Source organism: Spinacia oleracea, chromosome 4 (genome assembly GCF_020520425.1).
Source record: "Spinacia oleracea cultivar Varoflay chromosome 4, BTI_SOV_V1, whole genome shotgun sequence".
NCBI classification, from domain to species: domain Eukaryota; kingdom Viridiplantae; phylum Streptophyta; class Magnoliopsida; order Caryophyllales; family Amaranthaceae; genus Spinacia; species Spinacia oleracea.
Window position 1 is genome coordinate 185,874,221 of NC_079490.1, and position 69,434 is coordinate 185,943,654.

General features: G+C 34.1%; 9 protein-coding genes and 1 long non-coding RNA gene across 15 annotated transcripts in view; 6 read left to right on the forward strand and 4 right to left on the reverse strand.

Annotated features, from left to right (window-relative positions):
• Positions 1–548: 548 nt before the first annotated feature.
• LOC110801763 (uncharacterized) lies at positions 549–10,748 on the forward strand. Of its 5 annotated transcripts, none has more exons than XM_056843284.1 (12): positions 549–873; positions 2,373–2,449; positions 3,635–3,863; positions 4,252–4,406; positions 4,543–4,588; positions 5,111–5,202; positions 5,315–5,411; positions 6,665–6,721; positions 6,815–8,533; positions 9,450–9,506; positions 10,272–10,564; positions 10,659–10,748. In XM_056843284.1, exons 1-9 carry the CDS (start codon positions 733–735, stop codon positions 6,884–6,886), a joined length of 966 nt encoding a protein of 321 aa, XP_056699262.1. In that variant the 5' UTR covers positions 549–732; the 3' UTR covers positions 6,887–8,533; positions 9,450–9,506; positions 10,272–10,564; positions 10,659–10,748. The 5 variants fall into 5 exon arrangements, with proteins under 5 accessions (XP_056699262.1, XP_056699261.1, XP_056699263.1 ...); XM_056843283.1 differs by having other exon boundaries at positions 10,272–10,444; XM_056843285.1 differs by having other exon boundaries at positions 10,272–10,420.
• LOC110801775 (cytochrome c oxidase assembly protein cox19, mitochondrial) lies at positions 8,452–11,734 on the forward strand. Its single transcript, XM_022007193.2, has 5 exons — positions 8,452–8,533; positions 9,450–9,506; positions 10,659–10,747; positions 10,932–11,029; positions 11,406–11,734. Exons 2-5 carry the CDS (start codon positions 9,497–9,499, stop codon positions 11,494–11,496), a joined length of 288 nt encoding a protein of 95 aa, XP_021862885.1. The 5' UTR covers positions 8,452–8,533; positions 9,450–9,496; the 3' UTR covers positions 11,497–11,734.
• Positions 11,735–13,369: 1,635 nt separating this feature from the next.
• On the forward strand, positions 13,370–14,720 carry LOC110801764 (uncharacterized). Its single transcript, XR_002536994.2, has 2 exons — positions 13,370–13,601; positions 14,188–14,720. It is a non-coding gene; the product is annotated as an uncharacterized lncRNA (long non-coding RNA).
• A 3,352-nt stretch (positions 14,721–18,072) lies between these two features.
• LOC110801774 (protein MODIFIED TRANSPORT TO THE VACUOLE 1) lies at positions 18,073–26,225 on the reverse strand. Its single transcript, XM_022007192.2, has 5 exons — positions 25,441–26,225; positions 23,328–24,092; positions 22,719–22,874; positions 20,343–21,254; positions 18,073–18,476 (listed from the first exon to the last, which is right to left on the reverse strand). Exons 1-5 carry the CDS (start codon positions 25,645–25,647, stop codon positions 18,435–18,437), a joined length of 2,082 nt encoding a protein of 693 aa, XP_021862884.2. The 5' UTR covers positions 25,648–26,225; the 3' UTR covers positions 18,073–18,434.
• Positions 26,226–28,512: 2,287 nt separating this feature from the next.
• Positions 28,513–34,421, forward strand: LOC110801769 (uncharacterized). Its single transcript, XM_022007182.2, has 7 exons — positions 28,513–28,670; positions 28,949–29,039; positions 29,151–29,275; positions 29,363–29,459; positions 31,354–31,463; positions 33,130–33,204; positions 33,990–34,421. The coding sequence occupies exons 2-7, from the start codon at positions 28,970–28,972 to the stop codon at positions 34,038–34,040; spliced, it is 528 nt and encodes a 175-aa protein (XP_021862874.1). The 5' UTR covers positions 28,513–28,670; positions 28,949–28,969; the 3' UTR covers positions 34,041–34,421.
• Positions 34,422–35,572: 1,151 nt separating this feature from the next.
• LOC130471914 (uncharacterized) lies at positions 35,573–36,637 on the forward strand. The gene is made up of 2 exons (XM_056842272.1): positions 35,573–35,962; positions 36,455–36,637. The coding sequence occupies exons 1-2, from the start codon at positions 35,684–35,686 to the stop codon at positions 36,554–36,556; spliced, it is 381 nt and encodes a 126-aa protein (XP_056698250.1). The 5' UTR covers positions 35,573–35,683; the 3' UTR covers positions 36,557–36,637.
• Positions 36,638–38,010: 1,373 nt separating this feature from the next.
• On the reverse strand, positions 38,011–46,651 carry LOC110801755 (tRNase Z TRZ3, mitochondrial). The gene is made up of 12 exons (XM_022007169.2): positions 46,133–46,651; positions 45,586–45,675; positions 43,178–43,222; positions 42,912–42,966; positions 42,725–42,768; positions 42,223–42,633; positions 41,876–42,144; positions 41,629–41,776; positions 41,492–41,530; positions 40,395–40,798; positions 39,263–39,917; positions 38,011–38,570 (listed from the first exon to the last, which is right to left on the reverse strand). The coding sequence occupies exons 1-12, from the start codon at positions 46,490–46,492 to the stop codon at positions 38,253–38,255; spliced, it is 2,838 nt and encodes a 945-aa protein (XP_021862861.2). The 5' UTR covers positions 46,493–46,651; the 3' UTR covers positions 38,011–38,252.
• A 1,125-nt stretch (positions 46,652–47,776) lies between these two features.
• LOC110801756 (photosynthetic NDH subunit of subcomplex B 3, chloroplastic) lies at positions 47,777–50,813 on the forward strand. Of its 2 annotated transcripts, XM_022007170.2 has the most exons (6): positions 47,790–48,184; positions 49,043–49,153; positions 49,291–49,347; positions 50,329–50,391; positions 50,495–50,557; positions 50,646–50,813. In XM_022007170.2, the coding sequence occupies exons 1-6, from the start codon at positions 47,933–47,935 to the stop codon at positions 50,721–50,723; spliced, it is 624 nt and encodes a 207-aa protein (XP_021862862.1). In that variant the 5' UTR covers positions 47,790–47,932; the 3' UTR covers positions 50,724–50,813. The 2 variants fall into 2 exon arrangements, with proteins under 2 accessions (XP_056699265.1, XP_021862862.1); XM_056843287.1 differs by lacking the exon at positions 49,043–49,153 and having other exon boundaries at positions 47,777–48,184.
• Positions 50,814–51,524: 711 nt separating this feature from the next.
• On the reverse strand, positions 51,525–54,327 carry LOC110801789 (aquaporin TIP2-1). Its single transcript, XM_022007209.2, has 3 exons — positions 54,092–54,327; positions 52,918–53,168; positions 51,525–52,074 (listed from the first exon to the last, which is right to left on the reverse strand). Exons 1-3 carry the CDS (start codon positions 54,213–54,215, stop codon positions 51,706–51,708), a joined length of 744 nt encoding a protein of 247 aa, XP_021862901.1. The 5' UTR covers positions 54,216–54,327; the 3' UTR covers positions 51,525–51,705.
• A 13,084-nt stretch (positions 54,328–67,411) lies between these two features.
• Positions 67,412–69,434, reverse strand: part of LOC110801732 (uncharacterized) — a 10,068-nt gene continuing 8,045 nt past the window's right edge. The window contains exons 11-13 of the mRNA XM_056843288.1: positions 69,288–69,378; positions 69,084–69,151; positions 67,412–67,879 (exon numbers count right to left, since the gene is read on the reverse strand). Of these exons, the coding sequence (XP_056699266.1) occupies positions 67,592–67,879; positions 69,084–69,151; positions 69,288–69,378 (447 nt within the window). The 3' untranslated portion in view covers positions 67,412–67,591. The remainder of the gene's footprint in view (positions 67,880–69,083; positions 69,152–69,287; positions 69,379–69,434) is intronic.

Consider the following 69,434-nt stretch of genomic DNA (forward strand, 5'->3'; position numbering starts at 1 on the left):
GGATCTGGGTCTCACCAGACCCGGTCCAGATCCGGCCCATGCCAATCCCTAATCATAGTCCACCATCTAATTAAATTGCGCATATAAAGTACTACTCCCTCTGTATTTATTTAAGGGATACACTTGTCTTTTCCGGCCGTATTTATTTAAGAGATACACTTGTCATTTTTAGTAACTTATCAACTCCACCATCTAATTAAATAATATATATAATTTACCCTATGACTCACCCTCTTATTAAACAAATAATTTCATAAACCCACCCCATCTCCTCCCGCCCAAAATGACATGGTCCCCACTTGTTTACTTATTAAAATATCTACCCAACTCCACTGATTTTATTATTTTATTTCATTCAATTCTTCCTCTTAATACTCTTGCCCGACCAAGTGTATTCTTTAAATAAATACGGAGGGAGTACATACGATACGATGGCTTGATAAACCAATATTCCACAACCTTGTCCTTGTAGTACAAAATAGGTTAGTTGAAGGTGGAGTTGATGCACCTATTTAAGGGACACTACTACTAATACTACAATTAGACAATTAGTCATACCAAACTTTAAATAACACACAACAACAACAACAAGACGTGCCTCCCTCCATATTTATAGTGCCTTACACAAACAAAACCCCCTTTAATTTAATTCCCTTTATCTATTTTAGATTAACAAAAAAAATTCCCCCCTTCATTTTTCTCTTAATTTGAACGTACGGAGTTGAAAAAAAAATGCAACAAATTACGAATATGTCTTGGGGTGTTAACGAATCATATCGTCCTCTTCCTTCTCTTTACTTAACTCTTTCTTCCATTTGGTTCTTTTCTTGTATTTCTTGGGCTTTTCTCACATGGCGAAACCGCCATCTTCAGGTCCGTTTTCTTATATCCTACATTCCAGTTTTGCACTAACTTTTATTCTGGGTCGGTTCGGGTCGAGTCGGGTTATATGGGGCCGAGTCAGTTTGTGGTAGTTCTAGTTGGTGAGTTGATGGTTTTACTAACTTGTTCGTGGTAGAGATGTCAAATTGGGTCATGTCTCTTCGACTCTTCGAGTCATGCCAGGCTAATTAGATGGTTAGTCATGTTGGATGGTGTCACGTAGGTTCATTCCGAGTCGAGTTGGGTCGGGTCAGGTTGGGTAATATGGGGCCGAGTCAGTTTTTGGTAGTTCTAGTTGGTGAGTTGATGGTTTTACTAAATTGTTCGTGGTAGAGATGTCAAATTGGGTCATGTCTCTTCGAGTCGTGCCAAGCTAATTAGATGGTTAGTCATGTTGGATGGTGTCACGTAGGTTCATTCCGGGTCGGGTTGGGTTGGGTCGGGTTAGGTTGGGTAATATGGGGCCGAGTCAGTTTTTGGTAGTTTTAGTTGGTGAGTTAATGGTTTTACTAACTTGTTCGGGGATAGAGTTGTCAAATTGGGTCATGTCTTTTCGAGTCATGCCAGGCTAATTAGATGGTTAGTCATAGGTTCATTTTAAGTCAAGTCAGGCCAGGTCAGGTCATATCGAGTTAAATAGGTTGGGTTATTTGAAGTCGAGTCAGTTTTTGTTAGCTCTAGTTGGCGGAGTTCTTTTGACAGAAAATTAGAAGGAATTCTGAAAACAATACAGTTTTGGGGTTTAAGGAAGTTGTTAATTAAAGTTCTGATTTGTTTGCTGGTTTGATAATTATTTTAATTAGTGTGATGGGTGAATTTGTTTAAAGTGAAAATCATGCAATTTGGTTTACTTGAGTTTCTGGGTAGAGTAGTTGAAGCTTTACTTAATCATGTAGGTGGGATTTTATTTTTATCTTTGAAAATTTATGTTTTGCATGTTATAAAATAATGTAGCTTATGATTTATCTTTAATTATAGGCAAATTTGCCAAATACAACCTAATAAAGTTCTCCATTTGTCAATTACAACCTCAAATTTCTAATTTTGCCAATTACAACCTTAAACTTGTACATCTATTTTAAATTACAACCCAAAACCATTTTTCGGCAAAAATCACCGGAAGATGATGTCATAACGTTATTAAAAAAAATTACGAAATACATAATATCTATAAAAATAATTTATTTTTTCGATTATTTTATTTTATTTGTTTTAATTCTTATGTATCGATTTAATATTTTCATAGACATTATGTAATTATTATTTTTAATAACATTATGACATCATCTTCCAGTGGTTTTTGCCGGAAAATAATTTTGGGTTGTAAATTAAAATGGATGTATAAGTTTAAGGTTGTAATTGGCAAAATTAGAAAGTTGAGGTTGTAATTGGCAAATAGAGAACTTTATTAGGTTGTATTTGGCAAATTTTTCTTAATTATATTATCTTAATTTCTCTGATTTTTTTGTTTGAAATTCTGATTGTAACAGACTAATAATCTGCAATGGACTTTGGCATCAGTTCCATTTATTAAAACATTGCAGCTTATGCTATCATTCCTCTTTTGGTATGTTCTAATCCCTTTCTAATTAATTCTAGTAATTTTAAGTTTCTTAATACAAATTATGGCTTATATTAGTTATATCGAATTCTCGGTATGTGTAGATGCTAATTAAGGTGAAAATATAAGAACCTGTGTAATCTTTTAGCTGAATTGGTATAACAGGATATCAGAAATATAAATAATGCAAATGTTACAGGTAGCAAGGATTTGATGAACAAATGCTTATTCCATAATGTTTTGCTATAAGAAAAAATGAATTAGTACTCGAAAATTGTTACCAGTCAGTACACTACTGAGGTAAATCATGAGCATCTAATACTTACATGGTTTTCTAGAATTTGTTAACATTTAACAACTATCACCACCAGTGCATGAGGCACCTGCCTAAAGATGCCCTTGGATCGGGCCGGGCCACGGTATTTGGGCCTGAACGGGTCCAGCCCATGACAAGTCCGCTTGTAACATACTGGACCGGGCCAAAAATTACAAAATGTGTCCAGCTAGGCCCGAACCAGCCACACAAGCCCTCGTGTCAGGCTGAGTTGTCGTGCCTAAGCCTTTTTTACTAAATTTGGCATGCAGTGTCGTGTTTTTTCCAAAAAACTGCGGCCCAGGCCCGACTCATATTCGGGCCCATGTCGGGACGTGCCTTAGACCGACCCGACCCACAACCATCTTTACAACGTGAAAGGATTTGATCAGATTGAAGGGTTTGAAAAATAAACTTATTCTCTTAGAGTCTTAGGCTTATTTCTCACTTCCATTGACATTTTCACAGTAATTAGGCCTGTAGTTCATAAGAAACTAAATACACAAGCCCCCGTGCTAGGCCGAGCCGTCGTGCGGTCGTGCCTAAACCTTATTTTATTACATTTAGCATGCTTTGTCGTGTCTTTCCCAAAAAAAAAAATTACGACCCAAGCCCGACATATGGCCCACGACTTTGGGCCCACGTCGGGACGTGCCTCGCCCCGACCTGACCCACTGCCATCTTTACAATGTGGAAGGGTATGATCAGATGGAAGGGTATGATCAGAAAAACCTATGCTCAGATGGAAGAGTCTTTAGTCTTATTTCTCACTTCCATTGAAATTTTCAAGTAATTACTAATTAGGCATGTAGTTCAGAAGAAACTAAATACAACAAGATTATGTACAATTAATTCAGAATACATGTTTGAATTTGCAGGTATTCTTGCTTCTATTCCCAAATATGCTCTCTATGGATGTCCTTTGGGGTATATGTAACAGGAGTCCTCTTTCAAACAGCTTCATTTGTGTCCTTCCTTCTCATTGCTCATGGTTACTGCATCCTTTGCGAGCATCTCTCAGTCTATGAACGCCGAACTACAGCTGCACTCGGCTGCATATTCTACCTTACCCTTGTTGGTTACAGAGCTTCTGTTCCATATTTCACTGTAAGTTCAGGAGCATTCAATTCAATTCAGTTCAATTCAGTTCAGTTCAGTTCAATTCAGTTAATTTTAGTTCATTTCATTTCAGTTCAGTTCAGTTCAGTTCAGTTAATTTCAGTTCAGTTAACTTCACTTCAGTTCAATTCAGTTAACTTCAGTTCAGTTCAGTTAATTTCATTCAGTTCAGTTCAGTTAATTTTATTTCATTTCAGTTCAGTTAACTTCACTTCACTTCACTTCAGTTAATTTCATTTCACTTCAGTTAATTTCATTTTAGTTCAGTTCAGTTAATTTCAGTTCAGTTCAGTTCAGCTCTAAAGAACAGGGTCAAAGATAGGCTTTGTTTTTGTAAACAAGTCAATTGAATGATGATGACTTTAACTCTGATCAGGCACTTTTGCTGCTCAACTACTTCATTTCATTCTCTGTGATCTTCCACCACATATCTCAGAACTTGTTATTTCTGAGGGAACAACTTAGTGTTATTGAAGATGATGATGTTCGTGCTATGCATGATGCAGTGCGATCTAAATATGTCATGTTCAAGTACGTAGATATTACTTCCCTTAATTACCTTGAAAGTATCCTGTTGTTTGCATCAAAATAAAGAAAGTATCAGTATTTTTCTTTTAATGCAACAATTCTTCTGTAAGATTGTTCTCTCTGTATTGCATTTGAACAGGAAATTTCGGGTGGCAATGCAGCTGGTAGCTTTAGCAGAAGCAGCGGTATGCCTTTCTTGACTGTTGATTTTGAGCATATTGAATTTTGAAGTAGACCTGATCATCACGAGCCCGTCCTGCTGGCCCGACCTGAAAATAGCGGGCTAGGCAGATTTTAGGCCCGTTTGTCGGACCCCGGCCGATTTTAATATTTGGGTGGGTTTGGGGGTAACTTAAAAGTTTAGTTATAAATTTGGCCGGCCCGAAAATAGTGGATTTGGGCAGATTTTTAGGCCTGTTTTCCAAGCTCTGTGAGATTTTAAATTTTGGGTAGGTTTTGGGCAACTCAACTTTGCAATTTTAGGTATAAATTTGTCCCGGCCCAAAACTGACCCGAACATCCCGCTATTTTGGACCCGAAATAGCGGGTTTTAGCCAGTAAAATTCGCCCTGCCCGACCTAATGGGAAGAAGTTTGAGGCCCACCCGAACCCGGACCGGCCCGCAATTTGATCAGGTCTAGTTCAAAGTGTCTATCTATGTCTGAGGAAATTAACTGGTTTTTTTGTTTTTTTTTTTGGCATTTCAGATATACATAAATGTTGATGATTCTCCAGAGACTTACTGGATCAGGTTATTGGTTCGAGAATGGGCACAATATTGCATATTCTTATACATAGGGTATGAAATATATGAATATATAACTTTTTAACTTGCTTATTCTGCCAAATTAAGGTTCCTTTTTCTGGTTCAGTTTGATAACTTTTTCTGCATATGCATCTGCATTTTTCAGGTGGACATTCCGATCACAAGATTTAGCTCCGCGCTTCTCTGTTATACCATCAGAAAAGTCTCAAGGAGGAGTAATGGTTCCTCCAATTTTTACCGTTGTAAGCTCTTTGCTACTCTACTTGTTACTCCCTTCGTATTTTTTTAAGAGATACACTTGGTCGGGCACGTGTATTAAGAAGAATAATTGAATGAAATAAAATAGTTAAGCAAGTGGGGTTGGATATATATTTTAATAATTAAATATGTGGGGACCATGTCATTTTGGTGGGTGGAGGATGAGGTGGGTTTATGAAAATATTTGTTTAATAGGATGGTGGGTGATAGAGTATATTAGATGTATTACGGAGTATTTAATTAGATGGTGGGGTTGATAAGTTACTAAAAATGGCAAGTGTATCTCTTAAATAAATACGGCCGGAAAAGGCAAGTGTATCTCTTAAAAAAATACGGAGGGAGTATACACTTATACTGGACTTAATTTGTTGTGCAAAACTGTGATTTTTACAAGTTTTGATACTCTCAGCACTGTAAAAAAATACAATCCTGGTAAAAAAAAAAAAAAAAAGTAACTGAATGTTCTATCTTGTACAATCTCAACTTTCACCCATCTTAATTTTTATTTAACTAGATTACGTCTGGTGCACGCGCGGGTTTTCTAAAAATTATTTAGCCAGTTTTTTTATTATGTATTTGAATGAGATATTTCTCTCACATAAGGTACTACATAATTAATAAATCTTGAACATTACTCATTTTAACCATCTTGCAATTTCAGTCCTATTGCATATTTTATATGCTTAATATGATAATTAGACCATAATATTCGATATACTATGCTAATTTGACTAAAATATTAATGAAGTAATATATTTTTCATTATTAATATATTGATTTGACTAAAATATTGCCAAAAATAAAAAATTATGTGACATCGATCTATTATTCCTATAAACATATATTTTTTTTCTATCCATAAACAGTTAATAAAAATGATAGAAAATCAAAAATAAAAATAAAGTAAAGTTTTTTTAGGAATTTTTTTTTGGAGGAAAAATGTTGCAGCAGGAAGTGACATGTGTAATTCCTGGTGTCTTGTTTAGTATAAAGTAATCGAATCCTTCTCAAAACTGTCCAAAGTGATAGTTTTCCCATATACACAAGAAAAGTAACATTTTGGTCTATTGGCTGTGTTATCTCCCCCTTATTCTTACTGCTTATTAGATCAAACTAGAAAAAAAAACATTTACACAAAATTAACATCAAACCATACCAGAAACCAGGTAATCAGAGCAGACCATACCAGGTGAAGTGAACAACGCCTAATTCTCCTTGAACACTTTTTATTTCACAGGTGATGGATGCTGCTGATTATAAAGATTTTAGCTGTCAAAAATGGCACATTGGGGTGGTAAGTACTATTCTAAGTATTCTTAAAACATTGTTAGCTAACTATTAGTGAATTTTTGTGTTACTAATCATTCTTAAAACACTTTTCGTGTAGGCAACTTCTCTCCCCAAAGGAAGAAGCTTGAAGAAATCCTCCGTAGTTATAGTTCAACAACCGAAGTCTTAGAGCCAAACTTTTAACCCAGATTGTACAAGAAAAGATGAGTTCTTCTGAATTTTTTTTTCGAAGACAAATTTAACATTCAAATTCATCAACGTAGAGCTACTGATCCTTTCGCGGAAGGAGTGCAAAAATGGCACATCTGAACAACATTACAAACTAAATATCATACATTTTATTCACTTTTGTTTTGTATAGATTATATATAGTACAGTGTAAGAATAGGAATATCAAGTCATACAAACTTTAGTCAGGTTTGGAAATCAAGAAAAAAAAATTGTTGATTTTAAGGAGGTAGAAGATATGATCATGTAGCCAATTTTGTTCAAGTATCTGAAATTTGGATATTGTTCATAAATAAAAGTGTAATAATTTTTTTAAATCCCCTGAAACATAAGGGTTTCACTTGGATGTTTTGTTTAGAAATGAAATGTTTCATTTTGTTCCTATCAATGTGGTTTTACTTTGTACTTGTTTGGATTGTTGATTAGAAATGGTATGGGGTGGAACTTAGCACCTCCATGGCTAGGGTTGCGGAAAGAGTAGACTGGATTAACAAGGACATGATTTTTTCGGCCGTATTTTAATAATATTTTTTTGAACTTTGGGTATTATATGGTCTAACTAGCACTCGTTCTGGTACTTTAACGAACATATCATGGCTTCCTTTCTTAAGGGGAGTCTTTAGAGTGCAAAAAGCAAGAACTTTCGACTCAACCATTTTGAGAACCACTTTCATGGCCGATTATTTTCAGAATGGATTAATGCTAGTGGGCTCTCCTATTTCAATTCTCTCTGTTTTAGTGAAAAGGGGAATTGGTTGAGCGAGAATATAGTTTTCTATTGAAATGATGACTTCTGGCCGGACGAATGAGAAATTGTCAATGGTTGGAGAGATATCTCCGAATATAATTCTTAGACGTTCAGCTAGCTTTTAGAATAAGTGGAGTAATCGATTGCTACTAGCACATATTCAAAAGACCCAACGCTTAATGAAAGCTTAGAGTTATACAGTACCAACCATAAAAAATCAAAAGACCCAACACTTAATGAAAGTTTAGCCAAAGTAACCTTGGTTGGTCTAGTGGATAGGTATTCATTCCAACCTTGAGGATAGGTTCAGTCTCTACTATAGATAGCCGGGCGTTAAAGGTCGGGCCGAACTGAGGCCCGACCGGCACGAAAAAATCCCTGCCCGGCTCGGACACGAAAAAAGCGCGGCCTGGCACGAACACGAAATCGTGGGCCGATTTTTTTAGGAAAAAGCACGACAAAGCACGCTAAATTTAATACAATTAGGCATAGACACGACGGGCCAATCCGACACGAAAGCCCGTGGATCTGGGCTCTGTTTTGAACTTTTCAGCTCGGCCCGACCCACAACCATTTTTAGACAGCCCGCTAGGGGGAAAAAAAAAGTTGAATAAAAGTCTAAAATCATAAAACAACCGTGGCATGGGATACAATACAATTATACAAGTCATAACTTTACAAGTATACAACAACCAAAGAACCAAATTAAAGAGGGAAGAACAAGTATACAACCTAAGTAAGTACCCAAATCACAAACACCTTAATCTCTTCATCGATTCTTTTCTCTTCGATCGCCTGAATAATTTCAAGCTCAATCTCTACAATTCGAGCACCAATTTGGTATTTCACTACTCTTTTTTTTATTTCGTTTCCCTTTAATTTCTTTTTCTGCATCATCAATTCAAATTATTAGTAGTCACGTAAGTTTGTTAATTTATTTTATTATTTCCCCTAATATTCGAGATATTCTGGATTTATCTTTGTCATTTCGGTTCCTTATTATTAATATGCGAAATGAGTCCGGTGTAGGTGTGGATTTTTATACAGAGAGATTAGATTGTTTTGCAGTTTTCAACCAATAATCATCCCAAAATAAATTGGTTTAATTAGGTTATTTTTATAACCAAATTTTTTTGGTTTTATTTATTCAAAGTTGTTGTCTTGTGAGGTAAATTAGTAAAAAAATGGCATGTTTCATTGGATTATCAACTGCGTTTGTTTGATTTTATTTTAAATTTGGATGTACATGATGGAATGTGGCAAAAAGAATCAGAATATGGTGTTTGAGTTCTTCATTGAAGCATTTAGAGGTGGTTTAGGATCAAATTAAGTTGCTGTTGGGACGCTCGGGTAAATGGGGAGATAGGTTTCTGTTTCGGTGGATGATCCGAGTAGGTTGGTTGATGTGGATTTGTGAGTTTAGAAGATAAAAAGGGAGATAATTTAGTTGTGGAATAAGAAAGGAATCAATTATATTTATGAACCCTGATTAATTATATCAATTAGATTTTTTTGAGTTGTGAGCACTTCTGCTTACTGTGATTCTAGTTCATTGAGTTGGATTCAGACATTCAGTAGTGTGCATTGTAATATGAAAATATGAAATGTGATGACTTATCTCATGATTTGTGTTCAAACTTTTTAGAAAAGTAAAATGAACCTAAGTAGAACTACGAATCAAGATTTCACCATGAAATTGAAGTATGAAATCATTCTGAATTAACATTACATTGTGATGTGTTGTGTGATTTTTCAGATTACATAAGGGACGCGTTTCAGCCAATTGCAGAACAAGATAACAAAATGAGTGCTGGTAAGAATCCCCTAGCTTTTCCTGTCTTTGTTACTTGATGTTACCATTCAAGTTTTAATATGCCTTGGTAACTTCTTTTGTTCTTGAGAAATCAGAGAGATGAAATGAAAACCTAAATATATACCTCGCTTCAGTAGCATGCTATTTATTTGCCTGAACTAGGTCTTATGAATGATAAACGTGGGTGTGGTAAAAATTTACTGGTAAAATGTGGCAATGTGCTGGTTTTCAGTATTGATTTTTAGGTGTAGGGGTAGAAAGGCTTTCACCATTTCTATTTCTGAAGAAGGATTTAAAAGAAAAACCAGGGTATTAGAAAACAAGAAATAGTTTCTGCATTTTATTTATCAATCTGAAGATTTGCAGTCCTCTTTCCTTTTGTGGCTGAATCCAGTTATTGACAAGTTTTTCTTATACCAATAGTGGAATTTTCGAAACTAAATAAAGATAGGGAATTTACAAAAGACACACTTTGTGAGATAATTCTAGATTCAGAGCAATCTTATTTTTTACAAGGGTCAGTATGAAAAGGGTTTGATCGGTTTGGTGGTGGTGATATAGAGGGATAAAGAGATGGATATATTTGACTGAATTTTTTAGTATTTAATGGCTGAAATGAGTTAAAATTAATAAAATCAACTAATCCTGAAGTTTGCTGACCTTGAATTCCAAGCTGAAATGACTTAAAACTTAATCAAATTAATTAATCCTCTTCGTTAGGAGGTTGCTGACCTTGTTTTCCATTTTTTTTTCCTATTGTCAAAGAAAGAATATAGGAACCCAAGCTTGTGATGCTGCACAACAAATATGAGATTAATTCTTCTTCGGCCTACTCAGCTGTGAGCCTGTGATCACTTCCATATTTTAAAGAATGGTCAATGATGATTAAACACAGAGCTACAAAGAAGAAAACTGTACCTTCAGAATCTACATAATCAGTTTGGTTCATCAGAATTTACGGCTTCCTATTTTCTTGATCTGATATTTTGTTGTGCACTGTAACAAACACTGATATGAGATATAACAACAATCTTAATGGATTTCAATAGTATTATCTAGTAAGATTTTCGTGATTATGGTTAGTTTACTGCTTGTAATGATCTTAAATATTTTGCTTTAGTGGATTGAAACATTGCTAGTTGTTGTACACAGGTGGTGCGTTTGGTGGGTCAAGAGGTTCAAGACCAGTGCCTCCAGAAAAAGGAGTCTTCCCTCTGGATCATATGCATGAATGCGACTTGGTACTTCCCGTTCATTGTCTGTTTCAAGTCCCTTCTTTACAGAGGGACACACTTTTTTATTTTATTTTATATATATATATATATATATATATATATATATATATATATTTTTTTTTTATCCTTTGTATACTTTACATTAATCCCATTTTGGCTGACTTAGTTCATGGTTGGAATGTTATTGCAGGAGAAAAAAGAGTATCTCAGTTGTCTAAAAACTGCTGGCCATAATTCAGGAAAATGTAAAGAGTTTTCAAAGAAATATTTGCAATGTCGAATGGAGAAGTGAGTTTGTTGTCTGTCTGTCTGCCTGCGTTTTTCTTTTTCTTTATCTGTCTCTTTCCTTTCATCCTTTACTCCTTCGGTTCCATAATGATGTTCCAATTTATACTTTTCACGTTTGTCCATGCTCATTTTGTATCTCTAATTATACATTATTAAAAAAGAAATTGATATTATTAAAGTATTCATGGAGACGAATCAAACAAGACCCCACATAAATATGTTTTTTTCTTCTTATATATTGGAAGTAATTTAGAAGATTCTTCAGTTGTGAATAGTGTCAAAATTCTAAATTGGAACATCATTATGGCAATGGGTAAGTATTTAGGTGTATATTTTCGTTGAAATTTTCTGATGAATGTAACTGGGGCTTATGCAGGAACTTAATGGCAAAGCAAGACATGTCTGAGCTTGGGTTTCGCAAGGAACTCGAAACAGAAACTTCTGAAGGAACAGAGAACGACAAATAGATCAGTAATCGAGATTCATCGTTGCCGGTTTCGGGGGATGCATGTTGGCAACCAAATGATGTAGAAAACAATCTTTGGAAGTTCAAGAATTTACTATGATTAATTACTGGTGTATTCTTGTTAATTACTATTACATAAGCAGGGCTCAGAGCCATTGTTGAATCCTCTCTGACTTGTGTTATGATCAGCTCAGACTTGTGTTCAATCAGATGACAGTCTAATAAAATTACTTCTTCAACTAGTTTTAGCAAACATAGCTTGATTAGCCTCTATATGAATTTGAGAATTATACTTCCTCCATTCTTATTTATATGACACAATTGGATTTTAGACACTATTCACACAAGCTCTTCTGATTTCCTTTTGTGATTTATCCATTAAAAATAAAATATAGTTGTGTCGGGTCTTGTTAGTTTCTTTTCAAATTTTTATAATTTTTTTTCTTATCCATAATTGATGATATTAATTAATGTTTAAAATCGCGCATTACGTAACTAAATAATTGCGTCATGTAAATAGGAACAGAAGATGTATAAAACGGATCAACACCAAGCACAAATGTATCACAATTATTCATGACTTCTAGCAGAACTACTTAATGAAACGAGGAGGGAAGTGGGATATTACAAGAAAAAATTATTTGATAATAAGTAGTAAGGGGGATTGCTTACACAACATGATCTGGCCTGGAAAGACACGTTGAACGGACTGTACAGGCTTTATGGCACTCATTTATGGACGAGAAACACAAGCCTAACACGACTTTCTTTGACCCGTTTCAGGCACAACATGTTGGTGCACGACTAGTGTTAGTGCTTCTCAACATGTTTTTGCCCGTCTTCCTTTTATCATATTTTTGAAAGGACGACAAAGTAGTTGATTGGATAACTAATGTAAAGTAAGATTTAGATGAAACAGTTACCTGAACCTGGATAGTTATAATATGTACCCTTAAACTTCCGGTGATGTCATCATATCTTGTCAATTTACCATAGTATCAAGATGATATGATTTCAGTATTAAAAAATAAAACAAAAGTAAAGAAGCTAGTTGTTATACGCATAATGTGCAAAGATTAAACTAGCATTAGATGCTTCAATCATACATGCTACATTGCTGTAACAGAACATCTAGAAGAGAAAACAGTCCCCTTTTGTCGTAAACATCGACTATTTGATAAAACCATTCACACAAAAAAAAAAAAAAAACGCACACGCTAACCAGTGCTCAATCGTACATGTATATGTACTACTCCATCTGTATTTATTTAAGGAATACACTTGTCTTTTCCGGCCGTATTTATTTAAGAGATACACTTGCCATTTTTAGTAATTTATCAACCCCACCATCTAATTAAATAATATATCTACACCCCACCCCCACTCCCCACTCCCTAAAATGACATGGTCCCCATTTGTTTTTCTTATTAAAATATCTATTCAACCCCACTTGTTTTATTACTTTATTTCATTCAATTCTTTTTCTTAATACGCGTGTCCGGCCAAGTGTATCTCTTAAATAAATACGGAGGGAGTACTCCGTAGTTGATACTCCTTCCGTCCCGGAATACTCGACCCGATTTGACCGGCACAGAGTTTAAGGGACTTGAATTGACTTATTTAATTTAATAGGTAATAGTTGATAGTGGGGTATTATTTTAACGGTTTTTTCATGAAATGCCCTCGAGGTTTGCAAAAATGCACCAAATACCATCGCGTGTTTCGAATCACATAATATACCCCTATTTTTTCATATTGTTCATGAGATGCACTTGGAGTTAACGGACGTTAGTCTACCGTTAGTTGCAATTTACCATTTTGCCCTTAATGATGTTTTTCGACATAAATTCCAAAAAAATCTTAAACTTCTTCTCTTTCTCTCTCCTCTCCCCTGTTCTCTCCTCTCCCCTGTTCTTCCTCTTGCTCTCTGGTCGGCGGTGGTCGATCTCCTTCGCGCACCACCCAATGTTCTTCGGTGTAGATCGAGATCCTTCACGCGGCACCAAATTTAAATGGATTGTTCTTGAATTCACTCCTCCCTCAATTCTTAATTGTGCTCTCTACCATTAATGACCAAGGTATTGGAAGCTTTAACCGTGATGACAGGTAATCTATCGATCTCCTCAACTCCTCCCTCGATTCTTTTTCACTGCGTTCTCTTTGTGATGTTATTGTGTTGTGAAATTGGGGGTTTCTTTATAAATTAGGGTTCTTTTATTGGGGGTTTTAAAAATTAGGGTTCTTCGATTGGAGGATTGGTTAAACTAGGGTTGTTTTATTGGGGGTTTTTCGAAAACTAGGGTTCTCGACTGGGGCTTTTTCGGTAATTGAGTGTTGGTAATTTGGGGATATCATTGTCGATTTGGGTAGTAATTAACAAAAAAAAGGGTTGTTGAATGGATTTGTATATTAGTGTTGCAGGTTAAATTGTGCCCATTAAAATTTGGGGCTTTGACCAAACAAGAAATAAGATACTGAATTACTGATACTGATACGTGGGCTTCTTCTAACCACTGTGTAACTTGTTCATGAATCTCCTTTCCCAACATCTAGTAATTGGTTGACCTGTTTTGAATAAGTTGTGAAAATGTAGTTGCCAAAAGGGCCTTAGGAATGAGTGACTACAGTATTTGCTGACAGTGAACTGTGTATGAATCTTTGTGAAATAATGTATTACATATTTGATCTATAGGAGGATTTCTACTGCAAGTGAACATCTAGGATATCACAATGTTCAAACAATCTCCTAGTAGGAATAATAGATCTAAAGGAATTAAAGTGAAGCACATTTTGCAAATCTGTGACTTGTTGGTTGTCTGCATTTGGTTACTTTACCAAGTCAAGCATTCTCATGAGAAAAGGAAGGAATTTGAGGCAAAGGATGAGAAGGTGAAAAACATTTGCAGGTAGAAGACAGTGAACTAGCTGATGTAGCAGCTGTCAGCGGTGGCAACAACCCTGAGTGGGGAGTATGATTGCTGAAGCAATGAGCAAAGTTGGAAGAAAAGGTGTTGTGACTCTTGAAGAAGGAAAAAGTGCTGAGAACAGTCTCTATGTTGTTGAAAGGATGCAGTTTGATCGTGGTTATATTTCACCTTATTTTGTTACTGATGCTGAGAAAATGACTGTGGAGTACGAGAACTGCAAGGTTTTCAAGTTTTTGTAAAACTACTATGCATATTAATTGGCATTTTATGGAATATAATCCCGGTTTATTGCTGGAAATTTGTTATAAGCTGCTCTACTTCATTGCTAGGAAAATTAGAAATGCAAACTAGCCGTTAGAATTAAATTCTGCAATTTAAAAGCAATTTGGGTATATGGTGCAAATAAGTTTAATAATAAGTGTATATTGTGCAATAGGTTTATAATTAGGTGTATTTGGTGAATTATAAACACGACTTAACGGAGGACTAACGGAAGGTCGGTTTAGGGGTATTTGGTGCAAACTTGGGAAAAAAATAGGGGTATATTATGTGATTCGAAACACGCGAGGGTATTTGGTGCATTTTTGCAAACCTCATGGGCATTTCATGAAAAAACCGTTATTTTAATGTAGTTAGTGGGAAATGTGTAAAGGGGTGGGGTTGGGGAGAGTAGGGGTTGAATTTTTAATTATTTTTTGTATGGAGTAGGGGGTGGGTGGGTTAATAGGGGTGAAGTGAGAAATAATATAATATTGTTAGAATATTTCCATTTTTAGAAACATGTCAAGTATTAAGAGACGACCCGATAAGGAAAACAAGTCAAGTATTCCGGGACGGAGGGAGTATAGTTTTACATCTTTAGACAGTTAATATCAATCTCATGACTTCGATGATGGGTGATTTATATAGACCAAGAACAATGCATCCAAAAAACCATGTTAAACACTAATTAACACGTTTGGTATGTATCAACAAACAATTTGCTATCAGTTAACACTATCATCGCAACATAATGCATATTGGTCCATTCAAATTTCAGAGGACGAGATTGGTGTGGTGTGGTGTGGTGTGGTGTGGCAGACTAGCAATGTAACACAAGAAAAGGTAATTGCAATTCATGGCATTTAGGTGAGATCAGTTCAACTGAATCTTTTCCACTTGATAAACATGAGAGTACATGTTTGGGTGCTCAATTGACTACCAATTGAGTCTGCTGCCCAAAAGTCCACTAGGCTAAACACAACATAATATCATCCCAATACAGGCTTTATGCCTCATGAAAGCGGCCCAAGGCCCACTTATACTAAATCCCAAGGATTAACCGCTGGAACATCTGCCTCTACTGGAGCCGTCAGAAGGACAAGGGCACATCTTCTTGAGGGCCCTCCACTCCATCGCCGTCATCTTTATTATACGTTAATAAACGTGCAAAAATCCAAACGTAACAAACAAAAAGAAACGGAAGGAGTGCAAGGTAACAACTTGGCTTGAGTATTTCCATTATCAATCAATGAGCAATTTCTTACTCTCTCCTCATTTATTGCTTGATTTATGTTGTTTAGTTATTGTTGCTTAGTTTAATGATTCATGTTTAGATTAGTTGCTATAATTGTTTAGAATCATGTTTTTAGTTGTTAACTTTTATAAATTTCATATTTTTATGTTGATAGAGTAGTTTATTGGTTAGGGTTTGGGTGAAAACTCAACCATGATTAATTTGGGGATTTGAGTTTGAAATTAGAGATTTTGCATGATTAAATTATTCCATGATTGAGTATACTCAAGCTTTGTTGCATGTAAATTGATCACTTGTGTGTAGCATTGAAATTGGGGTAGTTGACCTTGGAAAATCAAGGGATTGTGACCTTGTGTTGACTATTTGTTGGTTGATGTTTGATTTACCTAAGAGTGATAGAGTGTAGGATGGGAGTCCGCATTTTGTCATCCTAAGAAAGGATTCGCCTTGGGAGATGATTGAAGTCCATAATTGAACCAACATTTCATTCATGTAGTGTTTATGAATTATTATCCCTAGTTTTGATCCTCCTATGCTTATATCGTGAATTGTTGACGTTTGATCCCCATTCCTTAACTTGTTTATCTTTGGTAGTTAGTTTAGTTAAATTAGTTTTAGTTGGTTAGTTAACCTTCAAACCCCATTTCCGACCTGACTTATCGATTGCTTAGCATAAACTAGTGCACCTTAGTCCTTGTGGATTTCAACCCTTACTTATCGCTTTACTTGCATTTAGTGATTAGTTAAGGTAATTTGTTTGATTGGGAGAGACTAGTAATGACCTAGTTTTCCCTCGATCACCATTCTCCTTCAAAAAGACTTGCCTCAAGTCTGTTGTAGCCATATTCAAGGAATAGGGAAATCAGGAAATCTTTTCTCAGAATCTTCAGCTCCTTCCCAACTAGCCTCATGAGTAGGGCAATTCTCCCATTGTACCAAATACTGCACTTGTGCCCTATTCTGAAATTTGATAGTGTGTTTATTCAGAATAGTTTCAGGTTGGAAATCTTTTCTCAGAATCTTCAGCTCCTTCCCAACTAGCCTCAAGGTATTTATGCTTCTGGAATAATATATACCAAGTATGTACTCCTTATGTCTTTAGACTGTAATTTAACAATTTTATATGTAACTTGGTATAGATTTTGTATACGGAAAATTACTACTCCGTATGTTGTATACATTGACTGTAGTACTCGTAGCTAGCTTTGCTTCACGTTACTTGGAAGAAAATACACTCAAAATTGAAACTGCAAATCTGCAATATAAATATAAGGGCTCTAAAACTTCAATCCTCATCTCACATATAATATTATTTAAAGAAGTTTAAGCGATTAAGTAAAAAGAAAGAAAAAAAAAACAAATCAACATCTTTATGCATTGAAATCAAATTCAATGCATATTTTATGCATTGAAATCAAATTCACAAAGTTAACATTGTCATTCAGAGATTTTTTATACTTTTAACGGTTCTCGTGCTATTGTCATTAAGATATTGCTGAATGTCTACAAGAAGCGAGATAAGAACCAAACTCCTTGTCTTAGGGTCCGAACCAGATTCTCAAATGAAAAAAAAAAGAAGCATTGTGTTCCAAGGGAACGCCATTAAAAAAGAAAAAACAAGTAATGCAAAAATTGGAAGCTCTACATGACTTTGTTCTTAATAAAATAAAGGTAAAATTGTCAAAAATAATACCTTCTTTTTACCTTACTTTGTGAGCTATTAGTTATGTCAAATAATAACTTGAGTTAAAAATTTGTTTTAAAAATGGTACCTTGTTGCAACATTCCGGTCAAAATCATAATTTTCCGCCTATTGATTCCGATTGTTGCCGCAATTTTAGAGGGAATTCATCGCATGTTCACAAGCGCTCATCTTACCAAATTCAAAGTACTTCCAGGCCGTTCCCTCCAAATAAATGAGTGTATATCTAAAATTCGTGTCTAAGTGTGGATGTCCTGCTCTTCTTATAAGAAGTTAACATAGGCGCGTCATTTTTTGGCTAGGTTTGTTACACACGCACAATTTTTTGGAGGGAAGGTTGAATCAATCACCGGAAAATTGTGATTTTGACCTGAATGTTGCAACAATGTACCATTTTTAAAATAAGTTTTTAATTCAAGGTACTACTTGACATAACTAAAAACATAAGGTACTAGCTCACAAAGTGAGGCAAAAAGAAGGTACTTTTTGACAATTTTGCCTAAAATAATAAAAACAAGTATATTGGAGTAACTTATAAACTAACATCAAAAAAGTTCCACCAACAAAGAAAAATAGCTACCTGCACAACACACCCTCTTCATCCCTTTTTCCTAAACTTACAAATTCTGCACAAACCCAACCTTGGCGCTTTTAAGATTGTTGTGTTCTTATTATGACTACAACATGTCTCTGGAAATTCTTGACAATATCAACTTCATCTCACTTTATTGCGAAAAAATTTAGGGTTTTGCCTGAATTAATCAACCAAAAGTCTTCCGTTTGAATCAGCAGAACTAAATTACCCTCTTGGGATCTCGAGCTTGAGTCAAATGATCCTGCCAAAGTTTTAACCATAACGCGTTGATCAATTTGATATTAAAAAATGATCACAAATCTAAGAGAAGTAAAATAAGTACTCAAAACATCTAATTTGAAATGCTAAAACAATGACAGTTATTCCTAATCACAGTAATAATTCTATAATCTCCAGATTGGCGGTGTCAAACAGTTCATGATATCAAAGCAAAAGAGAAAAAGAGAAAAACATTCCCCTTATTATTAGTTATTTAACAAAAAAACTATCTTTTAACCCGAAAGAAGGTTTTAAAATTGAATCTAACTAATGCAAGTAAATGAGCAGGGCAGTCTAAAACAAAAAGTAAGTCAATATGTGGATGGAAGGAAGAAGCGGTTAACAGAAACCATATTAACAATATAAATAAACTAAAATGAATAAGTGAAATTCATAGGCAAAATTCATAGGAAAAATTCATAGGGTAAGGGAAGGACTCAGTAGACAACAAGATTAACAATAATTCACTCCCATAACACCTAATTTTACACATTTGAACTCAAATAAGAACACCCTATATATAAAACAAAAGTATGCTCCAATCACAGACATCTCGTTGGGTGATCTACAGTTGGTGTAGCGAGCCGGAAGCTATAATTCCACGGCCGTTTAGGTCATGTGACCTACACCGAGTAATACTGGGTTTCTGGTTGACAGATGCCCAAGTTATGACACTAAGTGCATGTTTGGTATGAATCTAGGAAAGGAAATGGATTGGAAACATGTAAGAAGGAGAAATAGTAATGTTAAGTGTTACCATTATTTGTTGTTTGGTATAAGGAAAACAATCCTTTATATCAAATTAGGGATTGAGGAGGGAAACATTTTGTTGCCACAGGATTAGGAGAGGTAACAAATTGGTGGTAACGGTTACCCTTTGGAAGTGGAGTGTGTTAACCATCTTTCATACCAAACAATAGGTAATGGAATTAGTTAATTGGTTCCATTTCCAACACTTAAAAAGTGCTATACCAAACATGCTCTAATATTCTATAAGCATCCTGGTTTATGAATCTCTACTAAAAAGGCCTATGAACCATTCCCATGCCAGTCAAGTTTTTTTAAAAAAACTACCACGTTAGATAATACGTTAGCTTGTCACTAGAGTCACACTAATTAAAACATATATTCCTTCCCAGTTTTCTTACATCCAATTTCCCAGTTGTCTATGGCTAACAATTCAATTTGTGCAGCACTTGTTACAAGCCTATTCTACAAAAAACCACTTAAACAATTAATAAAGCAGCCCAAAGAGGCCGAGCAGGGAGGTCTAAAACGGTAACCTTAGCTTAATTGGCTGTTTTAAGGCCCTTAACTCCAATATTAGTAATTTCAAGCCTGAGGCCTTGGGCCTTGGGGAAGGATCTAATAAGCACTAGCGGCTAGTTTTCTAGGTATTGTGGAAGGAGAGAACGTACACTTGTACCATAAGCTCCCATTACAAGGGCGGGTAACAATACCATTTGTGATGAATGTGCAGGGGTTATCACTGTTTTCGGGAGACAACCAAATGACAACCTTTATGTTGGGCATAACAATTGACAATTCTAGTCATTCTTATTGATTCAATTCTCAAATTTATGTATTTCCTCTCATCATCCAAAAGGATAAATGTTGATATAGAGCTAGTGGGAAGAAAAACAATCAGCCCTATATGTCACATGATGAACCTTTCGGGTTTAAAAAAGATGAAGCAACCTTGATCTACTCAGTTCCTCGAGTTCTAAAGTAATATGTCAAGACAACAATAAAATGCTTTGAATCCTTAGGAGGTATGCATAAAAACAGAAGGCCACTGTAGAAACCAAAGCGAATACACAGGGAAGAGAAAACAAAACTATTTTTTTACCGTGATAAAGTCGAAAGCTTTTGTCTCTTCTTTCGGTGCATTCATTGTAACAGTAGATGCTTGACCAGGCATGTTTGCATTGAATATATCAGGTAGAGCGGAAACATCTGCTGCGAAAGTTCCAGCAGCATTACCACCAGCAAGATTATTGGGATTCATGTTGCCTATAGACTGTAAATTGGCCATAGCTGCCATGAACTGCTGCTGAGCAAGGTACCCATTCATGGCACCATAATTAACTTGGGTTGCAGGATAAAACTGATTATACAACATTCCAGGAGGCATACTGTATGGAACAGATCCCATAGGAAAGGCATTTGCACTAGTGGTAGCTTTCTGAGGATCAAAACCACTGCTAAGAGTATCATTTAACTTTTGGGGAGCAGGATTCGAGTTTGAAAATATTGATTCTGCAAATGTTTTCTCATTTATCACTGAGCCATTTCCACTAACGGATAAGTCCGCCATTAGGTTGTTAACATTGTTCGTCTGATTCCCTTGCGTCGTCAGAGGTTCTGAGGACCCAAATATATCAAAAGGATCAGGGCCGCCGCCGAAACTTGGCGCTTCAACAGTAGTAGAAGTTTCTCCAACAGTCATCCCAGCAAAGAGGTCACTTCCCTGGTCTTTATCTTCACCCGTATGGAAAGAGACGTCAGCAAATGGGTCATCATCAGTTTTTAGTTCACTCTTACTCAGATCAATGCCTGTACCATCCCCAAATAAATCATCAATTAAGAGAGAGGATGACAATGGCTTGCTCGCAACAACTTCTTGCTCATTCTGGCTTTCGTTGGGTTCTTCTCCAAGCAAATCACCATATCCTGTATCTATCAGGTCTGGCATCTCAACCACTGTTCTGTCAACTTTTGTAGGCTGTTCCGAAGAATTTCCACCTATGAGACTTAAGACCTGCCATTTCAATGGTTTAATCAGTCACCAACTGTAGAAAAAGTTAATGTCTTAAATAAAATTAAGTTAAAATAAGTTGAACCAAACAAGGCCATAGTCCGTTCATATCTGGGACACACAACAGCATACAATACCACCAATATGTATCCCACCTATGGAGGAGTCTTAAAGTTGGAAGATCTTGAATCTTAATGTATGTAGCATTGTAGCCTTAGCCCAACAACAAAGCATAGGGAAATTGTCTCTTTTGATTCCACGATAGCTAGAGATTCTCACAAGTACTAAACAGCCTAAAAAAATTACTCCATAAAACTTAAACCAAAACTATATTTAGGACATCAAAGTATCAAACGGGTGCACTGTCGAAAACTAAAGTCTTATTAGGATATTTAGTTAACCAAATGGTTGAAGGACATTCAAAATTCCTCCATATAGAAGTGACAGCTAGCTATTACCTATAATTTGAATGATTAAAAAAGTTAGAATAACCTCAGATGTGAATTTATCTGATTATCTCACTCTACAACTCTAGCCCCTCAACTCTCTCACCTCCATTCTGCCATACGATTGATGGCTATAAATGATGGGGCTTTTTTCCCTCTCTTCCAACTGCTCATTACTTCAGAAATTCCTCTTGTTGCTTTCTCTGTCCAATTTATTCATTTTTTAATTTCTGATAATGTACCATCTTTCTCAATTTCCTCAAGCCATTTCTTACCTCTCACCATAGTTATATAACTAAACCATATAACAGAAATGAGAATGGAAAATGGGGAAATGGCAAAGCCAGAAAACGGGGATGCATTGAATAGAAAAAATAAAATCTTAAAAGTTCTTGCCCATATCCCATAAATTAACAATACAGTTATACCTGTTGCCACAGGCTCATTGTTGATATTTTAAATAAAACTTCAATGGTCCAGTATTCATATCAGGCCAAAATAAATTAATTTGTAACATCAAATTGTGTACAGTCTCAAGCTCTTGGGAAAAAGGGATGTGCGAAGTTATGAAAAGCTGAAACAATTCGACTTCCAGAAGGCACTTTGAATGCACTTCGTTCCCCTTAATAAAACCTTTGAGATGTGTACACTATATTGTTTCAGAAATATCAAAATATGACCTGGTGGATGTTTAGAACTTCACAAGAACTGAGAAACAAACAAAAAGCCCAGAGAATTCTCTAATTAGTAATGGACCTAACAAGGATTATAGGGAGAAATTATGTAGAAAAGCTCAATGTTTAGGAGATGCTTGATAGGGTGAACTATTGTAAAAAGATGATAAAAGGAGATTCCACAGTGCATAACATATTTAATGTACAAGGACAACAACATTCTCGAGTTTTGCAATTAGAATTTTTCTAAATTGTGATTAATGGAAAGATAAGCTACAATAAAATAAAGAACAAAAACTAGAGTTAAGCAAAGAAGAAGCTACTGATAAGGAAACACGGAAACATACTCTGTTTGCCTTCTCTCTCAATGAAGATTGAGGAGACTCGGAACATTTGATAACCAAATCTACGTGTTCAGTAAAGTAAGAAGCCACAATAGCAAAATGCTCATCATCATTTTTTCTCAAAATTGCTTCAAGGACACAAACTGCTTTCGTCCGAACCTGAAACAGAAAGGAAATCCATTAAAGAGATAACATTTATTCTAATTTTTACTATCCAAACTCAGTCCATTGTTCATTTATTTCCAGAGTCATCTGTCTTTAAAAGAAAAAATTGACTGCTGGCCGCTGGATGAATCAAGAGTCTGGTTTAACAGTGTTCGGCAATAACATAGGTTGTAGAAGGTAATGCTATGATCCAAGGCAGCTTAGAATATCGTATACAAGAACATAATCACCAAATTCTAGCAGGCCACTGAATGCATTTTTAAACTATCTCCCTAGAATTCTAAATAAGGCCGCATACTCCCAACTCAACCCCCCACCCAAAGGGGAAAAAAGGAGGACACGTAACGTAAGTGGAACCCTGTACCCCATATTGATAGTTTGATTAGCCCTTATTACAAATTGTTTCATCACTTTCATGTATAGATAAATAGATAATAAAGATAATACCTGCCAATTAGGAGACTGAAGCTTTGATCCAATTGCTCGACTTAAAGCCAACTCATCCATCTTAGAGGCCTCCACCAAGAAAGCGTGTAAAGCATCTCGCGTTGGCTGCAGCCGCACACCACCAGATGTCACAATCGTCTCAAGAAACCTCTCTTCCTGCGTCTTACTCTCGCCATAACTTGAATTAGAATCTACATTTGTTGCTTCCGCAGTAGCTGGTCTAGAATCTTGTCCCCAGGATCCAGACACCACATTCCTCGGATTAGACGAACTACTTTGAGTTTGACCACCACCGCCATGATAACTCATCTTATCATACCTATCTGACTGGTTCGATTCATGGGTCAATGATCGATTCAATGTCGGACCCCTGTAACTACCAGTATCGTTCTTTTTGAATGACTGTGTATGTGCTTGAGCCAAAGTGTTCAACCCTTGTTTTAAGGAAGCACTTCCAAGACCAACTACCTCACTAATAAATGACTTCTTCTCTTCAGATGGCATCACATAATTTGTATTCCCAAAACCTTCCATCCTCTTATGAGTTACCTCAGTTGCAGCTGGTTTGCTTTCATCTGTTGAAAATATAGCTGAAAGTGCATCTTGAGCTGTTTCTCTAACAGCTTTATTCAAAGCATCCCCCTTAAAAGGATCAGGTTTCCCCTTATAATGAAGTAGCTGCTTCACAGCTACTGAATGCCTTTGCATTTCTCTCCTAAATTCTGCACCTGACTTCCCAACTGAATACTTTATGAGCCTTAAAGCCTAAAAATAAGACCAATAACGGGTAAAATTACCATTACCAAAAACCAATGCACCCAAATCAACCAACAAAGACGAGTAATCACATAAATTGTTCGAAGAAAACACGAAAAACATTGAATGCCTTTGCATTTCTCTCCTAAATTCTGCACCTGACTACCCAACTGAATACTTTATGAGCCTTAAAGCCTAAAACTAAGACCAATAACGGGTAAAATTACCATTACCAAAAACCAATGCACCCAAATCAACCAACAAAGACGAGTAATCACATAAATTGTTCGAAGAAAACACGAAAAACATTGAATGCTTTTGCATTTCTCTCCTAAATTCTGCACCTGACTACCCAACGAATACTTTATGAGCCTTAAAGCCTAAAACTAAGACCAATAACGGGTAAAATTACCATTACCAAAACCAATGCACCCAAATCAACCAACAAAGACGAGTAATCACATAAATTGTTCGAAGAAAACACGAAAAACATTGAATGCCTTTGCATTTCTCTCCTAAATTCTGCACCTGACTACCCAACTGAATACTTTATGAGCCTTAAAGCCTAAAACTAAGACCAATAACGGGTAAAATTACCATTACCAAAAACCAATGCACCCAAATCAACCAACAAAGACGAGTAATCACATAAATTGTTCGAAGAAAACACGAAAAACATTGAATGCCTTTGCATTTCTCTCCTAAATTCTGCACCTGACTACCCAACTGAATACTTTATGAGCCTTAAAGCCTAAAACTAAGACCAATAACGGGTAAAATTACCATTACCAAAAACCAATGCACCCAAATCAACCAACAAAGACGAGTAATCACATAAATTGTTCGAAGAAAACACGAAAAACATTGAATGCTTTTGCATTTCTCTCCTAAATTCTGCACCTGACTACCCAACGAATACTTTATGAGCCTTAAAGCCTAAAACTAAGACCAATAACGGGTAAAATTACCATTACCAAAACCAATGCACCCAAATCAACCAACAAAGACGAGTAATCACATAAATTGTTCGAAGAAAACACGAAAAACATCGAATGCTTTTGCATCTCTCTCCTAAATTCTGCACCTGACTACCCAACTGAATACTTTATGAGCCTTAAAGCCTAAAACTAAGACCAATAACGGGTAAAATTACCATTACCAAAAACCAATGCACCCAAATCAACCAACAAAGACGAGTAATCACATAAATTGTTCGAAGAAAACACGAAAAAACATCAAAATCAAAACAAGGGTTTACCACAAATATCATCAAATTATTAACTTGAAACAAAATCCACACAGCTAGATCTACCTAAATGAAAATTAACCATAAAAAACAAGTAGACAAAAATTGTACCTTCTGTTTAACAATAGGGTTCTTATGATCAAGCCTTTTTAACAAAAATTCAGAAACTTCTTTGACTATTCCAGAAGGAGAAGATCTTAGAAGCTCACAAATCTCTTCCAATTTGTATACAGGTGTGACCTTATCTTCATCAGAAGTGGCTGCATCGATCATCCGAGACCTCCAGTATGATTCCACTGCTCTTCTGCTCGTATCCATCTCCTTCAAACAAACCTAACCCCGCCAAATTAACAAGAAATTTCCCAAATTTTCAAACACACAGTTCGAAAATTTGACTTAAATATCCCAAAATCAACAAACCCACGAAGAACTAATGACTGAAATTGGTTGAATTTCGCTTTTCTTTTGGGGGAAGAGAGTGATGAGATTAGGGGTGAAACGAGAGAAATTAATGATACCCAGAAAAACTGGGGATTGACCCAAGTGCAGAAATTGGGAGAATTGATTGAAAAAGGGGTGTGATTTAGATGATCTGTAAGGGAATCAGATGAAAAGATGTTTCTTCGACGATAGGGAACCGAAGAGAGAGAAAATTTGCAGGGAAATCAAGGTGAGGAGTTGGGTAGGTACGTATGGTAGTTGACGTTTTGGAGTTCTTGCACTCACCTTGGTTCTGCGAAATCAATTCAACCGTTCTTGCACTTAGCTAGTCTCTCTCTCTCTCTCTCTCTCTCTCTCTCTCTCTCTCACACACACACACACACACACACAAATCTTGAAAACTAAAGCTAAATCGCAAAAGGCGAAAGAAAAAAAACTAAAGATAAAAAAAACTAAAAATTTTGACCCTAAACGTTTTCTTAACTCACTTTATACTTCGTATAAAGAGCGATTTCTTAGTATTGCTTAAAGAACCGATGATTCCCAAAATACGTTACTTTCTAACTTAATTCCCACCATACCGTCCACGTCAGCATGGTAAACCGTTTTTTTTAGATAAACAGCGCAGAACCGCCAAATGAAATAGCGTTTTATATGAACTAACCGCTATCTCAAATGGATGTTTGATCTTATATGGGTTAACTGCTATTTCAACTAGCGGTTTATATATATGGGTTAACCGATATCTCAAATAGCGGCTTATATGGGTTAACCGCTATCTCAAATGGCGGTTTCTGGTTGCAATTTCTGGTTGGAAATTGGAAACAGTGGGTCTGGGATATGTACAAAACCGCCATTTGAGATGGTGGTTCTGTTCTGAACCGGAAAAAAAATTAAAAAAAAAATAATCTTTTTTCCATGCTAACGTAGACGGTATGGTGGGAATTAAGTTAGAAAGTAACATATTTTGGGAATTATTGGATCCTTAAGCAATATTGAAAATGTTCTAAGATACTAAAGCTTATCTCTTGTTCCCTTGTCAATTTCTCATTAGTAGCAATATAGTCTTTCTCTATTCACCTTTAACAAACACGAGAACTATATCAAGTTAACATAAAAAGTTACATATCTATCTATACAGAGGTTTAATTAAAATTGTCTTATGAAAATAATATTTTCTTCCTATACCTATATTTTTTTACTCATATGTTTATTCTATTCCAATTCGGATTGTAAAGCTGTCAAATCTAATTTTCTAAGAACGAGTTTTCGAGTCAGATTTCAATTAGTACTTCACTTTCAAAACTTTTCTCATAAATGCTTAGGAACTCGATTTTGGGTTATAATTCCCTTTTAACCCCCCTTTCTTTTTCATCCTTCTTAATCTAGTTTGCCATTTTCTATTTTTGACAGGATCTACTATTACTTTATTACTTTATTACTTCTCTATTCCACCTACTAAAATCCAAGGTATGCACCCCTCTTTTGTCCAACTGTTAAAAAAAAATGACTAATTTTCTCCCCAGCTACTTTTTAATAAAATAATAAGTCCTCATTCTAATTTAATTGACACATTTTTATTAATCAAATTTGCTATTGTATATTTTTTAACATTAATATCTTTTATTATGTAAAAGAAAAAAAATTATAAAAGTGATATTTTAAATATTAATCAAGAAGAAAAAAATTATAAAAGTGATATTTTGAATATTAATCAAGACCAATTTAACAAGATCTCACATGTTTACCTTTTAATTTAAGCATAAATAACAAAATCCATTAAAAAAAAAGTGTATGAATTGTATATGATTACCTTTTAAAGTCGATTTGTGTCAACTGAATAAGAAGAGAGAAAATATTAGATAATCTCACATTCACACTCCCCTTCTAAACTACTCCCTCTGTTAAGAAATAATAGTTACACTTTACCTTCTCACGCTTGTAATGTAAATATTTAAACATTAATATCTACTTCCTCCTATTCTTTTTAATTAGCTGCAACACTTTGCTTTTCACGCTTATCAATACATATCTTAAAATTTTATATATTTAACTACCGAAAAGTAAAAATTATAAAAAATTAATTTTCGCACAATATACATTAATACGAATCTAAAAAGACCCCACATGAATATATTTTTCCTAAACTATAGATTATTATATATAAACAACCTAAATTATGTGAATAGTGCAAAAAATAAAGTGTTGCAACTATTTTGAATCGTAAGAGGTATAACTTTATATTCGTAAAAATTATAAAAAAAATTGATAATCCGAATGTACCAACAAGACCTCACACAAAATTGTATTTTTCCTTAACCATAAATCACAAATTATATTTTTCCTAGGATAAATTGTTTTTTATCACCTAAAAAAATTAATAAATTGTTTTTTACCACCTAAAAAAATAAAAATTGTCTTTTACCACCTAAAAGTTAAATAAAAATTGTTTTTTACCACCTCTTAACCGGAAAGATGAACGAAAACGTTATGCGGATCCATTCCAATGACTATATTTTTTATTTTCTTCTCTTCTCCCACGATTTTAATGTATATAAGCTACCACTTTCCCTTACTTCCCATTAATTCACATGAAGTTTTCGTTCATTTTGTAGTTAAGAGGTGGTAAAAGACAACTTTTTATTTAATTTTTAGGTGGTAAAAAACAATTTTTATTTTTTTAGGTGGTAAAAAACAATTAATCAAATTTTTTAGGTGGTAAAAAACAATTTAAACTTTTTCCTATAACATTAATATTTTTCCTCTTTCTTGCTCAAACTCCAAATCTGGCAAATGGCGTAGTCTCCTCTGTATCTCCGTCGTAGTTGTATCTATAGTCGGCGCCGCCTCTGCCAACCACCTCTCCTTCTCCACTGCTGCTGCATCTGCTGCTATTCTGGGTAATTATCTACAACTATTTCGTGTCTATTTTTCTGTTGATTTTATTTGTATTTTTACTGATTCGAAAATGTAATTTTCTAATTTTCTAAATATATTCTGTTGGATTTTTCAGCTTTGTTCTGATATGATTCTCATAAGATTGATTAGGTTTAAAAACATTCGATTTTTCTGATATGATGGGGTTTCAAATTTTCAAATTTATTCTGTTGGGTTTGTTTTAGGTCTAATTAGTCTATACCCAATTCATAATTCTGGTTGAAATTCGTATGATTGTCAGGGAAAGGCTTGAAGGAAACAAATGGGTAATGCTCCATCAACGCTTACCCAATATGATATTGAAGAAGTTCAAGAACACTGCAATAAATTATGTATGAAATTTTCTCTATTTTGATATAATATATTATGAAATGCCAAAAATTGGTGAGGAATTAGTTTGATAATTGATATATGACATATGCTAATTGATTGTTTCAATATAGTTAATCAGCAAGAGATAGTTTCTTTGTATCAAAGATTTTGCCAACTCGATCGGACTGCCAAAGGTTTTATTTCATCCGATGAATTTATGTCTGTGCCAGAGTTTGCAATGAACCCTTTAGCTCAGGTATTGAGTATGTTGATTTTGGGATCATACTTAGGTTTTGATTAGAATATTTCGCCGAATTGATCTTTGTGGTATTTCTCTGTGTAGAGGTTGCTGAAGATGGTGGATGGTTTGAACTTTAAGGATTTTGTTGGATTTTTATCTGCATTCAGTGCCAAAGCAAGCGTTGAGCAGAAAGCTGCGCGTAAGTAATCACTTTTCCCTCCTTTGTATATTTTTTTTTACGTACTTCGCATGAGAAAAGTTAAAGGAGAGCATATACATGAGCTAAACCAGTGTAACCTAATTCTTTAATCGTCCCATGAACCGAAAAAGCGAATTATAACATGAAAGTGGTACAATTTTGACCTAATTTGGCAAATTAGGTAGCGAATTGCGAACCCGCACCCAATCTCAAACTAGCGAATCAGGTTACAGTGAGCTAAACTATACGAGCAAGTAACAACAGATGAAAATGACCACCATTATATGAATTCAAGTGTGAAATACATATAATAAATATTTGTAATTTAAATAAATTAAAACAATTTAAAATGCAAGTATGCAACACCATACGTTTTTTTGACAGCATAGAACAAACTAACAAAGTAATTAGAGTCCTCTTCTAGCTTTATGTGCTAGATTGTGAGCTCTTTAAACAATAGTTCTACTAACTTTTTCTATTTTACAATAACATAAGCCTAGCATAATTCTCTTACTGTCGTCAATGATTCCTTGAGAAGAGAATTACACATGATGGTAACACTAACAACACATTTTTTCTAACAAATCCGCAACATCTTAGTGTATGTCTTCCCTAAACCTCATGCCCTGCCCCGCTCAATCTTTTGTAAACAGAAAACATGAAACATAAAAACATTCTTTCAATTAAAACAAAATTAGTTACCCAAAAAGAATATAGCTCAATATCAATTTTGCGAGAAAAGAAATTGCATGCCCATCACACTAATTTCAAGCGAGCTTCATCAGTCATCAACAGGAATGCAACCTTAATCATGGTCATCATATGTCTCATGCCTGCAAAGAACTACCTTAAAATAGATGGAATATTCTCTACTGCTTAAGTAATACTATGGAACCTTCCCATAGTTAGAGGCAAAGTAATTATATAAAGAAAGATGAGGGAAAAGATAAACATGTATCCAACGGATAGTGTCGTCGCATTAGATAGCTTGGGTAGATGTTCCATCAGTCACTCCTCCTCTCAGGCCATGAAATAATTAGATAAACATCAAGAGGGTGTCACCCATATACCAAAGAAGGGACAATGTGAAAAATCTTATTTCCTCAAGCTATCAGGAAATTATTCAAAATAAAAAAAAGCCAAGTACTTCACAGAACCTAACACTTGACAACTGATTTTTGCTGGTGCTATTACTTTTATTCAGTGCAGATTTGGTTTAGCAATTAGAATTGCATCATTAGTTGTACACTCACATAACATGAATGTAGATATACACAAAGTTTATAAGAGCTAGAAGTATATGATGAATGGCATTATAATGATTATATACAGTTCTGAAGGTTGCTTTCGCCTTTCTGAAACTAGCTTTTGTTTAATTTTCCTTCATGAAGCCAATAGGTAGTCTGGTTACCCCTCGTCTCTACTTAGGCATATTAGTCGCATTGTAAATAGTTAAACTGTATAGAATTTTGTTTCCAAAAGAGCTCACTGGGGACCAAATCCTGCTTCAGTTCCTCCATAGGGGGTAGCTTGTGTTCTACTCTATAATTTTCGTTTCTTTAGGTTTGTGGTAAAGTATTTGAAAATCTAATCTGTTGCTAGATGTACAGTTAGCTTTACAATTTTTCAATAAGTTACCCATTTGAGTCATTTGTCATTTAGTTAATCAGTTGTGGTCAAGTGGTGATTGTAAACTTATCATGGCGTATAATTACTTTTAGATCTCTCTCTTCTCCTTGGAAGGAATGATTTTTTAACTCTGTTCCAATACTTGTATTGAACATTTGATGTGTCTTTCGACGTATATTTTGTTTATTGATACCTGTGGTGGCTCCAAGTTTCAGTGAGTAGCTTTAAGTCCTATAACAAACCATCCCTCTTGTCTCTTGTGCAGTTATATTCAGGGTTTATGACACGGATGGAAATGGGAAGGTGACTTTCAATGACATTTTAGAAGTGCTATGCGACATGACTGGTTCATTCATGTCAAATGAGGAAAGAGAGGTATGCACAGGTTTACAAATAGATTTGTCAGAGGTTGATCATGTGGCGTGACAGCCAATGTGGTGCCTTTTTGTTTAGTTCTTCCTTAATAGTTAAAACCATTATTCATTATGAAATTGAACAGCTTCAGCTTCAGTTAGAGGGAAATTCTTTTCTTATTTATTCTGTACTAGTTACTTCTACCATCGCACTATAACCATTCTAATCAAAAGACACACGCTTAAAACAATTAATATTTAAAATTCATTGATGAATGGCATTAATTAAGTAGGGTAAAATTGTACAAAATGCACTTAGTAACTAGGGGAATTAATTGAGAACAACTCAAGACAAAAAGGATGATAGTGAAATCTGTAGCAAGGATTTCTTTTCTATGAGATAGGGAAGAATCAAGAATTTGGTGAATTTTGGAAACCCGAAGCCGGAAGGGTATTTGGCGAATTTTGTGAAAACTGAGGGGTATTTCATGAAAAAACCGTCTAGTTAATCATTTTCTGAGAATTTTGTTTCTCTTCCATAAACTTTCCGTAATAACTTTTATTGTTTGAGCGTGGCCTTTTATTACATTTTCCCCTGGCCTCTTTGTGTGCCCCTCCCAAAATAAGACAGGAATGAAATAACATGTAACTACGGGTAATGAATAATGCTGCCTTGAGCCTACAACGGCAAGATGGCTTTACTAGGGTACTTTAGTGGAAGCAGGAAAGCGTGGGGTGTTTTCTGCTTTGCAACAAATAAGAAGTGAAACATACTGTATCATGCCAGTTGATTTGGTTAATAGATTCCACAACAGTGATTCAATTTAAAGGGACCAGAATGATGTTATTGTTCCTGTGATTACCAATTTTATCGACATTTTTGTATGTTTTCCTGTGCTGTGGTATCTGAAAGTCATAGTGCTTTCCATTTTTTTTGGATCATCAATGAGAATTCGATGAAGTCAAAAGTTCTCCACAAAACCTGCTCTCTGAATTTGGTGTTGTCCAATGTCCAGTTTAGTGGCCACATAATTTAGGTGCAACTAAAACATCTTCCCTTGCAATTCTCAAATTTCAAGGTGCTGAATATTTTCCTTAGCTCTGGTCATGATCCATCACAAAACTAAAATTAAGAAAGAGTTCAGTTTGTTGATATGGGCATAGATCTGCCTAATATGTGCTTATTCTTAATGTGGCTATTGCTTGCCTCACTGTGTAAAATTTTACTTCCTATGCGCCACCCTTGACATCGTCAATGTAAAATGAGTCCTGTGGATATTGAGTTCCATCTGATATGTGCATAACGTACAGTTAATTTTATATAGTTTAACGTACTTTGAACTCCTCAACATGCAGTTAGCTGTGTATTCCATTTCTCACCCTTTAATACAAAATTGAATAACATGAAATGATCAATGAAGAAGGACTCTTACATGAAACGTGAGCTGTTCTTTCAAAATTTGCGAAGTTGATCTTTTGGAATAAAAGTTGAATCTACTATTTGCTGCGTCATTGCAGTGGTTCCTCTTATGGAATGACAATGCTTTTATATAGCATGAAAAATGGTTTGACAATTACTACGATGGTTCTTATCCCTTTGAATAAGCCTTGTGTATGTGGTTATGCTATGCTTGTGTATATAAAGTGCAAGATTCATTCAGTCCCTGATTTCTTATTCTGTGTCATAGGCGGTCTTGACGCAATTGTTGCAGGAAGCCGGCTACACAAGGGAATCTTATTTGATCCCGGATGATTTTGTGAAGGTATCATTCGAACATATTGTTTCTAGCTTACTATATCAGTGATTTGTTAGTTGAGTTCACCATCATTCTCTCGAAATTGCCTCCATTTTTATATTTCATGGATCCACGTGAATATAATAATAGCTCATGAATTGACATCTCATCTCCAGTGCGCTTCAGGGTGATAATGAATTTCATAAATTGTTGATTGGGTTGATAATTTTTGAAAAAAAAGATATATGATGTATGGCATCATTGAATATTGAGATTGTTCTCACATGCAATAAACTTCTATTTTTTCAATGCAAAAGATAGATTCCCGAAAAAAAAGAATCTACAAGAAAGTTGAATTATTTGACGGTTCATTAATTTTGTGAGAGATTTCTGCTAGCTAGTCTATAAAAATGAGCGTGCTGACAAATGTTCAGCCGTTTAGGTCTATTTTTGGTTCTGTTCTTTGTTGCTCTAAAATAGCCCTGTCCTATTTTGTGCTATGCTACCTCTCTATCCTTGACGTCATTTCTAATTTCTAAAATTAGGGAGCTTCTTTTGAAGTGATCTGTATTTAAAATGATCCTTTCAAGAGTTTGCAAATGAAATTGTTTTTTAGAAATTCAGATTTTGTTTTGAGTTACTCGGACATGCTGATTTTTTTTTTTAACGCTTGTACAGATTTAAGGAGCGTTTGTATTCTTATTGCATCCTAGATTGGATCGTCTTCTCTAAATTAATGAGCACAATTTTGCTTCTGTGATTCTGTGTGATTTTGGTTCTGAGTTCTTACAATATTTTCTGGTAATTCTCAGATTTTTGCAAATTCGGACACAAAGATGGAGGTAGAGGTACCTGTTGATTAAGCAAACACATGCACATAAATCACTTATTAATAAATCAGATAGAGATGTTGCTGGAATGTGTTTTGTGGGAGCAAATGTAGATTGATATGAACACACTTCATCACCACAATAGCAAACAAACATGAATTCATCAACCTTGGTACTTTGTAATCAGTTGTCATTTTGAAAAATTTCTGGTTTTATTTATATATTTTTTTGTGCTTTGTGAAGTTGTCAAATTCTTTAGTTTGTACACTATCTTACCTAATGTATCCTGTTATACATACATAAGTCTCTGTTTATCCCAAGAGTTTAAATATTTCCTTTTCTTTACCCTCAAAGAAGTTTAGCTTCAAAAGCTGTAATTTAAATTTGGATTTGAATTTTCATCTTCTTGGCCAATTTTGCCGGTCTTCCTTTTGTCATATTTTCCGAGAGGATAACGAAGCAGTTGATTGGATAGCTAATGTAGGTCATTTATCTTGTACGGATATTCATTATTATCTTGTTTTAATTTCAATTTTTGAGGACATATTAGGTGAAAAAACCCCTTGTTAGAAGGGTTTTCTAATGAAGCCAAAAGCTTCTGCTGAAACACAGCCAAACTTTGTAGCTTCCCAAGTACTGTAGGTGAGAAGGTGCCATCCAAAGAGGGCCGCAAATGTATGCAGCCTTCAAACTAACATAAAGACAGTTTCACTCTGATCAGTTCATATGCAGTGCATAGAGATGGTCAATAGGTCGGGTCTAATGCAGCCCATCCTGACACAGCCCATAGTGGGTGACATGGGTCAGACCCACTTATGACTAAAGATGGTTGTGGGTCGGGCTGGCCTGAAACCCGACCCGGCACGAAAAAAGTCCGGCTTGGCACAAGCACGAAGTCGTGGGTCGGGCATGGGCCTTAATTTTTAGAAAAAGCACGACAAGGGACGACACGAATCAACCCGGCACGACAAAGCACACGGAATTTAGTAAAATTAGCCTTAGGCACGACGGTCCGGCTCGGCTCGGCTCGGCACGAAAGCCTGTGGGTTTGGGGCCCTGTTTTGAACTTTTCGGCCTGGCCCGACACGATTGAACATGTGGACATGGTGTGGGCTCGGCCCGAAGCCCGACCCGCGACCATCTTTACTTATGACCCATGACACAAACCGCTCAATCCGGATATTTTTTTGATGTGTTGTGGGTCAAGTTTTGCCAACACAATCCGTTTTGACCCATCCCACCGAACCCGACACAACCCTTACCCACCCATGGGCCATGGCACACTCGACCCACCTAACCTAACCCAACCCACGAAATACAACCCACTAAACCCACCTAACCCATCAGAGTCGCATTAGAACCCAAAACGTGAGGTAATCCACCAAACCCATCAGACCCACTCGATCCACCACGTACAATGTCCATTTTTTTCGACACAACCCACGACTCGATCCACCCTAACTTTCACTAAGCCAGGTCGTGTGTCAACTATCCCGACACACGACCCACCAAACCCACCTATAACCCGCCACTTTGCCTATCTCTAACAGTGTAGTTCTTTACTTCTGGTCATATCCACCTTAAACCCACCACATCCTGTTCTTCTTCCTGGCTTCCTGCATCATACTTTCTCCTACTTAACTTGACCGAAGAAGAGGCCTCAAAGTTATGTAATTATGGATGAACAATCTACCGCGAAGAAACCTATGATTATTGAAGGTTGTTGTTGCAGTAGTAGCAGCAGCAGCAGAAGCAATGACAACAAAAGAAATATCGTGGAAATCCTGAACAACAGACTAGAAGTACTTGAACAAGAAGCTGCAAAAATGAAGAATATGTTGGTTGTTTGCATGTATGAGAGGAGAGAGATTATCACTGAGATCATGCAACTGTTCCAGACTCTAAGAACACATATTCATGGTTCTGAAATGAAACATCCCCTCAATTTTTATCAGGTAATTTTTGCAGGATACTTATAACTATATGTTCCATCGATGTTTATTTATATATTAATATCATTTATTACTGTTTATCAAATGTGTTTTTTGAAAGATAAATAAATAACACAAATTCTTATTTACATGAGGTGTACGATAAATATTGTACACCGAAGTTAAAGTTGACGTAAAATGCTTAAAAGTTACCCTTCTATATGTAAAAGTTATCTATTTTTAGTAATAAAATTTTTCATTTTAATAAAAAATATTTTTTCAGAATCACTAATAATGTAAAAAATTAATCATTTAACACTTTAAAATGTTTATTTACTAACTTTTTTTTTAATAATATAAAAGTTAGAGAAAACTTTGTAAAAGTTAGAGAAAGCTGAGTAAAAGTTATGTTGGTGCACAATAAATTTATTGTACACTTTGTGCATGCAAGACCTTTTGAATAAATAAATGCAGTGACTAATATAGTAATAACCATTTGGTTTGGTGTTTCAGCAGGCGTCACAGCACCAGAATATTGGTCTATTACAAGCTCTATGGGAAGATTCAAATCCATTCCTGGTATTGAGGGGTTCTACCAAGGCAAATATCATTCGCTAGTTTTAGAAGAAACACCCAAATAATGAAGTTATTGTAATACTTCCTCCGTTCTTTTTTAAATGACACAATTATTTAGGCACGTTTGCCAATGCACGATTTCAAACATTAATATCTCTAATTGTGGATCGGAAAAAATTATAAAAAGTTGATATGTAAATAATATTTACAGATACGAATCTAATAAGACCCCACACGACTATGTTTTTTCTTATGTATAAACCACAAATGGAAGTCAAAGGTGTTTGTGTGAATAATGTCTAAAACCCCATTGTGTCATATAAATAAGAACAGAGGAAGTATGTATTTCTTCATTTTGAGTAATCATATCTAGGAGGTGAGCACAACAGGGTACCCTGTCAAAATTTCAGGAACCGGACCGGAACCTGTTGCAAACAGACCTGAAAATGAGAACCGGAACCGGAATCTGTTGACAGGAACCGGAACCGGAACCTGTTGCAAACAGACCTGAAAATGAGAACCGGAACCGGAATCTGTTGCAACAGGCTCTTGAAAATGAGAATCGGAATCAGAACCTGTTGGAACAGGTTCCGGTTCAGGGTACCCTGTCATTTTAAAAATTTAAATAAACTATTGTTAATTCATTGAAAAAAAAACTAATTTATGGTTTGGGTTTTGATTGTTTTATAGTTTGGGCTTAAATTGTAATTCTATATTTATATTTTCTTAAAAATTAGCTTGAATTGGTTTATATTTTGAGCATATGAAGTATTTTTATATGGCTTGGTATTTTGGGTATTTCATATTAGAATTGGTGTCTACAGGATACCCAACAGGGTACGCGTTCCGTAAAATTGAGAACCGGAACCTGTTGCAACAAGTTCCCAATTTTGTTACCCGGAACCGGAACCTACATAACAAGTTTCGATTCCGATTTAGGGTACCATAACTTTTTGCTCACCCTATTCATATCTACATTCTACTCTTTTTAACTTTTAGGCGTTTCAAAATCGTCCTTGTTGAACACATTTATGGCCCCGTTTGGTTTGGTGTAAAACATTTTCAGTGCAAAATGATTTTCCAAGGAAAAACACAATTCCAAACTAGTTTTCCTCTGTTTGGTTCTTTAAAGAAAAAATGGGAGAAGATGGTGAAGATTGAAGGGAAGAACAGAGAGCAAGAGTGGGAGGTAAGGAGGAAAGAAGTAAAGGTGGAAAGTGGTTTCCTTCCCTTTTAAATGGAAACAGTCTGCCAAGAAAGTTCCCACCAGGACACTAATTTTTGTAACTAGTAGTACAAGACCAATTCTTAAATGGACTTGATCCACACTAAATTTATTGTGAATCATGCCTTAAAACTAAAGTCAACAACTTATTCCCAATTTATTTTGGCATTTTATTAAGATTATTCTTGGACATTCTCTGAGAGAAGTATGTTCAATCCTAAAATAACCATAATATTCACTTAAAAACCTACACAAGTAATACATGATGCAGTAATTTAATCAACCATTGTCTATTTGATTTTACTAATATTCATTCTAATTATGACATAAAACTAGCACAAAAAATGGCAGTGTAACTCTGTGTACACTAGTATTCCAGGGCAAAAATAAGCTGTACAATTTGTGGAAAAAATTCACAAAATTAGCAAACTAACAAGGTTTATGGTTTCTTTCCCTACATTTCCCCATTTTTATCAGCAACAAATTGTCAGAAAAAAATAAAATAAAATTCCACTAAGCTGTGCTAACTGCCTCATGAAGAAGATCTTCTGATTCATCAATACCCATTTCAGTTTTAAATAGAAGTTTGAGGTGAGGAAGAACCTTAGGAAGAACATGCAAATCTGCCATGTTAATGCTCATCATATCAAAACCGATACACGTATTATGCATGTGTACGTCTTCAAACACGGGAATCTTTGGGTATCGTTGGCTGAAATGTGTAAGAATTATGCGATATACACCAGCTTCTTCACCCACTTCAATGGCTTCTTTCGTAGTGCTATGGTTTCTAGCCACAGCCTCGTCTACCAACGCGTCCTCAAAGGTTGCCTGCATATATATGATACATTAGGGTTATAAGATTCGTCCCTTAATAATGGAGTGATACGATTCATGATGCTTTGGCTTTTCAATGATAATGTAAACAAGCAACTTAGAAAGCTCTACATGCAAACGGGTTAAAGGCACATTTTTACTATTAAAAAGCACATTTTTTGCAATTTAAAAACACGTTTTTGCGGGTTGAAAGCACATTTTTACAATTAGAAGCATTAAAACACGTTTTAATACAATTTGGAAACACATTTTAATGTGCTTTTTGAAGCATTAAAAGTACAAAACGACTCTGTTGCATCCAGGTCATTTTGTGTTTTAATTCCTTCAAGAATCACATTTTTATTGTTTAAAAGCACATATTTACCGATTAAAAGCACATTTTTACAAACAAAAAACACATCCGCTTTAAAAGAACATATTGTTAAGTACAACACAATCACTAAAATAAAAATAAAAAAATGGAAAAAAAAATGTACGTGCTTAAACGGTGAAAATGTGCTTTGAAATTGTAAAACTATGCTTTTAATCCGCAAAAATGTGCTTTCAAATTGGAAAAGTGTGCTTTTAAACCGTAAAAAATGTGCTTTAACCCGGTTGCATGTAGAACTCTACATACAACCGGGTGCACCTTCTAATGTGTGATGTAAACAAGTGAAATAAAATCAACCTTAAATTAAATAATATACCTCGTGTATTAGAACGGTAGCACCACGAGATGCATCTATAAGCGCCTGACAAGGTCTTGTATCTCCAGAATACACCATTTTCCACCCTGGTATTACTTCACCAATACTGTTGATTCTATCACCTGCTTGAAGAACAACGCCAAAAGCTTGTGGACAGTGCACAACCGGGAAACTTATCAAAGTCTCTAGCCCCGAATCTTGCAACACTTTCTTCAAATGAAATAGTTTTTCCATAGATGCAGCATTTCCTACTGGGCTACTAGGTCTCTTCCAGTAGCTCTGCATAGGGGTTCCTTTAACAAAGAGTGTAGAATCGACATTAACTCCATGATTAGTCGTAGGAGATGATGATAATGACGATGATGAGTCTATATCTGAGTTAAGAGAACCCTCAAATGAATCCCAAGAGGGTTGAGTTGTATTCCTGCAATCCAGAAACTGCATATCTAGCTCCTCGAGTTTTTGGTATGCGTTTAGAAACCTCGTCAGTTGACCGGGCCCCACCACTAACAAAGGTTCGTGAGGGACTCCTTTCAATAAATCACGGCGTAGAGCAAGAATTCTTGCTAGACCTGTATGATGATCGGCATGAATATGTGAAATCCATATGCATCTTAATTTTCTCACAGCATCATCAGCACCTTCTACACCAAATCTGCTCAATAGAGGAGCAGAAGAATGTCAGACAAGAAAAAAAAAAAAAAAAAAAAAAAAAAGAAAAAAAAAAGGGGGTTTTCTACATTTTTTGTACCCCGGTAATTTATTGATTTCTACGTTGTACCCAAACGTTTTAAGTTTTACAAATTGTACCCCCGTAGTTGCAAAACTTAATCATTTTTATCCTTGACGCCAACCCCAATGTTAACAATTTTCGTCATATTTTTTAAGGATTAACAACAAACATAAGGTTGATTTTAACATAGAAAAGCCTTATTTTGTTTAAATAGTAAGGTAATTTTTAAACGTTAGATTAACAACAAGGATAAGGTGGACTATATGTTACAGGGGTACAATGTGGAAAATTTTAAATGCATGGGTACAACGTAGAACTCAAAGAAACGCAGGAGTACAATATAGAAAAACTCAAAAAAAATTAACGACTGGAAAGAAGAGGACAGCAAAGTAATCACACCTTCTCTTGAGCTGACCCAATGTGCCTTCACCACAATCAAAAAGCAAGCTTCCTTTCGAGAAAAGATTTATGTAGATAGAGCTCACGTTACGGTATTTGGAGGGCTGGGATGAACCAGTACCAAGAAGGACAATCTCCATATCTTCTCGGGTTATATTTTGCAAACAACTAGGGGGACCAAGCTCATCAAACCATGGCTCTTCTATAGCAGAATCGTTATTCTGTAAAGATATTTCTCCTCCGATGACTTCTTCGGGACTATCCCACAACTGCTTAACTTCCTGCACTGCATCTTCAATTTCTGGAATTTCAGCGCGTAACTCATCTAAAATTTGAGTTGGACCAGTAGAGGCAGGGATAGAAGATCTATCCAAACCAAGGTTTGCATACGGACGCAAATTGAACTGTATCACAAAATAAGGCATAAAAAAATCATTTAAAAATTACGGAACACCAAACAATAAGAGCAGCATTACACACAACATTAAAACCACAACCCTTAACCATGAGAGACAGGATTTCTTTTAACCACCGGTTTGGTTCAACTCATTTTGTCTGAACTTATTTGATACTATCTGAATACATCTGAAATTGTCTTGTTTGTGTGCGAAAATGTCTTAAAAGTACTTATTTGCCCGAAATTGTCTTAGACTGAAGTACTGAACTTATTTTGTCTTAACTTATCTGAACTTATTGTCTTAAAAAAGTCAAAAAGTTTAAAGTCAAATCAAATAGGGCCTTAATAGCCAAGCCCCAACTCCAAAAACATGTTATTCATGAGGTTGAGCAAGAAAATAAATAAGAATGTCGATTTGGCCCATTACACAGAACCAGAAAAAAATTTGCTTTCAATCCAACATTGACTTCAATGTTATTGAATACGACATGCTTCTATCTATGCTTCATTATTTAATTTAGGATTAGGCATATATTTTATCTAGTCTTAGATGGAATGACAGAAGTTACCGTCTTTGTGGCTGAACATTAAGTGGTGATACCAGTTAGGATTTACAGGAGAAAGGATAAGGGGGGAAATGTATTGGAAAACGGTCAATCAAGCTTGATACATAATGAGCTTGCCAATATCCTAGCCATACCTTAAGAAGATTCTCAGCGGAGATGGTGGATTCAGGACCCTGTGAGAAAGAAAAGCCAATTAGTTTTGCACTGATTGATCATCATGTGAAGATAAATAGAGTCAAGGGTACATAGTCGAAGAACAGGCAACACGAACCTGAGTTGAAGAGTTGGAGTTTAATGAAAAAGTGTCTGTACTTCGAAGAGACCAAAACCCAGGAGCAGGGAAGAATCGAGGACACAAATAATTCAGTCTTGCAGCAATCCTAGCACTTGATTTAAGAATTGGAATTTCAGCATTTTTCCTGTAAAAGACAAGAATAAGTTTCTTAACTACATGGAGCTATATAAAGGGGCAGGAACAAAAAAGAATTCTTAAAAAAAAAGCGATAAAATCAACTCACCTTTCATGTCCAGCCATGATGTGTTGTGCATCGCCGAATCTCTTCATCCAAACCTGATAAGCAGGACTACTTGAAACAGATGATGGACTTAAATGAATTACACAATTCACTGGCTTGGCCTTTTCAGGAAACTTGCTAGAGCAATCCGCGTAGTGTATATTGAGAGAATCCACGGACAATAAATTTTGAAAGTGAGATGTTGTTGGACAATCGACAAGAACCACTATAGGTCCAGGAATAGAAGGATCCATCACGTCTGAAGGATGAACCTGTGAAAAATGAATCTGTAAGAAACTTTACTTTACACAGAGCAGGAAAAGGCAAGTTTCAATTGAATTTCAATTTACCATAATATCAAGATGATCTGATTTTACTGAGTTTCCATGTTGCAGTTCCCGATATTTTGGCCCGGCTCTCAGTCCAAGAGCCTTAGCTTTTTCAGGATCAAATTTACCCTGAATTTCGGGTAATTCACAGATATAGATTACAGAAAGATCTCCAGGTTTTATAATTATTTTTGATTCATCTTCAGTACTCTCATTATCCTCGTTCGGTCGCAAGAGAATGGCTGACAATTTAATAACCTCATCATTGATAAGTTCAATTGGTTCTGAAAATTTTGATAAATCAGACATAGCCATCTCATCAGTGTCCTGTGAGGGCCCAAAGCTACGAGTGTGAACCATGGCAGCGTTCGGAATGAAAGCCTTCATTGCCGCAACCAAATGCTTGAGATTTGAGGGGCCCCACATGTTGACCTTCACGTTAATAAAAAAATTCGAACAATTATACAAAAATCATAAGCTTTAATTCTACGGAACATATCTACACGCAGAAAGTGATACTTACACATATTCCTTCTTCCCCTATTCCAGCCAAAGTCAACAAAAGACCTGCAAGTAACATATATAACATTCATCTTATCAGCCTCTTAATCATCCTCTATCTCACACTATAATTTAGATTCAATTACATCATCTAAGAAACAGCATAACTTATGCTTCATGCATTGAGAACTAGGAGCAAAAATGGACACCTGGAAGCCCCCCAGCAGTTTCCGAGCAGACTCGAGAAAGAAATATGTGATCTATCTGAGAAAATGCGCACTATTAGAGCAACAATTTTCACATATATTTCACATAAAAAAGAAGCAATGTGCAGTTTCCTACTTCATAATACAACATTGACCTTCAAGCATCAAACATTTAGTGAGGTGGTAAATTTTTCCACTACAACAGGAAAGGTAATATCCTGTGTTCATAGTAAGCCAATCAATAGAAGAGAGTTGGTAGATGTGCATACCTTTGACAGCTTAATCCTGTGCTCTGTGCAATAACGCTGCAAACCCTGAAACAAAACAGTGAATCAATAAAATTCATTTCTCGTTTTCAATTTTGAAGTTAGTAACATGCATATTAAGATAGATTGACAGAGGCACAAATGTACTGTAGCCAAATAACATTTCATTGTAAGGGGGACTCCTTACTTAAGAAAAGATTTCACCCAAGGTCATAAAACCAAATACTCTATGTTTTCCTACATAAAGTGGCTAAATAAGAGCATTACCCCCGTGGTAAGATCTTTAGAGGTGGTAGGTTAATCTCTTGAGAAGGAGAGACAAGCTATCACTATAGAAGCAATCTTCATTTTATATTGTGTGCTACTAACTTCTAACGGGAGACTCCTTATTTAAAACCAGAATTCACTTAAAACGAAGGTCTTCAATAGGATTCTTGGAACTTGGAAGGCAGACAAGCTATCACTATAAAATCCAATTTCATTTTAACATTACTAATTTACTAGTCTTTTGGATATTCTCTGCCAAAGCCACCAAAAAAATGTTTGGGCAGGAATGCAGGACTGGCCAAGAAAAGCATGCCTAAATTTCGTATCCAGATCACTAATAGAACATGCAATTCAATTTTCATTTGAGTCCATCGGCACAAAACCCCAGAATAAAATTATGAGCCCATTTTGAGAAGCACACCCGACATCTTTAGTAACTTCTATAGGGGGGAATGGAGACAATGCGATTCCCGGTAAAAGGACGACCCAACTACTAACTCTCCATTGAGCTATAAAGTTGTGTTATCAATAGTTGAACCTTTTTACTACTTTTCTTTAGAAACATAAACTTTAAATCAGTCCTACGGACAACTTCAATGATGCATTTTTGTTGTCGCTTAAATTCCCAGCTACATGGAAGAACTTGCTTGACCATTGGAGTATGTAGCTTTACAGAGGTATCTAGCCAATACATGCTACTTTGTTTGATTCCACAAATTTACATTTTAAGGAAGAAAATAAATAAATAAAATAAATAAATAAAATAAATAAAACAGTGGTGTGTTGATTGATATGTGGATTGATGCAAACAAGTGTTGTAGCACACCATTAGATAATATTGTAGCGGAAAAATGGTGTAGCTGGAAATGTTGATGTGGCAAGTCAAGCTACAAGTGGTCTTGCTTAACAATCAAAGATGCCCTAACTAAGCCAAATGGGTTACGGGATGCAGCTGCAGTGTGGACGAACTGGTGAACTACATTTTTGTAGGAGCCAAATTATGTCTTTGATTCAATCTTCAGAGTGAATATGGTTTTGGTCAATCCAACTAACCTTTTATTCCTTTTTAATTTGAGACCCAACCCAAGCTCCTTCCTTGAGGATAATCTTAAGATAAGAATGCAAATATTTGCTCTATTCCTTAGTTAGCATATCACATCCACTTCTCCAGCCAAATAGAAATAGTATTTAATTGCCTCAGTTATCCATCAACGTCAGAATAATCACTTGGGATTCGTCGAGTTAATAGACAAGATGTTGAGAGTTCAAAAAGAATAATGATGTAACTTTACAATAATCCAAATCATATATTTTCATGGTCATCTGTTACTTTTACCTACATTGGGAGTATTATACTTTAGGGGTCAATTCCCAATTTAACTGACTAAAAGTTCCAGATATATCTATTTTCACCAGCCCAGGTTCAAATGCAATAAAACCATCTTTTTCACGGATGAGGAATCCCTACAGTAAAGGACTTCCCGCAATCCCAGTATTAAATAAATAACATCTACATCTGTATTGCAATTGTAAACAAGAATCTTTTGGACATAAGAGAGCCATCTAGCACTATTGTGTAATTGCTGAAATTCCACTATTGTGGATGACAAAAATCCATCTTCATATTTGGTCACAACAAATTTGAACATGCAGAGCAACTTTTTGGACTAGGGAGTAGTTGGGTGAAGGTTAATAGGAAAAGAGAGGGGGAAAGTAAGGAGGAAAAGTGGTTTCCCTTACTCTCAAATGAAAATGTTTTACACCCATTTTTTATCATAGGAAAATTGTTTAAGACAATTTCTTTTTACTTCAGAATTCTGACATCCTCACAGCCATGGATCTCATATGAGTATAACGGTATCTCTTTTAGTAGTTACAAGATTATTATGACTAAGATATGAAAGTACTGTACTGAACTACTCACAAATTTCAAGGAAATCTTGAACTTACACCACGAATTGGTACATTGATATAGTTTTACATCTTTAGACAGTTAATATCGATCTCATGACTTCAATGATGGGTGATTTATATAGACCAAGATAGTTGCAATTCATGGCATTTCGAGGGGATCAGCTCAAATGAATCTTTTCAACTCGATAAACATGAAAGTACATATCTAGAATAAACCTGTTATAGATTACCTCTCCAGCATTAAAGATAAACCTTTGCTTGTCGAAAAAAAGCAACACTGAAGGTGATGTATCTTGAGTATCCATTCCAGTTCCTAGAATCTGTTAATTCACAAAACCCATCATTACAAACTCTAAGCATTTGCATTACACATTCAAACCCAGCTTCAAAAATTCTATAAAAAAAAACATTCATTCTGCAATGCAACAGCTTTTATCAGCTAAAATCGATAAGATAAACCTTAGACAATCCGAAAATTCTTAAGAAACCAATCAATATTTCCAACATCATCCAATCAATTGTACTCAATTTGTCAAACAAAAACTGCAAAATTCTGAAGTTTGTCAAATTATAAAACCTCATGAACCCTAAGTCAAAGTTCAATAATCAAAATCAGAACCTTTATCTAAAACAAAAAAAAAATCTAAGCAAATCCCCAAATACTCATATGCTAAGCAATCAATTGTTTCAATCCCCAGAATCCAATTAAACCCAAAATCATCAGCAACTACAAATAAACAGAAACCCAGAAAGAAAAATGCCGAAATAATTCCATACCTGAACATAGCAAATGGTATTAACAGGATTAAGCTTTCGAATTTTAAGCTGAGGTTTCTTAGGCTTATCAGACTTATCTCTACCCTCAGCCCTACTCCTGTTAAACCCAGAAGAATCAGTGTCCACCATTTTTGCACCTTCTTCTACCTTGTTCTTCTCAGCCAAAGAGCTCTTATTTCTGGTTTTGAACTTAAGGGGTGTTGCAGGAGAAGATTGCAAGTTCGTTTGCTGTTTCTTGGGTAAGGATGAGAAGATAGTGCGAAGAGAGAAACGCCTGATTGGGAGTTGCAGGTTTCTGGGTTTGAAGAAAATTGGAGGAGAATGGTTGATTAGGAGGCGGAGAGTTGTGATTTGGGACATTGTGTTTGTGTATTTTATTAATTGAGTTTTTATGGAAATTAAGGGTTTTAGAAATTGAAGTGTTCAAAACTTCAAATGCTTAAACCCCAAGTTGATCATGGTCTTGGTGGTTGAAGACTTAGAAGGGACCATGTAGTCATATACAAAGACAATGTCTTTAAGAAGGGGAATTTAATTCCCCATATAAAGAATGAAGGGAGTTTTTGTTTTAAAATGACAATAGAACGTATCAAAATCTTAGGTTGCCTTTATAATTATAAATCGGTTTTTAAATGGGTAAAGCGTATGAGTATAAATGATGTTTGAGTGGTCGAGTAGTGGGTGGGCACGTACTGAGCAGTGTAGGCCCACGTGTGAGGCTAGCTTGTGTGCCTCGTGCGCCAACATGTTGTGCCTGAAACGGGTCAAGGAAAAGTCGTGTTGGGCTTGTGTTTCTCTTTCATAAATGAGGGTCATAAAGTCCACGCACGACCCGTCCCACGCGTCGTCTCGGGCCAGATCGTGTTGTGTAAGCGGACCCCCTTACTAAATTTAAATTTTTTGTTAACAAGTTAAAAATAAGCGGGATGACGTGCAGGTTGGCTCATCGTGCTCGTGTCAAATTTCTAAAATGATGTCCATGCATGACACATTGGCATGCCACTCATGTCGTGTCGAGCTTGCAACGACTTGTGTGTAGTGGGTTTGAGTAACCTGTGTGCCAGCCCGACCTATGCACATCCCATCTCTAAGAAACACAAAGGAGGAAAGAACATTGCCACCTTGAGAATTGTCTCCAATTTTCATGTTTCCATCAAGCTCAAGTCAAGCCCGGGAAAAAAGTAGAAAGCCAGACAGGGCAACTTAATTATGCGGATTGTTCTAGACATATAGTCAAACCAAAGTTTATGTCATGCACTAATACAATCATGTCATTCCTAATATATTTTTTTCAAGTAATTAACCAATGCATGATTAAGTGTTAAAAATACGATCCACGCGTGGGTGTTAGGATTAGTTGTCCACGTTGAAGAAATAGAATGAGATTGACTAACTTAAAATATTGGTAGACTACTCCACAGTTCATACCTATGGCCTATTAGTTTTAGAATGGAACCCAACTAAACTTATATGTGGTCAATCTCTCCTCTAACAAGGCTGGTCTATTGGTGTATGCCAATTGCCAAATAAAGTTAATCTAACATGGACTCCACTTGGCCCATAAAAAACTAAGAAAACAAATAATGAAATAGTTTTCCTTTATTTGATTCGGTAATTTCACGAGATCGATCATTTTAACCTATCATAACACCAAAGATAAGATGAACAAGAACCACACACATACATCCACCTTACCATAAACCAAAATATAACCGTATAAACAGATAAACCCACAATTCGTTCCACTTGACCCACAATCCCACTTTATTGAAATACCCATAAACAATTTAATTAACAAAAATGATTAGCAGTACTGCTCTTCACTTGAACACTTTATCCTCAAATTTCTCAACTTCTAACAACTTCAAACACATAACAAAACACATTATTAGAACAACCAGCAACAGAAACAATGTAATTAGGTTTAAGTTTAACAATTATACAAGCAAAATCAGAGCTGTTGGAACTATTCCAGAGAGAGATCAAGCTACTGATGAAGCAAATGAGGAAGAAGAACTCGAACCACCTTATGTTGGATTTGCATTTGTCAGTGTAAGCATTTCTCAACATTTCTTTATATTTTTGGCTTACAAATAAGTTCATATGAAAACGGGTTTGGTAAATGTTATATCCATATCCGCTTCACTACCCATTGCCTATTAAGCTCCTACTGATAGATGACATTGGGCCGGGCCGGGCCGGGCCAATATGGAAAAAATCACGGCACAAGCACAAAATTGTGGGTTGTGGGCCCGGACCATCTTTGGGAAAAAACACGACGCGGCGCACATCGGCGCAACAAAAATGTAAAATGTAGTAAAGCAGGGCTTAGATATGATGGCCTGGGCTGATATGTGGGCTCGGGCCCATTCAGGTCCAAAGCATATGGGCTCGGCTTGAAGCCAAATCGGCCCATGACCATCTTTGATAATACCTTATTTGAGTGCGAATAGGGTGGGGGATTCGACTTGAAACCTATCGTACACATGTCTTCCGTCTTAACCACTAAGCAAGACCTCATTAGTATCTTTACCGTTACCTACTTGCTGTAACATTGTAACATGAACGATTTTTATTATCGATATGGTGAAGTATTGTACTCCCTCCGTTCTTTCCATTTGAAATCTTGACACTATTCACAATTGAAGAGAATATTTTGAATTACGTTCAATATATAAGAAAAAAATATAGTGGTCTTGTTTGATTCGTCTCAATAAGTACTTGAACAATACGAAAAAAAAAAATATAATTTTTAAAAACACGTAATTAGATACATCAACGATGTAAAATATGCATTGAAAAGTGTGTCAAAAGCAAATGGAAGAACATTTAGGAACAAAGGGAGTACTACTTTTATACCAGAAGAACGACCTTAATTAATCTGTTCTCTTTTTTCTTAATCTTGATTAGTCAGTGTTACTCCCTGATGGAACGCCTGATATGCATTTGCGGTCAGCAACGGGTGGACAGAAGTTAAGGGATATAATGTTGGATAATGATATTGACCTTTATGGACCTTATGTAAGCTCTTAATTAATCTCCTACTACATTTTATATATCTAATTAATTTATTTATTAAATAATTAATTAATTACATTTCATGTAAATTCAAATTAACTTGCTTAATTATTAGTGACAAATTGCAATTTATTTTTCAGGCAAGGCCATTGTTAAACTGTGCCGGTGGTGGAACATGTGCATCATGCATGGTGGAGGTGATCGATCTCACATTAATTTTATGAATTATTATATGAATATGAATGGTCTTGCTTTTTTTTTTTCCTATCATGAGTAGAATTGACGAGCTGATAAGTTCTTATTTGTCATATCAAATATTAGTTCTTAATCAGATCAGATCTGGTCTGATCTGATCTGATTAAATCTGAAATAAGTAATAAGGTCTTGAAATAAAGTGAACTAAACAGGGCCTTAAACGAGAAGTAGAGAGGATGAAGGTAAAACGTTAACTAATTAGTTTAACTTAAACATTTTGTCGAACCATCTGACACAAGACTTACTCCGATTACATGATATTGTCAAGCTGATTTCACAAGTCAATGATAAATATTCTACGAAATATATAGGATTGTTAATCGTGTACATATTTATTTAGTTAAATTGAACTTATTGACTACATAAGCTTGTAGAAATGTTACATATTTTTGGGCTCAATCATTTTATGATGGAATATGTGTTGAATTGTGTAATATACTTCCTCCGCTTCAAATTAGTTGCAATATTTTGTTTTCTGCACTATTCACATAATCTATTTTGTTTATTTTTGATGATCTATACTTTAGGAAAGACATATTCATGCGGGATCTTGTTAGATTCGTCTTGATGCATATTTTGCGAAAATTCATTTCTTATAATTTTTACTTATCGGTAATTAAAGATATTAATTGTTCAAGATATACACTGCCAAACGTGAAAAACAAAGTGTTGCAACTAAAAAGAAACGGAAGAAGTAACTATTAATGGACATTGTCCTAGGAACAATTGTTTTGAACAATGAATTACATTTACGGATCATCACAGCTAATATTGGCATGTAGATTGTAGAGCATATGCGTTACAGGGTACATTTTCACGTTGCGACAAATTATCCTAGTTCCGTTTTATAATGTTATTTAAGATCCAGATCGATAAACATGTCGACTCGATTTCTATGCACTAAAATGTGTCAATTTTATTAGGTGATTGAAGGCAAGGAGCTTCTTAATCCCAGGACTGAAAAAGAGAAAGAACATCTAAAGAAGGTAAAAAGAAAAAAAATAGTATTAATCCCCTGTTATATATTGTCTTTAAATACTATGTAAACTTAAAGTAAGTATGATTAATTGGGTAATTAAATTTGAGCAGAAGCCAAAGAATTGGAGACTTGCTTGTCAAATTACAGTTGGTACACCAGAATCTAGAGGAATGGTCAGTTGAACTTCATTATTTCCTTAATTAAACTTTATTAATTACAATATTAATTTTAATTAATGATAATGTAATTTAATGTATGCAGGTTGTAATCCAGCAACTACCAGAATGGAAAGCACATGAATGGAAATATGAAAAAGATGGCCCTATTGTTTCTGAGTAGTTACTACTCTAACTTCATAGATTTTGTATATTATCAAAGTATAATTATTACACAAAATAATGAAGTTCAAACAAAGTTTTTTGTCTCAAATGTTCATGGAGTATTCATTTTAACACGAGAGTAGCTTGTGAGTTGTGAACTTGTGACTAACTAGTATTATCAATTGTTACGTAATACGTAGTACGAAGTATATGTGAATCGATATAGTGATATTGATACACGTACTGACGTACATTTTGAATAGTTTTACTAGACCTGGACAAAGGCGGGCCGAGCTGCGACAAAAATAGTCAGCCCATCATGTTGGATCGGGCTGGACCAAACTCTAGGACGTTTTATTTTTTCAAAAAATCGGTCTTTTGGGCCAACATAATGGGCTTCGGGCCACTTTTGTACCGGATTTTAAATTGAACCTGCCAAAAAATCAAAAATCGGGCCTAAATATGCCCAAACCCACTATTTTTGGGTTAGGTCAGGCCCAAGATGACCAGGTTTGATTTTTTTTTTTTTACAGTAGGTAGAATAGCTAATTGTGTTTTTGTATCCGTTTTGTGTACCAGGAAATACCGCAAATTAGGTAGTGCTAACTGCTAGTTGTGACAATAATGCTTCTCAAAATCTTATTATTGCATGATTTTTTTTTCTTTTTCCGAGCTCATATATCGGGTTTTCGTATAATTGATTCAATTTTTTTTTATAAGAAAAGATTATCCAGACGGACTGCCTAAACCGTTCTTTCAGGAGTTTGGTGAACTACTTGATTGATTTGCTTAATTGAATTGGAACAATGAAAAACAAAGATAAATGAAAAGAAAAGGTTCATTGACTAGAACATTGGATGTACAAGAACAAACCAAAATCCTGAAATCAAGATTTCTTTTTAAAAAAAAGAAATGGAAAACAAAAAGGCAGTTATAGCAAACAAATTTTTGCAAACTTCTACCTTTGATTTGCACACAAATAAAATTAAAAGAACTCAAATTTAGTACTCATTTGAGAGAGGAGCATGGTCATCTTGCATGAAAACATTGCCATAGATAAGACCAGCCAAACCACCACCAACAAGGGGTCCAACCCAGTAGACCCAGTGGTCCGAGAAGTCAAGACTAGCGACAGCCGGGCCGAATGAACGGGCTGGGTTCATTGAACCACCAGAGAACGGGCCGGCGGCTAAGATGTTGGCTCCAACAATGAACCCAATAGCAATAGGTGCAATGGTACCAATGGAACCCTTCTTAGGGTCAACTGCAGTTGCATAGACAGTGTATACCAATGCAAATGTTATGATGATCTCCATTACTACTGCTTCAATTGATCCTACTCCTGCTGCAACACTGTGGATTGGAGTTGCCTGCAGGTCACATTTGCAACAAATTGTGTAATTCAGTGGCGGATCTTGAACAGTTTAATTAGGGAACTGATAGAAGGATATATTAAGCCTTAATACGCAACTCCCTCCATTTCAGAGTACTTGCAACAGTTTGATTGATACACTTGTCAATGCACTAATTTGATAGTAAAAATATGCAATTATGTTATACGGAGTAGTAAAAACTATATAAAAAAAATTGATATTTGAAAAGCATACTTCGTACGTTAAATCTAATCTAACAACATACATAATACTATACAAAGACATTTGATTTTTATATATTAGTTTAAAATGTGGTTAAAGACAAAAGGTTGATGTATTAATAGAATGTAAAAGTCAAACTGTTGCAAATATTCATAAACGAAGACAGTAGTATAAAAGCTACACAAACATATATTCAAATTTTAAAAGGGCGGAACTAAAAACACGCTAGGGGCTAGGCTCATCTAAGCTATAACAAAGATCCGCCATTATGTGTATTATCAAACAAAAAAGTCAAAATGTTACAACTAGAAAAACAATGTTACTTTTTAAATTCAATATTTCATCAATATTTGTAAGTCTAATAATTATTGTTACCTGTATTATGGAAATAATAAGTGATGGAGCTATCATAATAACAACGGTGTCAATTGTAAGTTTTAAGGTTTTGTTACAAAAACAAATTTTTATGTTGACCCCACTAAATAATTTTTCTAGATCCGCCACTATTCGAAATATGATCAAGTAATTTACTCAAATGGGTAATATTTTCAAAAAGAATGTTGTTGAAACATGAGAATTAAACCAAGTACTCCGTAGTAAAAAAAAAAATGTACTGACCAAGCCACCAGTGGAAGCCTTGAGGAGGAAACAAGCAGCAACAGAACCAGCACACTGGGCAATCCAGTAAAGAATACCGGTGAGGATGGTGATTTGACCGCCGAGGGCCAAGCCGAAGGTGACGGCGGGGTTGACGTGACCGCCGGAGATGTTAGCACCTACTGAGACTGCAACAAATAGGGCAAATGCATGGCACACTGCTACTGCTACTAACCCTGATGGGCTTAGGGCTGCATCTTCTGTCAACTTGGCTGTAATAACAAAAAATATATAAATGTGTCATTCCCGGTAAAGATGGTTGCGGGTCGGGCCGACCTCGACACGAAAGCACGGCCCGGCCCGAACACGAGAAAAGCACGCCCCAACATGGGCACGAACTCGTGGGCCGGGGGCCGGATCTTAATTTAGTAACATTTGCCTTAGACACGACGAGACGGCCCGACCCGACCCGAAAGCCCGTGGGGTTTGGACAGGGGGGTTGGGCCATGTTTTGAACTTTTCAACCCACCCGGCCCGATACAACATGGGTCTGTTATGGGCCCGGCCCGATTAAGCCCACAATCTATGGGAACGGCCCGGTCTGTGACCATCTTTAATTTCTGGTGTCTGTTTTAGTTGAAAGTTATAGAAGTCACGCGGGAATGATGTTAGAATTCTTTAATTTTTATTTCTGCTTTTTAGGGAGCTATACAAGATTTTAGCTCATAATATTAACTCAAAACAATGACGGAAATGGCCTCAGTTAGTACCTAATGATTGGGAAGTAATGACATCGGTGATGGGATTTTATGTTTTTTCTTTGACCTATGGAGGTAAAAAGTATATTTTCATGAAATTTGGTTTGAATATTTATCAAAATTGTACGGTTACCTCTACAAACTTAACCAAACAACTTATCTTTACATCTTTAGGATACTATGTAAGAAAATTATCTAATTTTTTAAAAATTAATATTTGTAAAGTAATGTAGTTTTTTTTCAAAAAAAAAAAAAGAAATGAAATTTAGGGGTGTTGAGGCTCCCGCTCGCCCCCTTAGTTCCGCCACTGATTAAGTCCTTTCGATTTTAGTTGTCAAAATAACAAAAATGAAATCTATATTATATTATCAACGTGACAATTAATTCTGACTTGAGGAATAAATGAATAAGAAATGTGAGAAAAAAGAAGTACAAACCGAAAGCAATGCAAGAGCCAACTCCAGCAAAGACAAAGAGCAAGGTAGAGATAAACTCAGCAATGTAAGCCTTAATTGAGGCCCAACTGAAAGAATCATCAAATCTTCCAAAAGCAATTGCCATAACTCTAATTAATTAGCTTAATTACAATATTAATTTGCTAATCAAATTAAACAAGAAGGCCAAAGAAAGAAAGAGAGAAAGAAGGAAGATGAGAAATTGGCTTTTTATGGCAATAGCCTTTCCACATCACTCCTTATATAGAAACTTTGGTGTAATATTTTGCTTTTAATAATTATTCTTTATTATATTGTTTCCATTATAATGAAGGTGACATATTTTTATTTTTTAAAATTTATTTTTTCTTCCCTTTCTTTTTGGGTATATGTAAGACCAATTATTCCCATTGTGTAAAAGATTCCTACTAGGCAATATAGAAAGTCCTAGAAAAAGTACCTAAAGTCTTGAACATTTTTCTTATATAAAAAAAATAGTCTTAAACATTTTTATCACATCATTGTAAGGAGTTTGCTAAAAATTTCTCCAAATTTTAATTTCATACGAGAATAGTTTAGCAAAAAAAATGACAAAATTGGAGAAATAATTGACAAAACCGGAAATATAATTAGAGATTCCTCGTATGAAAGAAAAAATTATTTCTTAATTCATAGGTAATTGTTATATTGTTTCAAGTGTCAACGGCCCCTTACAGTTAAGAATATGATATGGCCGCCTGGCCGGTATTTTAAAAATATGTACTGACATATTTTCCCATTTTTGCTTCAATGGCTTAATTATGCTTTAAACAATTTCTGACCTAAATTAATTTTATCTCGGAAAGCTTTTTCAATAATAGCAAATGAAGCACATAACCCCATCGATAAACTTGTTTTTCTTAAACATTTATAATTTTATACTCCGTATGTATAGAATGGGGTCAATTGTCCCCCAGTATTGATTTATATTGAATTCCTTAAAAACTTGTTTGAAAAAATATTTTACATCTATTTTGCCACTAATATTTTTTAGTCTGAATCCGCCACTCGATAAGGGTTTATAAATAGGTTTTTAATTTTTTTATGACCCTCACTCACATGTATGGTCCATGCAAAATATTCATGAGTATATATGGTCGTGTATATATGAGGTGTATGGATAAAGACTAGAGTTCAAGAATATTTGAATTATAGATAAACATCTTGCTTGAAACAACCAATCACAACTTTTATCTTGCAATTCCAAGTTTCCAACCTGTCACTCGATTGCTCTTGTGAAAGAAATGTCTCGAAGTAGCTTAGCATGTGACAAACCGATTTTTGAGGAACATACAAAATGTACAATGACCATTATTTCCTTAAAGTTATGGGTGGATTTCAAATAGAATGTAGATTGTGGGGGTGCCCTACATTATTTATCATTTATTTGGAAAGATAACTTAAGCGGACTGCCTAAAACATCATTATGGATGAATTATAAAGAAATGCGATACAAAGAAAACAAAATTAGATATTATAATGAAGTTACACTTTAATCTTAAACTACAACAGATCCAGATCTAAAAGCACTTGGTGAATTGAATAGACTTTTCCATGTTCGGCAAAATTAGCGACAGCGGGTAGCGGTTAGCAGTTCGAGTAGTGGGTAGCTGTAAATGGTAGCGGGTAACGGTTAGAATTCGGTAAAAGTAGCAGTTGATATTCTAAAATAAAATAAGAGGAAGAATATTTTTGAAAACTTTATTATAAATTTGTCAATAGCTACCGCTACCTTAAAAGCTACTAATTTTAACGTTTGACAAAAGCTACCCAAACGCTACCTCTACCGCTAATCGCTACCTAAACAGCTACCTTGTCAAACACTTACAAATTTTACAATAGAGTCTTGACTAAATCAAAACGCTACTCGATACCTCAAACGCTACTGCATTGGCGAAACGAAGGTGTCCTACATGATTTATACCTTTTATTTTTATGTGAAAAAAAAAATTAAGGTAAAGTCATAAAAATGGAGCGCATGATTTTATCAAAACCCATTTAGGGCCACATAATGCACCGTCCATAATCATAAAAATAAAAGATGGGGGGGTGTACTATATTTATATTGTCTACACCCTTCCAATTATCTAAATTTTGGGAAAATTATTAGTGGATGTGTTTCATTTGGAGGCAACAAATAAGCCACCCTTTTTACTAATTATATGTTTGTAATTGTGATTATAGTTGTTGTTAAGGTCTAATTAATTAGAGAATGCTAACGTGGGGGTGTATGGTAGGATGTTAGCTAGATAAGCTTAGGGGGAATCTCGAGGACTTCCTTTTTTTGGTAGGTCCCTTTAATTTGTTTGGTTGGTGTTGTAATCATTCATTGGTAAAAAGGGGGTTTGATCGGGCAAAAACTTATTCTATTCAGTGTGTAAATTATGAGGAAGTATAAATCAATATCTGATATGTATTTCACAAATATATATCACCCACTAAATGATAAAATAGGGATAAAATAAAATAAAATTAATTTTTTTTAAAAATGGCATCCGTTTTTGGAAAATGGTATTTGTTCTTTGAAAAATGGCACCTGCTTTAATTTTTGTCTTATCTCTATTTTGTCGTTTAGTGGGGTATATATCTTGAAATACATATCAGCTATTGGCCTCTCCGCCCTCGTAAATTACACATTTATAATTTAAAGTCTTCCTATTTTATTTGGTGTGTAAGTTATGCGGAGTTAATACCTAAGGGTTGTTCGGTATCACTGTTAGTTTTTAGCTTTTTTGTTATAAAAGTTATATGGTTTAGATTGAATCATGAACTAAAAGTTAGTCATATTTATAATAATCATATTGATTTTGAAAACTGACAACAAAAAATTGGAAACTACTTTTATGATTTTCATATTTTATTTTAGTTTTGTAAAAAATAGAAAACTGAAAACAAAAAACAATACCTAACGGAGTAATGGACCTAAGTAACTGTAGATGAACTTATGTAACGAATATGATTATATGACTACTCTCTAACTACATTCATAAATAGTTATTGCTTTAACTTATTTTATGCGTTCTTAAATTATTTTCACTTTTAGAAAATTTTAAATTGAGTATTTGAGTGGAAGATAGAAAAACATACGTAGTATCTAAGAACAAGAAGTCTCTAGATTTTCAAGAGAAATATAGAAGGAAAAAGTATTTCCAAGAAAATCTTCAACAATTATTGAGTACGAGTACGTATTTTTGATACATTTCGTGAATTATTTTACACAAATTATTATTTACATGGGGTGTACGATAAATATTGTACACCGAAATTAAAGTTAACGTTAAATGTTTAAAAGTTACCAAATTGGAAACCCAGTTATTTTACTTTTAAAGAAAAACGGATTCCTTCAATGCCTTCCCCGTTTATCCCATCAATGTGATAGGCTTTAATCACTCAAAACTCTTTACTAATTTTGATTTTTCTCGGCACTATCAATTCCCATAACCCAATTATAATTTCCAAAGTTTTCATTTACTATGATCTTAATTCCTTGATTGAACCAAAGTTTCCATTAACACTCTCACCTCAATTTCTTGTTTTCATTTTTTTTTTTGTGTTTTGAGAGAAAAAGAAAATCAAATACGCAGTACATAATCACTCAAGAGTATCCATTTTCTTTTCAATAATGTGTATTAAATTCCTTTTCTTTATGTACGGAAAACTCACAAAACTGTAGATGAAGAACAACCAGTAGGCAAGTGGAGTAATTGCATTTTCCCTTTTCCTTTTTTTGCTTCTAATTATCTAATTTAATTAACTTTTTTTAATGTAATTTAGTCATCCGGTTCTGTAATTACTTACTTCGTACTATTTGCGTATTACTAACGGTTGAGATTAGGATATTTATTACTAATGGTTGAGATTATGATATTTATTTTCTTTAGTTTTTCTAGTCAGAGATTATGATGTTTATTAAAACAAAAAATTTGGTTGAAATTAGGAGTAAATTCAATTTCAATAGTGCTAATAGGGCCCTAATTTTTAAAATTAGAACAGGGCCTCCTAAATGTTTGAGACGTCCCTGGTAAAAGTTATCTATTTTTATTGATAAAAAAATTCAATTTAATAAAAAATATTTCTTTAAAATTACTAATAATGAGTAAAATTAATCATTTAACCCTTTAAAATGTTATCTATCAACTTTTATTTTTAATAATATAAAAGTTAGAGAAAACTAGGTAAAAGTTAGAGAAAACTGGTACTCCCTCTGATCCGTTTCTTTTTGTTTGTTACGTATTATTTTATGGTGTTTCATAATGTTTGTTACATGAGAGAATCTTTCCTTTTATAAACTTGTTATACTATTATTTTTTGTGCCAACTTTTAATTTTAATTGGTCCAATTTTTCAACTCATTAAATTTCTTTACAATTTCCCAAATATGTTAAGTTAGCAATCTTTGTGCTTTTCCATTATTGACTCATTTTGATAAATAAAACAATCTTATTGGTTGTTGTAATGATTAATGGATTGAGGTTTTACTTGGGTTTAATTTTTTAATAAAAAGCAAAAGAATCTTTATTATACGTTAATAAACGTGCAAAAGTCCAAACGTAACAAACAAAAAGAAACGAATGGAGTAAAAGATATGTCGTTGTACAATAAATTTATTGTACACCTTATGCATGTAAGACCTTTTAATTATTTTAGGTATAAGATAAAGAAATACTTTATTTCTCCTCTTCCCCTAGGATGTTTGTAAATATTACGGTAACAATTAATTTAATACTTTTTTTTTTCATCAAAAAAAAAAAACAATTAATTCGTACTCCGTATTTAAGAATATAGAGAGTATTACCCAACATTGAGTAGAGCTAGCATTCTTGTTTTGATTATGTTTTGGATTGAATTGGTAATAATTAAACATAAATGCATGTTCTTTCCTTAAAGGTAGGGACAATTTCACAGAATTTGTCTTTTTTGGGATCAAGTGATGTTAGACTAAGCTATTTTTGTGTTTAGTTTATTGGTGTAATTAGTTGTTCACAACCACTAATTCTTTAGCGATAACTTAATTTATGATTAGCTTCTAATTTTAATTAGTTTAACAATAAATTCAACACTTATCCTCCACATAAAATATTTAATTTTATGTTGTTGCAGAGTTAGTTTACTACAATGTCAAAGATGCAAGTTTTTAGCTTTTACAGTTATTTTTTTCGCAAATGAGCCATTAGGACAACAAACTATAAACGGGCAAAGTAAAAGGGAATTTAAACCTGTAATTTATCGTATACGGACCCTCATTCTAACCATTAGACCAAAAACATCATCGGTACCCTTTTAACTAAATGGAGTTTAGTTCAAATTAAGTATTAACATCAGGCCACTAATGATGTCTTGGCCTAGTGGTTAAGACTGAGGGTCTGTGTACAATAGGTCTCAAGTTCGAATCTCCCCGCCTCCATTTGTAATTTATATTGCCCTTATGGCTCATTCGCACACAAAAAAAAAAGTATTAACATCAGGCCTCCTCGAATATAATATAGATTGATGTCTTTGATGTACAACATATATAAAATTTTCAAAAATGGTGGTTAAGACATTGAATAATAATATATGATGCCTCATCCGTTCCTAATTTTTTCGTTTTTTTGGGCATGGCGTTTCTAAATTGTTGTCACGTATGAATTTGTTACGAATATTAATAAAGATGATTAAAAAAAGGTAAACCAAAAGTATATAGAAAATATTTACACTAATATAAACCTGGTCCATGCTAACTTAGCGTGGACCAGGGCAACGGAGTAATTTTTATGGTTAACATATGTAAATGTCACGTGACAGTTATTTTGTAATTTTAAATAGTAATTATATGCGTATTACAGTAACTATGTGTTTTAAAGAGTTACTATGTGTTTTGAAGAGTTTTAATGCGATTTGTGTCTAGTCCACTTTATATAAGTTTTAAACTTTTTTATTTTTCAAAATTTCAGATCTACATTCTGTTCATTCTCTTTCATTTTCTCTCTCTTCATTTTCTCTCTATGCTTTTCAAAATTTAGCCCAAATTTCTAGGTTTTGTTCGATTTTTTTTGTAATTATCTTATAATTCTTATGATTGGATCTATTTGATGAGGAAAATTTGAGGAAGTAGTAGATCAAGAAGGAGGTTCGTCGTTGCCGAAATCGAATCGAAGAATTTGCGCTCGCCTACATATCTTCGCAAGAAATTTTAGAGATCACATCTCGGTTTGTTGTTTTTTAAAGAATTTTAAGTCTATTTTTATTTAAAATTGAAAATATTTGTTGTTTTGAAGAAATTAATGTTTGTGTTTTACCGAAGTATCGTTTACACTTCGCGAATTCGATCAGTGACTTCACGATTTTAAATAGTAACTATATGAGTAATACATTAACTATATGGTTTAAATAGGTACTATGTAATTTTAATGGTTACTATATGTGTACAATAGTTACTATATTATTTTAATGGTTACTATATGTGTACAACAGTTATTATATGTGTACAATAGTTATTATTTTGTTGAGTGATTCGAAATGTTTGTTGTTTTGTTGAAATTAGGGTTAGTGTTTCACATAGTTAGTATATAAATGATATAGTCACCTTTAATTTATGTTGTGAATTAGTGTTTGTAATAGTCACTGGAATGTTCGTTGTGTTTATGTTAGTAGTAGTTTTTAGAGTAACTATACTTTTTTTTAAAGTTACTATAACTTTAAAACAGTAACTATGTGTTTAAAATAGTCACTATATTTTTTAGAAAGTTATTATAAGTTTAAAACAGTAACTATGTGTTTAAGATAGTTATTATGTTATGAACAGTTTATAGTGACTTTTTGATAAATAATAGTTACTATACGATTACATTATGTACTATGTTATTTAGAATATGTATTTGTCCGCTTCTTAGATAGTGACTATATGATTATAATGGTTACTATATGTGTTCAATAGTTACTATATTTTAATAATAGTCACTATATGTTTTATATAGTTACTATATGGTTTATATAGTTACTATATATTTGATATTTGTACGTATAAGAAAATAATACGAAGTATCAATCACATGTTATTCCAGGTCCTAAAGTTGCACTATCTAGTGACGAATCTCCGAAAATACTTTACAATATCATTTGTATAAGAAGAAGTAATGCCTTAAATTTAGAAAAAAGAGACAAAGGCTGTGAACTTTAAGAATTGATGCAGCAAAGCACAAGAGGTAGAAATAGTGTTTGTTGTTTGGGTGAAATTAGGGTTAGTGTTTCATATAGTTAGTATATAAATGATATAGTTACCTTTAATTTATGTTGCGAAATAATATTTTTAATAGTCATTGGAATATTCATTGTGTTTATGTTAGTAGTAGTTTTTAGAGTAACTATATTTTTTAAAACAGTATACTTTAAAACAGTAACTATGTGTTTAAAATAGTTACTATATTTTTTAGAAAGTTATTATAAATTTAAAACAATAACTATGTGTTTAAGATAGTTACTATGTTAAGTTTATAGTGACTTTTTGATAAATAATAGTTAATATACGATTACATTATGTAATATGTTATTTCGAGTATATTTTTGTCTGCTTCTTAGATAGTGACTATATGATTATAATGGTTACTATATTTGTACAATAGTTACTATATTATAATAATAGTCACTATATGTTAAGCTAGTTGTTGTGTGATTATAATGGTTACTATATGTGTACAATATTACTATATGTTTGAAATAGGTACTATGTTTATTTTATCATGATGTGTTACCATATGTTTATTTTCTTCAATAGTTACTATATTATTTATATAGTTACTATATGTTTGAAATAGATATTATGTTTATTTTATCATGACTTGTTACCATATGTTTATTTTCTTTAATAGTTATTGTACGTTTTATATAGTTACTATATTTTTGAAATAGGTACTATGTTAGTTTATTATGTTATGTGCATGTTTTTATGTTATTCTATATTTTTAATGATATAGTTACTGTATTATGGATAGAGTTACTATATTATTATCACATCAACTATGTCTGCAACTCTGTGACTAAATGACCATCAATAATATTTATAGGTATTATATCTTGTATTATAGTAACTATATGTTTGGTATAGTTTTTTATGTATATTATAATGTTATTTTCATGTTCTTTGTTGTCTTCTATGTTATTAGTAATAAGAGTTACTATGTTATGATCACAACAACTATATGATCATAACAATAACTATATCTACAACCTTGCTCGTATATGACTATCATTAATATTAAGAGTTACTATATCATGTATAATAGTAACTATATATTTTTAATAGTTATTATCTTATCATTATGTTCTTTTTATGATCTTTCTTTGTACTCCATGTTATTATAAATAAAAGTGACTATATTATTTTGACAGTAACTATATGACTATAACAATAACAATAACTATATATGCAATTCTGCAAGTATTTTACCATCGTTAATTGTAAGAGTTACTATATGATGCATAATAGAAACTACACGTTTTACATAGTTACTATGTTATTTTTTCATATTTAAATGTTAAATTATTAACTTTGTTTAAATATTATTGATTCAGAAATACAAAGGTGATGCACTCAGAATTGAAATCGTGCAAAGAATAAATTCTGCAAGGAAAACAAAAATAGGAGGAGAAGAAGAAAATCCCGACAACAATGGAAACCAAGAACGTGGTAGAGGAAGGACATGATGTGTTGGTGGAAAAAAAAGACGTGGTCCACGTGGACGTGTCGATTAGTATTTTTTAGTTCAAAAAACATTTGAGTTTAACATGGTTTATTTAATAGATGCAAAGAATTAGAATGTCGTAACTAAAACAACTAACCAAGTAGTTAATGTTTTCTTTATTATTGTTCAAGAGTTATAATTACTGTTACTTTTGATATAGTTACTCTTTTATATTTCAGTAATTATGTGATATATAATAGAAAAAATTACTATATGACCTCTAAACCATCTATATCATATTGTTTATTTTTATAATATAGTAATTGTTTTACAGCTAAAGTTATTTTTCTATATAATATAGTTAATCTTTGGATAGAATAATTGTTCTCATCGAAATTACTATATTATTATTATTATTATTTATTTATTTATTTATTTCATAGTTACTATTCTGAAAATATAGTTACTTTACAGAACCTATAGTTTCTATAATTTACTCTTTTTATTTGCAAGAATGAATATATAGTAGTAATTGTTTTACAGTTAAAATTACTTTTCTATATGATATAGTTACTCTTTGGATAGAATATTATTCTTATCATTTGTTATGTTCATAGTTATTATTCTGGAGATATAGTTACTTTACAGAACCTACATTTTCTATAATTTACTCACTGTTAAAATTACCTAATTACCCTGGTCCATGATAATCTTATGGTGGACCGGGTCCATACAAGTGGAATTGTATAGAAAAGGGGAAAATAAAGTTTGAGAAAGTGTTTAAATGAAACAGAGAAAAGATATTACGTAATAAAGACGTATAGGTCGAGAAAAAGAAAAGTGTGAAAACAGTAGATATAGATATAATCTTATAATGAGAAATTATTACTCAATTCGTCTCTTAATACTCGACCTGTTTTGACTTTTTGCACTATTCACATAATTCACTTTGACCCTATTTTATTTATAGTATATGAAAACAAATGTTAGTATATAATATATTGTTGGCTTCATCTTAATACGGAGTATATATTTTCAAAATATTAATATTTTTATGCAGTTAAATAAATTGGTGGTCAAAGTTGTGCATTGGCAAACGTGTCCAGTCAAAACAGGTCGAGTATTAAGGGACGGGGGGAGTATGTCTAATCCAGGTACTATAGACCTATAATTGGTTATATTCTCTTTTGGGTGGAAATTGAATAAAATTAATAAAATATGAAGTACAAACATCAAGATATCTTTCCCTAAAAAAAACAGTTGGTCAAGATTTAAAAGGAAGTACTCCAGTTGATGTTTGGTTGGTATGAAAAACCATGAATTATGACTTTTTAGGAAGTGGAAGAATGAATATTCGACAACTTTTGTGTAAGACCGCCTTACCGGAAAGACCACTTTCATTGCTTAACTAATTTGTTTCATTGTGTAACTAATTGTTCCATTGTTTAACTAATTGATTCTAGTGACTAACTAATTAGTTCTAGTGCTTAACTAATTGATTTCATTGCTTAATTTATATGACACCAAGATGATCTTATTTGTGTAAGACCGCCTTATATAAAAGTTTGTAATGAACATTGTAGGATAGTTTGGTTGACAAAAACATGAAAATTCACACATTCTGCGAAATAGAAGAAGTTGCTTATTTTGGTTTCTCTGTTAAGTGGAAATTCCTATGAGAATTATTTTACTATATTTAACTAAACAACATCACACGCTTCTAGGCTCCGTTTGGTAGGGCGTAAAACGTTTTCATGGAAAACGATTTTCCCCTTTTCAATCATTTTACGTTGTTTGGTTGGATAAGGGATGGAAAACAATTTTCCATGACTCCCTCAAAGGTGGAAAACCATTTTCCATTTGAAATGGAGGGAAAACACTTTTCCTTCTTTTCTCCTTACCTCCCTCTCCTTTCTCCCCCACAGTCTTCACCATTTTCTCCCTTTTCCTTTAAGTTACCAAACAAAGAAAAACTAGTTTGAAATTGTGCTTTCCCTTGAAAAATGTTTTCCATGGAAAATCATTTTACAATGAAAACGTTTTACGCCCTACCAAACGGAGCCCTAATGAAATGCTTATACATGGAAAAAATGTCTTCTTAGAAAATTCCATTTCACAAGATCAACCAAACGACCCTCAACCAAACGGACCCAATTTTTGCAATGCAAGTAGATAGGTAGATTAATTGTAGCAAATCAATAATCTTGACTATTAATATATAGTAATATTAATAGCCCACCACAAGCACTTCCAAGCCCAAAGTACACATTAGCCTAACTAGTAGACCCACTTCTATTCAAACATAAAAGGTGGTCTAGTCTACTAATATAAATAACTCCTTTCATCTTCACTCTATCAATATGGGACAATTTCCAACAACAAAAACTCACCATTTATAAAGACTACTCTAACAATTGTAACTAAAAAAGAAAGTTACGGAGTACAACTAAAAGAAAACTGAAGAAATAATAGACATATATCTCTCTAGTCTCTACTACCTAATCAATAACTACTACGACTCTGTTCTATTCACCTTATTTTCACTTATTTCAGGTCTAATAAGATAAGATAAGATAAAATAAGGTCCAATAAGATAAGATATAAAATAAGATAAGTTCAGGGCCAATAAGATAAGATAAGATAAGTTCAGGGTCAATAAGATAAGATAAGATAAATTCAGGGCTAATAAGATAAGATAAGGGTCAATAAGATAAGATAAGATAAAATAAGATAAGTTTAGGGCCAATAAGATAAATGAAATCCAGGTGAAGAGAACACTACGTACGTATTTTTTTTTTATCACAAACTCCATGTTTTTTTTTTTTTTTTGAATATAATGTTATTTATTTTAAATATGCATTTGTGTCCCATAGATCAAGACGAGAGTACCTCCAAAGATAGTAAAGTACTCAACTCACAAGACGTTTGAAGATGGAACAAGGATGAAAGGACATCAAAGTGTAGTCCTCCAAAATCAACATCAAAGTGTCAGTTTGTACGGAGTATGCGTTTTTAACTGTGGAAAGGAGACGAGATTTGGATTATTTACCGACATCAGTAGAAACCAGAAGAAACATACCCCACAATCTGCCCCTATTAGCTTTTTACAGACCATATTTTTTTACCATATTATTAACAACCTAAAAGCCAGCCCAGAATAACAGACTAAAAATGTTTCACATAATAAAGGCCCAGTCATTTGCCAACCGGGCCCAACCCCACAAATAAACTTTAATCAGAAGAACAAAAACAAAAACAAAAAACTAAATAAATACACAATGGAAAACTATGTACTATAATTTCTACATAAAGGCCCTGTTTGACAATTGGCTGTTGGCTGTTGGCTGTCGGCTGTTTTACTTGGCTGGTTTGACTGGCTGTTCAAGTTGGCTGCTTTTGTTGGCTGTTTGACTATGGATTGGTTACAAATATGTTTGGTAAAATCAGTTGTTGGCTGTTGGCTGTAGCTATGTAAAATGACATTTAAGGACATTTAATGTCTTTTATTCATTTTTCAATACATACTGTGTATTGTGTACGGAGTAAAACGTAATTACAAATAAATAAAATATAAATTAAACATAAATTACTTTATGCAATATTATTAATAAATTATTATTTTAATTAATAATTACGGAGTAATAATTAATAACTAATAATAAATAATCAATGATTAATGATTAATAATTAATAATTAATAATAATTAAATTAATAATAATTAATAATTATTAATTAATCATTAATAATAAATGATTAATTATTAATTAATTATTCACTGTTAGTTAATAGTCATTAATTAATACTCCGTAATTATTAACTTTTAATTATTAATTATTAATTATTAATTATTAATTATTAATTATTAATTATTAATTATTAATTATTAATTATTAATTATTAATTATTAATTATTAATTATTAATTATTAATTATTAATTATTAATTATTAATTATTAATTATTAATTATTAATTATTAATTATTAATTACTAATTACTAATTACTAATTACTAATTACTAATTACTAATTACTAATTATTAATTACTGATTATTGATTATTAATTATTGATTATTAATTATTAATTATTAATTATTAATTATTAGTTAATTAGTAAAAAAACAAGGACAAAAAAGTAATTTAGATAGTGAAAAGCCAAAAGCCAACTCCAAAAAGCTAGTGTTACTAGCTTTTCATTTTTGGCGGAAAAGCTGGCTTTTCAGCAAGCTAAAAAGCCAGTTACCAAACATATTTTTTGGCTGTTTGACCAGATTAAAAAGCCAACAGCCAAAAGCCAACCAAAAAGCCAGCAAAAAGCCATTTGCCAAACAAGGCCAAATTAATTTTATTACACATGATGAGCCCATTTAACAATTGGTTGTTGGCCGATGGTTATTTCACTTGGCTTACTCATGTTCTTTTCTCGTAACCAGATGTTCTTTCAATTATATATTGTGTTCTTTTGGTGCACGTAGCTCTATGTGCACCATGGTCCACCTTCTAAATTGCTTGTTAGTGTTGGCTGTTTGGCGGTAGATTTTCCTAAAATGTGTTTGGTAAAGTTGGTTGTTGGCTACTAGCTGTTTCACACAAAATATAATTTCCAAAATGAAAAAAGTCAACAACCAGTGTAAAAAACTACTCTTTTGAGTTTTCGCGGAAAAACCATCTTTTCAGCCAAGGAAAAAGCCATTATCAAAACAATTATTGGCTATTTGACCAAATAAAAAAGCCAAAAGCCAATGAAAAAGCCAGTAAAAAAGTCAGTTACCAAACAGGCCCGATGTGTGCTAAGGAAGAAGATTATTATACACTCTCTGCTGCGGAACCTTTTACTGACTCAACCGGAGTGGCGCCGGTAACAGGAACTTCAGTGACCTCCGGTAACTGTATAGAAGTACAGCAATGGTAGTAACCATTTTCATCATACAAAAACCTTTGTGAAAGATGAGCTTCACGAATGTGATAATCACCCCATGGTTCTGACCCAAACTGCTTGAAAATTTCTGTGGCATCAAAGGTGTCTTTCCCCTTTCTATGTTTCTTCCTGTTTACTCCTTTCCTCTGTGTTGTGTTCATCACAGTAGCATGCAACTGCAGTTTAAGAAGCAAGGATGTTACTATTAGTGAAATATTAACCTAATTGCATAGTCAATAGTCTGTGGCAGGGCAGAAAGATACACAACGGTTACATAAGTGAGCGTGAATATACCCCCACTGTTCCTGAATATTTGCAACAATTTGACTTTTGTCTTATATTTACATTAACTTTGACCAAAATTTCTTACTAATATCAAAATATGCTATATAAAAATCAAATGTTATTGGATTAGTCTTAGGCCTTGCTCTTTTGGACTTAGTTTCAGTTCCGTTCAGTTCAGTTCCATTCAGTTCAGTTCAATTCAGTTACTTCAGCTCCATTCAGCTATATTCAGTTTCGTTCAGTTCATTTCAGTTGCGCCAAATAAAGCTCAGAAGAACAGGGCCTTAATGTATGCTTTTCAAATATCAATTAAAGTTTTTACTAATGTATAATTGCATATAGTTACGGTCAAAATCAGTGTATTGGCAGTTAAACCGTTGCAAATATTCAGGAACAGAGGAAGTAATGCATTACCAAAATACAGGCAATGGTTAAATGTGAAGCTTTGTCATCAACAAGAAATTCCACAGATATATCAGACTGATTGAGGCAATTAAGGTCCACATGCAGTCAATAGAGATGCAACAAAGAACAAAAAAAAGTCATGTAGCAAACACATTCTCCTCAATTCTCATGAGTTTTATGAAGAGTGCGCGCTTAATCAATACATAACACGGTCTCATGATAATTATGACATATACAGACTCTCTTTGTTCAACTCGAAGTGTCCAATTTAGGATTGGTGACTGTCATTTAACCCCAAAGTGGACATTTTGACAGGATATGTCTGCCCAGAAAGTACAATAAAAGAGTGATTCAAATTAGGGTCATCAAAAGAAATTAGTAATTTATCGAACTTAAAAGCTCTCTTTCACTCTCTCTTTCACTGCATATGAATCATTTCTTCATGTTTTCTGAAACTTAAGTATCAGTAAGTTCTGATCTCAAACATTGATGTGCCTTAGCATTCTACTTTTGATTACAGTTCAAAAGATGGTCACAAAAAACTCAGGATGCTTTCGGAAAAGGAAACTGAAATACATTTACATATAATCACACAAGAAAACAGATTTGTAACGAGCACTGGAATATTGTTGTCAAAACCAGAAGGTAAGCAAAAATTAAGCAGGAAAGACCGGGAATAAGACAATTTACCTTTAACTTTTCCTTTGCATCTTTCTCAAGAACTAGCCCAGCTTTGACATACGCATCTTTGATGATTTCTATAAAAGCTGAGGAAATACTAAAGCATTTTTATAGGTAAATAAGAAGTTGCCAAGTGAAAGATCATTGAGCTTTATTCTAATGCATAAATCTTTGTTTAACGAATGGAAAATAAAATTAGTAGTAATTGGATACGACATGCACGAAGAAGTCGCCCATCGTTGCCTATTTCTTCAACAGGAGCATAAAGAACTTGAGCTTTACTCCGGGATCCTCTCATGCAATCCTGGAATCAAATCAGGGTTACTTAAATGATAAAAAAAAACATAGAGATATAAATAG

Bases quoted from the DNA above. Each gene is read 5' to 3' on its own strand.
- LOC110801769 (XM_022007182.2), top strand. From the start codon at position 28,970: ATGGGTAATGCTCCATCAACGCTTACCCAATATGATATTGAAGAAGTT. The intron at 29,276-29,362 runs GTATTGAGTATG...TTCTCTGTGTAG, and splicing joins CAATGAACCCTTTAGCTCAG to AGGTTGCTGAAGATGGTGGA. The intron at 29,460-31,353 runs GTAAGTAATCAC...TCTCTTGTGCAG, and splicing joins CGTTGAGCAGAAAGCTGCGC to TTATATTCAGGGTTTATGAC.
- LOC110801775 (XM_022007193.2), top strand. The intron at 10,748-10,931 runs GTACTTCCCGTT...ATGTTATTGCAG, and splicing joins ATATGCATGAATGCGACTTG to GAGAAAAAAGAGTATCTCAG. The intron at 11,030-11,405 runs GTGAGTTTGTTG...GGGCTTATGCAG, and splicing joins TTGCAATGTCGAATGGAGAA to GAACTTAATGGCAAAGCAAG.
- LOC130471914 (XM_056842272.1), top strand. From the start codon at position 35,684: ATGGATGAACAATCTACCGCGAAGAAACCTATGATTATTGAAGGTTGT. The intron at 35,963-36,454 runs GTAATTTTTGCA...GTGTTTCAGCAG, and splicing joins ATCCCCTCAATTTTTATCAG to GCGTCACAGCACCAGAATAT.
- LOC110801755 (XM_022007169.2), bottom strand. From the start codon at position 46,492: ATGTCCCAAATCACAACTCTCCGCCTCCTAATCAACCATTCTCCTCCA. The intron at 45,676-46,132 runs GTATGGAATTAT...GTGAATTAACAG, and splicing joins ATACCATTTGCTATGTTCAG to ATTCTAGGAACTGGAATGGA. The intron at 42,769-42,911 runs GTGTCCATTTTT...TGTTACTTGCAG, and splicing joins AACTGCTGGGGGGCTTCCAG to GTCTTTTGTTGACTTTGGCT.
- LOC110801774 (XM_022007192.2), bottom strand. From the start codon at position 25,647: ATGGATACGAGCAGAAGAGCAGTGGAATCATACTGGAGGTCTCGGATG. The intron at 21,255-22,718 runs GTATGTTTCCGT...TTGAAATGGCAG, and splicing joins TGAGAGAGAAGGCAAACAGA to GTCTTAAGTCTCATAGGTGG. The intron at 18,477-20,342 runs GTAAAAAAATAG...AAACTTTGGCAG, and splicing joins AAGCTTTCGACTTTATCACG to GATCATTTGACTCAAGCTCG.
- LOC110801756 (XM_022007170.2), top strand. From the start codon at position 47,933: ATGATTAGCAGTACTGCTCTTCACTTGAACACTTTATCCTCAAATTTC. The intron at 49,348-50,328 runs GTGATCGATCTC...CAATTTTATTAG, and splicing joins GTGCATCATGCATGGTGGAG to GTGATTGAAGGCAAGGAGCT. The intron at 50,392-50,494 runs GTAAAAAGAAAA...AAATTTGAGCAG, and splicing joins AGAAAGAACATCTAAAGAAG to AAGCCAAAGAATTGGAGACT.
- LOC110801789 (XM_022007209.2), bottom strand. From the start codon at position 54,215: ATGGCAATTGCTTTTGGAAGATTTGATGATTCTTTCAGTTGGGCCTCA. The intron at 53,169-54,091 runs GTTTGTACTTCT...TTGTTATTACAG, and splicing joins TGGCTCTTGCATTGCTTTCG to CCAAGTTGACAGAAGATGCA. The intron at 52,075-52,917 runs GTCAGTACATTT...TGTGACCTGCAG, and splicing joins AGGCTTCCACTGGTGGCTTG to GCAACTCCAATCCACAGTGT.
- LOC110801763 (XM_056843284.1), top strand. From the start codon at position 733: ATGCAACAAATTACGAATATGTCTTGGGGTGTTAACGAATCATATCGT. The intron at 5,203-5,314 runs GTATGAAATATA...TGCATTTTTCAG, and splicing joins TGCATATTCTTATACATAGG to GTGGACATTCCGATCACAAG. The intron at 5,412-6,664 runs GTAAGCTCTTTG...TTTATTTCACAG, and splicing joins TTCCTCCAATTTTTACCGTT to GTGATGGATGCTGCTGATTA.